Source organism: Pogonomyrmex barbatus, unplaced genomic scaffold, assembly GCF_055798465.1.
Source record: "Pogonomyrmex barbatus isolate J1 unplaced genomic scaffold, ASM5579846v1 scaffold4, whole genome shotgun sequence".
Lineage (NCBI taxonomy): Eukaryota > Metazoa > Arthropoda > Insecta > Hymenoptera > Formicidae > Pogonomyrmex > Pogonomyrmex barbatus.
The window spans coordinates 4,325,365-4,397,453 of NW_028297138.1; the positions used below are offsets into that span (position 1 = coordinate 4,325,365).

The 72,089-nt window shown below is 37.3% G+C and overlaps 5 protein-coding genes and 2 pseudogenes across 9 annotated transcripts; 5 read left to right on the plus strand and 2 right to left on the minus strand.

The window, feature by feature from the left end:
• The first annotated feature begins 6,323 nt into the window (after window positions 1-6,323).
• Window positions 6,324-19,218, plus strand: LOC148935702 (uncharacterized; annotated as a pseudogene).
• LOC148935703 (uncharacterized) lies at window positions 13,774-15,564 on the plus strand (annotated as a pseudogene). The gene is made up of 5 exons (XR_016140207.1): window positions 13,774-14,150; window positions 14,306-14,448; window positions 14,556-15,090; window positions 15,166-15,270; window positions 15,397-15,564. The product of XR_016140207.1 is annotated as an uncharacterized LOC148935703 (transcript).
• LOC148935704 (uncharacterized) lies at window positions 15,646-18,296 on the minus strand. Its single transcript, XM_089081077.1, has 6 exons — window positions 18,289-18,296; window positions 18,139-18,200; window positions 17,675-17,758; window positions 17,426-17,531; window positions 16,475-16,664; window positions 15,646-16,404 (listed from the first exon to the last, which is right to left on the minus strand). The coding sequence occupies exons 1-6, from the start codon at window positions 18,294-18,296 to the stop codon at window positions 16,375-16,377; spliced, it is 480 nt and encodes a 159-aa protein (XP_088937203.1). The 3' UTR covers window positions 15,646-16,374.
• A 109-nt stretch (window positions 19,219-19,327) lies between the features above and the next one.
• On the plus strand, window positions 19,328-45,208 carry LOC148935705 (uncharacterized). Its single transcript, XM_089080677.1, has 3 exons — window positions 19,328-19,520; window positions 43,352-43,527; window positions 43,966-45,208. The coding sequence occupies exons 1-3, from the start codon at window positions 19,467-19,469 to the stop codon at window positions 44,072-44,074; spliced, it is 339 nt and encodes a 112-aa protein (XP_088936803.1). The 5' UTR covers window positions 19,328-19,466; the 3' UTR covers window positions 44,075-45,208.
• Window positions 45,209-57,808: 12,600 nt separating this feature from the next.
• On the plus strand, window positions 57,809-58,183 carry LOC148935706 (uncharacterized). The gene has a single exon (XM_089081150.1). It carries the CDS (start codon window positions 57,809-57,811, stop codon window positions 58,181-58,183), a length of 375 nt encoding a protein of 124 aa, XP_088937276.1.
• An 8,351-nt stretch (window positions 58,184-66,534) lies between these two features.
• Window positions 66,535-69,063, plus strand: LOC105422391 (uncharacterized). 3 transcript variants are annotated; one of them, XR_016140132.1, is made up of 5 exons: window positions 66,539-66,665; window positions 67,028-67,348; window positions 67,414-68,225; window positions 68,771-68,853; window positions 68,938-69,063. XR_016140132.1 is itself a non-coding variant. In XM_089080780.1 (4 exons), exon 3 carries the CDS (start codon window positions 67,427-67,429, stop codon window positions 68,201-68,203), a length of 777 nt encoding a protein of 258 aa, XP_088936906.1. In that variant the 5' UTR covers window positions 66,535-66,665; window positions 67,028-67,222; window positions 67,414-67,426; the 3' UTR covers window positions 68,204-68,225; window positions 68,771-69,063. The 3 variants fall into 3 exon arrangements, 2 of the variants coding, with proteins under 2 accessions (XP_088936906.1, XP_088936905.1); XM_089080780.1 differs by having other exon boundaries at window positions 66,535-66,665; window positions 67,028-67,222; window positions 68,771-69,063; XM_089080779.1 differs by having other exon boundaries at window positions 68,771-69,063.
• On the minus strand, window positions 68,278-71,015 carry BORCS5 (BLOC-1 related complex subunit 5). 2 transcript variants are annotated; one of them, XM_011631745.3, is made up of 3 exons: window positions 70,780-71,015; window positions 69,224-69,546; window positions 68,278-69,005 (listed from the first exon to the last, which is right to left on the minus strand). In XM_011631745.3, the coding sequence occupies exons 2-3, from the start codon at window positions 69,535-69,537 to the stop codon at window positions 68,501-68,503; spliced, it is 819 nt and encodes a 272-aa protein (XP_011630047.2). In that variant the 5' UTR covers window positions 69,538-69,546; window positions 70,780-71,015; the 3' UTR covers window positions 68,278-68,500. The 2 variants fall into 2 exon arrangements, with proteins under 2 accessions (XP_011630047.2, XP_011630046.2); XM_011631744.3 differs by lacking the exon at window positions 70,780-71,015 and having other exon boundaries at window positions 69,224-70,767.
• Between the last annotated feature and the right edge of the window lie 1,074 nt (window positions 71,016-72,089).

The following is a 72,089-nucleotide window of genomic DNA, read 5'->3' on the forward strand; positions in this document are numbered from 1 at the left end:
ATTTATCAAACTTTCTATATAAGTGAAATCATAATCAAAATTTAAACATGCATTTATTATTTACGTATTTTTATGTTTGATGCAAGACGTAATCGTTCAACAATGAAGTTAAAGCAAACTCTGCTCGATTTTTGTCGCCAATTTGTTCGCATAGCATGTGAGCAAGTTCTGCTCGGTTTCTGTCGCCAATCTGTTCGCACAGTATGTCAGCAAACTCTGCTTGGTTTCTGTCGCCAATCTGTTCGCATAGTATATCAACAGGCTCTGCTCGATTTCTGTCGCTAATCTGTTGGCATAGCAGGCTTTGTCGACAAATTCTGAGCCTAATGCGGATACAGATGGCTATGGATTTGCAGTCAATATCTGATCGAATTTGTTGCCAATCTGTTAACAAATTGCTAGTATTTTGTTTGCTGGGTTGAAAACTGATATTTGTCATAAATTTTGAATTATTTTACAACTTAATTTTATATTTTCAGAAAATATGCGCATGCCCTAATATTTTTTATTGATTTAATATCATTCATAATAAAATTTTTATAAATTTTAAAGATCAGATTTCCTTGATTTTATTTTTTAAGTTAAATCGTGTATATAATATTTTTGACGAATAAGTTCTTCGATTTATTACAAGATGACTCTTCTCATGAATTGCTTGATGATATCAGTTTCTATTGACTTACAGTTACTTAAGTACAACTAACAGATCTCACCCGTTTTTGAATTTATAAAGTAGATCTTTGCGCATAAAGTAATTATCATAACTATCCTTATCTTTTAGAATTTCAATCAGAACTATTGTTTCGCGATATTGTTCTTGCTGTTTTTTAACCTGCGAGATAATTGAATATGTTTCAAGTTTTTTTGTACATCGTTCGTTGGAAGACCGCACAATCGGTAAATATTTTAAATTTTATACCTAATAAATAGATTCGAAACTTTTTAACTGCTTCTAATATCTCTAACTCGTAGCTTGAATAGTTTTTTTCTTCGAATTTAGTTTTTTTGCTCATATAATAAACTGAAGATGATAAACTGCAAGAGATTGTCGAGCGATTGCTGTAGTAAGACAGCATTGTATCCATTTATACTGGCATCCGTATGCAATTCCGTGGTGTGTTGCGGATGGTATATTTTCAGTACAGGATTTCGAATTAACAGCATCTTTAGTTTTTAGAATGCATTTCTCGCAGTTTCAAAAACATAAGGTCGATCTTTCTGTAGTAAATCACTTAAGGACTTGGCTACAACAGAATATAAGGAAATAAATTTTTTTAAATATCCTGACAACCCCAAAAAGGGGGTTCTGGATGTTTTTCAATCCCGTCGGTTCCAGGTAATTAACTACAACTCTGATTTTGACGAATAGATTTTTTCTATTTTTATTACATGTCCTAAGAATTCAATAGTTTCTTTGAGAAAGTGGCATTTCTTAAAATTTAGTTGTAACTCGTATTCGCTAATTGTTTTTAATACTACTTTTAGTCGGCTTAGAGTTTCCTGTTCATTAGTAGCCGGCACAATTAAATCATCTATGTAAAGTAATACGATATTTTGTCTAATTAGATCCCAAAAAGCTGCATTTATAAATATCATTAAACAACTCTTGGCGAGTTGCATAGGCCAAAGGGAATTTTTAGAAATTGGTATTGCCCCGAGTGCGTTACAAATGTTGTGTATTTGCGACTTTCCTTTTCTAATACATGAAAGAAACCGTTTCTCAAATCCAATGTACTGAATACGCGGGCATCCTCTAGTTTATCTAATAAATCCTCTATCAAAGGCAACGGATGACCATCCTTTTCAGTGACTCTGTTTATTTTCTTATAATGTATACAAACACGCGAAGTGTTTGTATACATTATAACCTTTTTCTTCACCAGAATCACCGGATTTGCATATTCAGATGTGCACGGCTCAATTATATCGTTAGAAATCCATTCTTCTACTTGTCGCTCGACAATCTCTCTCTCCGGTCTCCAGGCAATCTACGCAGTTTTTGGAAGATTATTTTTTTCATCCTTAAGAACAATGCGCATATTAATATCCGTAGTTTTACATTTATTTGTCTCATACGCTTCCACCAAAGTTTCAATTTCCTCACGCGTGTCTGGATGTATTACCGATACTAAGAGATCGTTTGTCGCGTACGTCAATCTGCGTCAAAAACATAGTAGGTGCCACTTTGCGAATTGTTATTCCGTCTACATTGATAATCATTTCCGCTAGACTTAAGATATCGCTTATAACGTTTGTATTCGTCATTTGGGACAACATGTATTGTGCATGGAAATTGTTCATTATTTATATTAATTATTGTTTGGAAGCAGTTTAAGGATCGCACTTCGTTCTTACTGAATCCAGTTAAACAAATAATAGTATCTAATAATTGACCTGATTCGGTTTTGTTATAAATATCCTCACGCACTACTGTAACTTAGCTGTATCGATTAATGCATTTAAACAAATATCCTTTATAATTACTCTTTTAGATTTCGTTTATCTGTGGCGCGATGATCGTACTAACTAACGCATGCCTTTTCTCTGCCTTATTCTCTTCTACTGCAAAGTTGTATTGTACGCTGTATCGAATTTTTGGCATTTAAAACATTTTTTGCCTAATTCTTTCTCACTCCTTGGATTTGTGATCCGCAATTAGCATCGCACCTCCGAGTCTCGTTCCTCTTTCTTTTCCGTTTTCTTGGGCACTCTCCTTACTATCCCTTTTCCTTGTAATGTTTTCTTTCTCTTTATCGCCTTTTGCTCTCTCTCTGGATTCTTCTTACGAATGATCTCGTAAGTGTTTTTAGTTTTTCTTTAAAATCTTGTAAGCCTCTGGCTCCATACAATACTAGTTTATGGCTCGAATGCTGTCTGGAATGCTATCTATCACGTATTGAATAAGTGCTTCTGGTTCTATTTTACCACGCAACGCTAGTTCTTTCATAATTAAATAATATTCTTATGTCGCCTCATTTCTTTCTAATTTTCGTTTGCTTAATATCTTGTGTAATTGGCCGCTGTTTATTTTGTCTGAGAATTTATTCTCTAGGGCAGTTTTTAATTTTTGCCATGTTCTAGTCACGCCTTCACTCTCGATTAATATTTTGGCGAGTCTAGTTAATAATTTTTTTGCGAACACCATCTTTTGAAGTTTCGTCCATTCGAATAAAATGGTTGTATCTTCAAAATCGGCTATCTCCACTTTTCTATTGGATAAGTGTCCTTGTTGTTGAAGGTTCTGATCGAGCCTTCCAGATTTCTATATATCATTAAAAACGCGGCACGCATCCGCTCGTTTCTTTGTGTGGAATGCTGACTTCCGATCTAACTTTGCACTTCTACACTCGCGTTTTCGTCCTCCTCGCTGTCTTCTTCTGTCCTCTCATCGTCTTCTTCAACGTCTACAGGCACTAGCGTATTTAGGTCCATTAGTCCTTTGCAAATCCGTGTTATTATTTCTTCTTTGCTACTATTCCAAACTGAGAATGTTACAGCACGATATGAGATCACCGACAGTTAATTATTGTGCGTATTCCACTTGACGTAGTTTAGCAAACTTTCTGCGAAGTCAAACCCTCGGAAATCTCGAAGGTGTTGCTGGTTCTTCCGATCTCCTTCTTCTTCAAAAATGAATTTATGTAAGGCCATAATAGCGAATATCGGCGCTACCCGAATCTTCTATTTTATGGCTTCGATTTGCGCGAGATTTTCCATCTTAAATTGTCGTCTAGTATGTATCTCGCAATAACCAGCAAATGAATCATCGTTACGTCGTCGCGTCGTCACGCAGCTGTGTTAATGGCCGCTCTCACTTCGTTTTGTAATATCCGTAATATCTTTTCTTGTCGTCGTCTTTTTTACTCACCACGATTCTATCCCGGATGAGCCCCCAATTTGTAGGACAGATCGGGCACAATGAAATGTACACTACTCTCCCCATTAGCAGGATCACAAATTGTCTTTATTACAAAAGGTCTTGCTTGCGTTCCGATTCTCTTTCACATACACGCATGCACGCAGGTGTGGAATAAGTACTGGAACCGTGCATCAGTAAGCAGAAAAGTAATGTAGCTGAGCAGCCTGAGGTACGCGATGCTTTTTTTTTCGATCGTCCGACGCAAGTTCGAATCCCCGCAGTGTTAAATTTTTTTTTAAGTAAACGTTATTACTTTTTAATACAATTAATTTTTTTTTAATTTATTTTTTTTAAGCTAAAATATTGTTGCACAATTTTCGTTATGAATAATAATAAATAACAAGAGTTTAAAACATTTTAATTATTTATTATAAAACTTTGTGTATGTGTGACATTGCCGTACAATTTTGTGAATAAAATCAATGTAAAAGCATTGAGAATTATTAGTTGGTAAGAATCATTATAAAATATTATAAGCATTTATTTATATATTGTTGTCATAATGTAAATCAGTTATGTTTTCTTTTAGATACTCACAGCATGAAATGTATTTGTAAATAATAATTCATTTATAAAATGTTCATAGTGTACGTTCTACTTATGTTTTAAATATTTCTACATTGATTTTCATCCACAAAATTGTACGGCAATGTCACACATATACAAAGTTTAAATAAATAATTAAAATTTTTTAAACTCTTGTTATTTATTATTATCCATAGCGAAAATTGTGCAACAATTAATATTTTAGCTTAAAAAAATTAATTAAAAAAAATTAATTGTATTAAAAAATATAATGTTTACTTAAACAAAAAAAAATTGACACTCCGGGAATTCGAACTCGCATCGGTCGCACGAAAAAAAGTACCGCGCACCTCAGGCTGCTCAACTACGCCGCTTTTCTGTCTATTTACACACAATTCTAATATTTACACCACAGCTGATCGGGCATTCAATTTTACTTGCAATTTTCTCAGAAACCAAAGCCTATTCACATAAACCATTTTACCGTATTACTACATCCAACCCCCTCCTTCGAATAGGCTATGACTCATCCCATTTGGAATTTTATAATCGGGATCATCTTCTTGTAAGTGAAAATATCCTAGATAGCCAAATATGATATAGCATATTAAGCGAACGCATTGCATGTGTTGCTATATATTTGCCATATATTTGCTGACATCGAAATAGGACACGTAACGAATACAACAATATACCTGCCTGTGCAATCAGTTGACGAAATTTTAAGGGCAAATGGTTAGTAATAGTAGTATGTTATATTATCAGCAATATATCAACAACATGTCACCAACAAATGATTAATCATTTCATCTTGAGCTTTATGATGAAAACATGACGGCAACAAAACATATATAATGATTTCCATCCGTTGTCACATATACATTTTCAAACATGAAGATTTTTAATTGTAGTTCAATGTTAACAAAGTGTTGATAAAATGAAATGTTACACGTTTACGGCAACTTTTCAGCAAAAAGACATATAGTTTTCGAAATTTATATACAAGTTGTAAATATGCATTTCTAATTACACTTACAAATATACATATATTATCCTAAATAACTGATGTATGTACATTGCAACTTTATATTAATCATATTAATATAGTATAATAAAGTATAATAAACATAATATAGTATAATAAAATAAAATAAGAAAATAAAATAGAAATATGAATAAAAATTAACAACATTCCCTGATTAATTAATACAATTTTGATTGGTAGTTATATTAGAAGCGTTTTTGAAACAGATTGTTGTCTTGAAATCTGTTTAAAAATTTCTTCTGATATAATTTTGCTATTTTATTGCTATTTTGTTAAAAAATGCGATATTCTGGACACACGTTGTTTCAAAAATAATAAGTTTATATATTCTCTATTACCTCTTGAACATTGTCGGTGTTGTTTCAAAATATTTACAATGCACAACTCTGGTAAAAATTATGGATAGAATCGGACAAAAATGGATATGATTTCTATTGGCTAAACTGTAAATTGTTGATTTTATCTGTATACAGACAGCTAGAAACCGATAGAAATCTTGTCTGTTTCTATCCGTCATTTTTATCAGGGAAACTAACACAGAATATTTAGTTGGTATATTATCAGCATATGCAGCATTCGTTATTTGGCATATGTTGCCGTTATATGTTGTTGGCACATGTTGTTGTTAACATGCTGTTGAGTGTGGATAGTATACCGATGATGACGAGTTGCTTTCAAGTTGTCTGATTTGCTATCAACATGTTGGTAATTGCGGATGACAAATTGGCAACACGAGTTGTCGTTAAGTTGTGAATAGTAGATTGATGTTGACATATTGCCATCGATTGTCATTATTAAAATTATCATTCCATTGAGTTCAATGCGACAGACATAATGCTGTCTTACCTTATCCCGAGTTTGTTTAAATTAGTTGTTGCAACGACTTTCGGCTATATGACAGCAAATTTGAAACGTTTTGCTGTCTGGGATAATGTAAGAATAAGCAAACTAACAGCAAAGGACCCAGAAGTACAAATACAACATAATAAAATCCAGGATTCTAAATATGGGAAAAGATATAGACAATTATGTATGATAAGGATATAATATTTAAGGAAAGGTAATCATTTTCAAAGAATTATTGCGAGATTTAGATACAGAAACGAAGAATTAAATAATAGATACTGGTGCGAACAGGATAAAAACGTACATAAGCTGTGCCATACTGAGATTGAAACATTAGAACATTTGGCGACATGTATAATAGAAATAAGAGATAACATAAGAATAAATCAGTTGTTAGGAGAAAAGGGGAAAGGAGTCAGTTGAATGAAGAAAATCATAAAAGCAAGGAAAGAAAATAAACCCAAAGAAAGTATAGAAAAGTAGGAAGATAAGCATATAGTAAAGCCAGAAAAAGATTTAACCAAAGTAACTAAGCTTAAGAAAATATTTATGTATCATGTTACATAAATACATTTTAGGTTACACAATATATTTTAGGTTTATACATTGTTATCAAATTAAGAATTTATATAAGATAAGATCGATGTAGAACCCTTTCAAAGTCGAAAGGCATGAAATAAATATTGTTGCGGCCGTGCAGTGTTCTGTTCGGCGCTGCTGAAATTAATCAATATCAATCGATAAGAGTTTGAATAGAGGATCGGCCCTTGGCAACGCGTCATTCTCCGACTGTTATACAGATTTGACGGCCAGATTCCACGGTGGCCGGACGCGTTTCTGTACCGTTGTACCGTTTGTTTAATAAAGAGCGAGCTTTTCTTTTAACAGTGTTCTTCCTTTCCGAAAGCGCTCCGCCGAGTATCACGATCTCGGGAAGTAACGCCGCGAACGCGACAATATATATCTATCCAATGTAAGAATATTCTCTTTACATATTATTTACATATTATTCTCTTACATATTATTTATATTTTATATATAAAAATAAATAAAAAATGAAATAAAAATATTTTAGACTGCCCTTGTAGAGATATGTAAGACAAATCACATGTCATGAAGAATATTTATAGAAACAAAAATAACAGTCAAATAATATTATTACAAAATATCGTAGAATATTTAAAGCTCTTGCTAGTTATTAAAAAAAAAAATGTTCAATAAAATAACGTTTACACTTGACAAAACAGATTTATAAAATATACTAAAATCTTATCCTTTGATAAACGTTAACTAAATATTATATTTACAGAAATAAATTGTCTAATTAAAAAAATAAAACTTAATTTCTAGATATATAATTATTTATAATCAAAATGAGAATTTCTCATATGATATATTTTATTTTAAGATCTGTTCCATTGATAGATATTTTCATTATAATAATGTATTTTGCAAAAATTTATTGAGTGTTTTTTCACTTTTGTTATCAATCCAAATGACTATAGAAATCATTAAACCTTAATGTTTTACTCTTCTATCATAAAATTGATTTTATAATAAAATAGGGATTTAAAAATTAAAAACTAAGAATTAATAAAAAATTTTTTAAAAATTAAAAAATTAGAATTACGTTAGAAAAATAAAAGTCGTTTTAAAAAGAATATATTTATATTTAAAAATACAGTTTGCCAAGTAAGAGCGTAGTCGGATTAAATAATGAAAAAAATTATTAAAAAAATTTTTCAAGTACATATATGCATTGTACTCGATCAGGACAAAGATCAATTATGTTAATGTATCCAGTCATCACCGATGTCAATAATTGCTTGGCATCTCCGAGGCATGCTTTCGAACAAATTGACGGCGTATTCTAACGGCAAGGACCTCCAAATCCGACAAATTTCGCGAGATAATTACTTCAAAGTGTATGTAGTTTTCCACAAAACTTGTACTTAATGTATGCCCACACGTTTTCGATGAGATTTGCATCGGGCGACTACGACAGTCAATCCAATATAATGATACCAGATTGCTTCTTTCACTCGATACAGAGCTTGCTGCGATGTTTGGGATCGTTATCCTCCTGTAGAATCCAGTTCTCATTTTTGTTGTAAACTAACGTTTGGCAGATAAAGTCTTTTTGTAGATTCCCAACATTTTCTCGACGTTCAGGTTGTAGGTAAACAGCTGAAAAGTGCCGAATCCCTGTTTTGTGAAGCAGCCCTAAAAATGCATTTTTATTCTGTGTTTAAAGTCCGATAAATCTATTGATGGAGGTTGACCAAGCTCGCGTGAGGATACAACGTACTCATATAGAATTCGTCGGTAAAAATTACGTTGCTAAAATCTCGGTCAATGTTCTCATGTGCCCAAATAAGTTATTTTGTCACATTTTTTTTCAGTCAACAAAGGTTTGTGTTGTACTATTTCAGGTGATGAGCACGGAGATGGTGGTTCGGATTGTTTCATACGATATATCGAAACATTTTTGTTTCAATTTGACTTGTTCTTGACGCAGTGTTAAGCCAGAATTTTGCGAAAACAGATTCATTATCTTTTTATCATCGTTTTTATTCAATTTGCCTATCAAGCCACGTTCGTAAATCATCGACATTTTTTGCAATATTATATTGCTGCCCCCAGTTCTGTGCGAAGTGGGCTTTCGATTTTCTCATGTACTTAATAATGACCGCAGATTGCGACATTTTCGGATCTTTCGGGTGAATGCAAAGAATAGTCTCATAGCGCGACACATATTTGGCACTCACGATAACTTACTTGCATGTTTCTCTTACAAAAAAATCAATGACAACTGAATCTTTCTTGACAGTGTATCAAAGACAAAGTTTCCATCTATCGACTTAGAAAAGATTTAGAATCGTACCTTTTACCAGTTATGAATGAGGGTCGACCATCCTGTTATTTAATAGACAGTATAGACAGTATAGAAAAATATATAAATAAAAGTATAAATGTATGTAAAATTATATTAATTTATAGTTCGTTTAATTTTATGATAGGACATGTGCATATAACTTTTCTTTGGTGTAGGTATTATTTACAATCAACTTACAGCCGAACCGTATCTTATTTTTGGCATATATAGCTTTCAATAAAAATGTGAAAATATAATATTTACATTGTCAAAATTTAATATTACATTGTCAAAATAATATATAATAAGAATAAATAAAGGTTCAACATTTCTTTGCTACTTTTGCTAGAAAATTTCTACGACACTTCGATAGAAATTAATTGCTAAAATCATTGAAACTGAAAATGAAAATAAACATAAATAACTCAAACATTACTGAATATGTTTCAATATAAATCATACATTTAATACTGAAGCATTAAGAATAATTATTAATAATACAAGAAAAATGTTGAGGCAATGTGAGGAGCAAAGACACAAATCTTAGATAATGAATAATTTTATTATGCATACAAGAGAATTATAATAAAAGATGACGCCGGTATCGAGAGAGGTTTTACATGTACCGCGCATGTAGCCCCACGGCGGACAAGGGCAGCGATCATGAAATTTTTCCCCTAGCATAAATTATGAAAAGTGAAAAATTTTATATGAAATTGTAAAAAATAAAAATGTTACGTGAAATGTGAAATCGAAATGGCTGCTGCATAACATGTTATTGTAGACGAAAATTTAAGAAGAAATGAAAATGAATTGCGTGTCACACGAAAAATATTGCGTGACACACAAAATCCTTTTGATATTCCAGAAAGAAGATTTCAGGAATTATATAGGTATAATGTTAATATTAATTAATATTAGGGTAAACTCGGATGATCATATCTTTTTAAAATGCAAGAAACATACTTTATTTTTGTAATTTTTTAATAATGTTTGGTATATTACTTCATTAAAACTTAAAGTAAATAATAGTATCGAAATTAAGAAAACTTAACAGAAATTTAATATTACCAAAATATTATAACTTATCTCAGTTTTAAAGAAAAGATATCCATAATAATAATAACAAATAATATAAATAATAATAATAATAATAAATATAATATGATATATTAATAACAAAATATATAATATAATACATAATATATTAATAACAAATGTATATTTGACCAATCCATATTTCTGTAGGCAGATAGAGCAAGTTAATTAAGCAAAAAATCCTGTGTCATTTTACGAACTTCGAAATATTGGGTTGTCGGAAAAGTCATGATGCATTTTTGTAACAGATGGTGTTAGTTCATTTTTGGAAGTACTAGAGTTATTCGTATCTATGTTATTGCTATGTCATTTGACAGCTCACTGAATTCTAGCTTCATTCTAAAAAAAAAATTGAGCGATTTGGTTGAGTTTTGGAGATTTTATAACAAGTTAAAGATGGAAAACCAAACTGTGCATTTTTGCCATATATTCCTATTTTACTTCTATAAAGGGAAGAACGCGCGTCAAGCTTGTGAAAAGTTGCGTAAAGTTTACGATGACAATGCTCTACAAAAACGTCAGTGCCAATGATGATTCACGAAATTCCGTGCTGGTGATTTTGATCTCAACAACACTCCTCGGTCAGGAAGGTCCACCGAGAACGATGATGACAAAATAAAGGCATTGATCGAATCCACGTTACACGACACGAGAGATTGCAGAAATATTGAACATCCATCATTCAAGCATTCACGATCATCTGAAGAAACTGGGATAAGCAAGCTCGATATTTGAGTTCCTCATGAACTCAAAGAAGTTCATTTGACGGCGCGTATAAACATTTGCGATATGCTCATTAAACGTGAAGAAAACGATCCTTTTTTACGACTGATAACTGGTGATGAGAATGGATTGTTTATAAGAATGTGGTGCGCAAACGATCTTGGTCCCGATGAGATGATTCGCCTCAAATGACATCAAAAACAAATATTCATCAAAGGAAGGTTATGCTTTCAGTGGGATTTTAAAGGTGTCGTGTTTTTCGAGCTCCTACCAAGGAACTAAACAATCAATTCGAATATGTACTGTCGGCAATTGGACAGGTTGAACGAATCCATCATCTAGAAACGTCCAGAGCTCGTTAATCGTAAAGGAGTTGTGTTCCATCACGATAACGCGAGACCACACACAAGTTTGACCACCCGTCAAAAATTATTGGAGCTTGGATGGGATGTGTTGCCACACTCATCATATTTGCCTGATCTTGCGCCATCAGACTTCCACTTGTTTCGCTCTCTTCAAAACTCCTTGCATAGTATAACGTTTAATTCAGATGAGGCTGTAAATCAGCACTTTGTTCAGTTTTTGGCTGATAAAGACAGGTTCTTCTATGAACGAGGAATTATGTAACGGAGCGCATCCCTCCGTTCCGTTCCTCCTCCGATTTTCTCCCGACCGACCATCCACCGGGGACCGTCGAATAACAGGCGGAATGCGGCAGTGGCCGCAAGAGGCATTTATGCCTCCTTTTTTTTTAAGTATCACGATACGCGAACTCCGAAGCGTCGGAGAATACCACGAAAACATGTGTGTTTTCGTGGTATTTCCTCGCACCGCGCCACATGTCGCGCCACCAAGCGCTAACGCACTCCGCATCGCACTACGCACCGTACCACCGAGCGTGAATGCGTCCCGCGCCGCACCGACGCCGCGCCACGCAAGCGAGCGAGCATACCGCGCCGTTACCTTCCCACCGAATTCCTTCCTTACCCTTAACCATCCCCCGCTCCTATTCCTTCTAATCCCCAAAAAACGAATTATACCCGATCCTTTTTTCCACTCCTGGGGAGAGGGATGCTAACCCCCGAGATCGACCAATCCGACCGATCCGATCGAAAATACCGAGGTCAATTTCGGGTATAAAAAGGCATCGCTCTCCACAGGAAAGCACTCCTCGTTGACTCCTGTTCCTAGCTCGTTTTCCGAAAGCCCGAGTCTCAAGGAAGCGAGCATCCGAAACAGGTAGCAAGCCTGAGTTTTGTTGGGGCCCTCTCCAACGCGCCAAGTTCGCTTGGCCTGGCCGAAAGCCGTCTCCGTATCTCGCACGGCAAGCCGAGAATTGCTGGGGTCTCCCCAGCGCGTCGAGTTCGCTCGATCCGACTCCGCCGTTCCCGAGATTTCTCCGCCGGGCATCGGGGTTCTCCCCGATACCACCTCTCCGAGCACCAAGGTACGCCCTGGTCGGCCGAGTACACTCGGCACCGCCACCTTCTTCTCCGCACACAGCTGAGGCCCTCCCCGGCTGGCCGAGTTCACTCGGCATTCACCAAGACAGACGAGGGGCGCACCCCCCGTCAACCGAGCCCTCTCGGCAGGGAACGGGCACATCCGTTCTCCGATCTAAACGATCCGACGATCGAGAATATTTACCCTCGCGACAACACCCGCGACACGCGTGCACGTTTTAAATCACCGCTGATTTAAAAGTCCGCGACGAACACGTGCGACACCGCCGCCGTCGCGCGCGCCCCACGCCATCGAACTTCGCGCCGCGACCAGTATCGCGCCAACCGCCAGAGTGATACCATTTTGTATTCAAACACTATTCGCGCGCCGATCGCCGTTTCGCCCGTCCACGGCCACGAACATTGACGCGAAGATTCGGTGCATTCCATCGCACCACTGTTAGTTGAATAAATCATTGTTATTTCTTATAATTATCGCCTAACAACTCGATAACCAACTTTCTGTCTCCAACGTCCTCGTTCCCCTCCTGGTAACCGACTGACCGCTCTCCGCGCGGGAAAGCGAGACCGTTTTAAAACTCACTGAAACTTGGCAAAAGGTTCAAATGGGCAATATATCATTGATTGATCTTTGTTCTTTATATAAATAAATGAAAAACATAGAAAAAGTACGTCATGACTTTTCCGACAACCCAATAATTAATAAGATAATAAATTATTATATCATCATTAATTATTTTAAAATGTATAAAATGGCAGAGAATTTTTCTTGTCACTTTTAATTCGCTCTATTAGACCATGAGGGGTTTTGCTTATTACCAAACATTCTATATATTTAATTATGCAAATGCATTTATATATAGATTATTTAAGGAAGCGATAATGTCACAATTATGCCATATGTCTCAAAGAAGAAAATTGATTGCAATTCCTTCAGAATTAAAAGTAAAATATTATCTGTAACCAAAATTTAAACAAATTATTTAAATAAATATTTTGTTATACAAAGATTTTAGCAACCTTGAGTTTTTTGGCTTCTGATTCATATCAGTGTCGTATTAGCCAAGACTTTTTATCTTGTATGTGCCAAACATCATTGTTCGGAGCAATTCTGTCGTAGAAGCGTTTAATCAAATTATGCAACATTGGATTAAATTTCCAACTGACTATTTTGATATTGAACTTATTAAACAACAGTACAGTATTTCATATTTATAATAATATTTATATAAATTTATTGAACACCCAGATAACACAAAAGTCCAAAATCGATGCGTGTCTTTAAAGCCCGTATCACACTACTGACTCCCGACTCTGACTTGACTACTGACTTGGATTCCCGACTCAGGGTCGATCTATTACACTACAAAGCTCTCAAGCAACTACAGACTCTAACTCTTAGAGCATACTTAGAATAGAAGCATACTTTAAATATTTAGGAGCTATGCCGTTTGCAATAAATAATACCATGTTTTGTCGATATTACCAACGTCGCAAAGAAATTGCAATATTATTAATGTTAATTATTGTGAATAAAAGGCAAAAATTTGGAAAAAGATTGTGGGTTAAGCCTTGGATTGGTAGAAAAAAAGAACAAGGTGTAAATCACAACCTATTTGCAGAGCTCTCTTTAGAAAACTGTAATAAGTTTCGAAGGTATGTTTTATTATTTTATAATATTTATTAAATAAAAAGGAATCATATATATATATATATATATATATATATATATATATATATATATATATGACAACATATCTGTAAATATTGTTGTTGTATGAGCGAATAATTGTACATATTTTGCTCTGTAGATGTCTTCGAATGGATACAACTACGTTTGAGATGTTATTATATTACAAAGTTGCACCTTTAATAATAAAGCAGGATACCCATTTAAGGAAGAATATTCCACCTGCTGAAAGACTATCTCTTACTTTAAGGCACTTACCTACTGATAAGTATTCTTTGAATTTATTCTATTAACGTAATATGTATTCCATGATTATGCATTCAAAGTGATAAATGAAAACAATGTATTACTTTTTCTTGTAAATGAAACACAAGACAGCTTATCAATATTATTTCGCATCGGTCAGAGCATTGTGTCAAAAATAATTAGAGAAATGTGCCAAGCAATTATTATTGTATTTAAAGAAGAATTTCTAAGATTTCCATCGAATGAAATGGAATGGAAAATCGTGGCTCAAGATTTCGAAGATAAGTGGAATTTTTCTAATTGTATTAGTGCAATAGACGATAAACATATAAAAATTGATCCCCTTCTTCAATCAGGATTCTATTATTATAACTATAAAGACACAGTTTAGCATAGTTCTTATGGCTGTCGTGGATGTAAATTTGAGATTGACATTGGCACTAATGGTCGTATCAATGATTCTGGGATATAGAATAAATGCTCTTTAAAAGCTAGTTTAAATTCAAGGCAATTAAGATTACTTGCAGCATCATCTCTTCCTGGCACTGAGCAAATGTTCCTATATGTTTTCGTTGATGATGAAGGTTTTCCTTTATCTATTTCATTATTAGTACCAGGATTACAATGTACTGGCCGAAAAGACAGAATATTCAACTATAGGTATATATTATTAATTTATAAGTATAAAATTAGCAATATATGTTAATACAATTAATATATAATTTTTTTATGCAGACTTTCACGTGCACGTAGGTGTTCTAAGAATGCTTTTGGAATGTTAGGTGCCAGATTCCAAATTTTTCTTCCATGCATTATGATCCAGACATAGCAGTGCTTTTAGTACAAGCTTGTTGCTGTTTACATAACTTTCTTTGTTCGAGCATCATAGGCAGAGCTTTATACACTCCTCAAGATATCCTTGACACTGAGGATATACAAATAGGTACAATACAACTTGGCGAATAGAGACTGGATCCAGCAGCAGCTTTTGTTCCACTATTCCATCAAGGAGGGAATAGACATGCTAATGCAGCTTTGAGATTGCGAAATGACTGGTGTAATTATTTTAACAATATTGGTATTGTTCCTTGGCAAGATCGAATGGTACAATAAATAAAGAATATAAATAAAGAGGTAATATATTTTTAGTTTGAAAATATGTATAATATATTTTATAAGGATATCCAAATGAAGATTAGATATTTGAGATAAATATTTCATTGAAAATTAAAATTATTTTATTTATCTTATAATATATTATTACATTTATTATTACACTTTGTAATAAATGTAAATATAATTTAAAACTCTTACAAACTCTTCTTAGATCTCATTAATAAAATCATAAAAAAAATAAAATATTTCATATTATTATCTTAATTTAAAATATATCATTCTCAATAGTAACAGTAGTATTAAATTTAAAAAAAATGTTTGCTCATTCAAAACAGTAATAAAAATTATAAAAATATAAGTAACATTAAAATTAAAATAAAAGAACCGCACAAACTTAAATGTAATTGTATGTTTTATGTTTACGCTTGGCTTGATCTTGATAAAATTTTTACTATTTTTATCTCACAATAAACACATTGTTCAGATAATAGCATTTGTAACTGAGCTACCTATATGCACCAAAATAATCGTAAGCATCTCCTTGAGTTCCTTTGACAAATCTTTTATAGCAGCAATTGCTTCCTCCATTATATACGAATTATTACTGTTTTTTTCTGCCACGTTTAATATACATATTGTTATTCTCTGTTATAGAAGGGTGTTTTATTTTTGAAGTATTCAGTATATTTGTTGGCAAAGAAACTGTTCTACAAGAATCAGAGGGAGATTGAGGAAATAGACTTGAAATAGGCGAAGATAAATTTGATTCAGATATTTCTGAAAAAGATGATATGAAAACCATTTCAGATGGAACAATTTCAGCTTCTATTATTTGTCTTTTGGAATTATTACCCATTTCTAAAAAAAAATTATGTATACATATCTCTGATAAATTATTATCTATAATAAATGTTTATGATAAACTTGCCTGTAAATTTTCATCAAAGTAGGTGTTAGAAGTTATGTTAACATTCTCACTTTCTTTAGAGTAAATGGACATTTTAGCATTGTTCGTTTCATCATCTAAATTTGATACGTTAGTAGTTTGAGCAGTTGTCTTTCTTAAAAATGTAAGAAGAGGATATAAATCCCATTTCGGTCTATAAATATCGTCTGTTTACCTTTACCACTCCTGGCTCCCCTCTGGAAAACTCATTGTCGATTGGTAAGTGGATATCGTGCCCTAAAACCAATTTTCTAAGTGGGAAAACCACTAACGACTATGATCATGGAACGACTCAATCACAATTCACATATATACGTACGACTGAAATTTCCACAGGTATCATTCAACCTGATCCTGCAGATAATACTGTATATTTTGCATCCAAAGATGCTAAAGATTTTTCGTCTTCGTTCCCCTATAGGATTGGTGAAGCAACGTATAACAGCCTATCCCAATTGCTGAGTAGTAGATGTCGAACCTCAGACTATAGGTCTTATCCGATGAGAGGAACTAACCTTGACGCGGTTCATCGGCTTTAAACCAATAAGTTCCACTGTTGCTAAGGTATTTAATAAAATCATTTCTAAATAAATGGGAAAGAAAAAGACCAGAACACCTAGGTCCTCGAGTGCTACATTAGTCTACACATTCTCAACTATAATAAACTATACTGACAACACTATAGCCTCTCAAGTGAAATTCACCTATGAGCAGCTTGCCATAGATAAAACGAGGCTATTGAGAATACGTAGATTCAATATGAAAGCCGCCTGTACATCTGGCGCTGTAGCTACAACCCAAATAGGAATATATGATGATAACAACAACATCTCAGTTCGATCAGCTCCAAAAGTAATTGGAGCTAATCAAACAAGTGTAAGTGTCGCTATGCCTAGAGTCCAAGATTTCTATAGCATAGTAGATCCTAAATACCCTGCAGTAATAGTGGAATTACTCCACGGACAACCAACTAGTGGAGATGTGATCCATGTGGTCATAACTGGTTCAGTGCTTGTAGAATTCAAAAAGCAAGATTGGTCTGCAATGATCAAATTCTAACCTCCTTGCTCATGAACGTATTTGTTGCCTCTTCGGCAACAAATCCGTATCTACAAGTCAAAGCTGATAAATTCTTCTCATCCGGAGATCATAGTCGATAGTGTACTTTTCCAGATCATATAAATCTAGATGTTGATGTCTTAATTTTTTTTTCATTACATAGAAATGTTGTGTGCAAATTTTCAAATCTTTCTTTGGCTAGATTGCCTTAAAAAATATAAATGATCTTATCTTAAGAGAATCTATGGCTGGATTCCGTAAGTGTCGGTCCACAATAGGTGACTTAAGCTTTAAGACGTAAGAAATTGACCAATTATAATCTAATATGAAAAGAATAATCGACTATGATTGGTCAATTTCTTACGGCTTAAAAATTAAATACTTATTGTGGACCGACACTAAAGCGCATAAGCGCGCATTTTGTTATAATATACATAACATGAATTATAGATAAATGCGCGCATATGCGCGCATTTAATTTATGGAATCCAGCCTTTATTTCTATCCTATCTAACCTCCTTAATTTCAATCTTTAGTTATAACTTTAATCTTTAATTCTCAGTATTAAATAATAATAAATACTTTACTTGTTGTTTGTAAATTCAGTTTTTCTGTCACCTCCTCCCAATGAATGGCTTTCAAATCTGATCTATTATATTGTGGATGCGAAATATCCCATAAAATAAGTCTTTCACTTCTTGACTCAATTGGATTTCAGCATTTCTCATCCAATTCACTTTTTCATCATTCATTATTATTGCAGTTATAAGAAATCCTATATTTCAAATGTTTGTATTCCAAAAATCTGCGATATCACGTGATCAATCTTACAATCTTATTTGCTATGACTCAGCGTTGTTGACAGAAAATAGAGTGATTCCTATTCTTTGGTTGGCAGTCAGAGTCGGTCAATGTTTTGTTGTGATTGGTTGAATAATAGTCGAGAATCCGAGTCAGTAGTCGAGTCAGAATCGGGAGTCAATAATATGACACAGGCTTAAGATCTTTTAAAGCAACTGTAGAAAAGACATCCGAAAAATATCTAAAAAATATTTTAAAAACATTATAGTATAGTATAGTATTTTATGTACAATATTTGTTATCAAAGCAGCTAAATGATGTGTTTATAATTTTTGTTGTATTATTTATTATATTATTGTTTTATATTTATTTTATATTTATTATATTTATATTTATTATATTTTATTATATTTATGTGTTTATAATTTTTGTTGTATTATTTATATATTATTGTTATATATTATTGTTTTATATTTATTATATTTTTATATTTATTATATTTATTTTATTATATTATTATTATAGGTTTTGGATTTATTGTAGATTTCCGGGTGCAATAGGTGCTATCGACGGTATAGCAATTTGGCCTCCAAGTAAAAAGCAGAAGCACTTGTATATAAATCAAAAATTATTTATTAAATGTTTTGATAGTAAGTATTATATAAAATAATAAGTATTATGTAAAAGATAATTATTACTATTAAAAAATTACTTCTTGTTTTTTTTAAGGTCAGTGATTTTAATGAAAAAATACTATTTGTAAATAATGATCATGAAGGAAGACGCACGTGTCTAGAATGCTTCTATTCTTTCATTGCATTTAAAACAGCAATTTCAAAATGGACGAACAAATATTTTGATTATTAGGTATAATATTACATATCATATTATTATTATCACTATTTTATCAAAAATATTAAATAATATACGTATGAAAGTAGATGCATGCATAGTATGATTTTGATATTGTAGGAGATTCCGGATATCCGTTGTTATTATACTTATTGACGCCAAAACTAAGGCAGCCAGAAGGATCACTTTCAGTTCGTTACATAAATGCTCATGTAAGGGCTCGATCATATGTAAAACGAGCTATGGGAATGTTAAAGGGACGATGAAGGTGCTTGAGAAAAGAAAGAGCATTGCATTACTCGCCAGAAGTTTGCTGGTAAGATTTATATACTAATTGTATTTTGTAAATACTAATATACTAGTACTAATATTTATAATGATATTTAATAATAATATTTATAATGATTAACAATTTCAACTTTGATTGTTAATGCTTGCTGCGTTGTTCAAAATACTGCAAAATTTTATAACATACCATAGTCTGAAATATATCTTGATGAATTAAATATAGAGGATAGAAATATTGGAATAAATAATATAAGAATGATATGGTATTGAAGTACGAGAACGTATTATTAAATACTATTATAATTAAAAAACATCAAAAATTAAAATTTGTGACATGTTATAAAATAATAATGTATGAATGCGTCATGAATAAAATATCTAAAAGTTAGTAATTTCAATTAATTTATTCATTTAGTAATATGTAATTTACCAATTATTCATAAACTTTCTTACATTAATTAAATATTACATTAATTAACCTTAACATTAATTGAACAACATTTATAAATTAAAGTTGCTACGAAGATCATCACGTAATACGAAGGGTCGTTCGATAAGTCAGGTAAAAAAGCAATAAGATCACCTATTTTCCGGAAAATTTTTTTTTACTTTTCGACGTAGTCTCCTTGGAACTTTACACACTTAGTCCAATTTTTTGATTTCTTCGGAAAAGTAGAATGTCTCGAGGCCTTCAAAATATGCATCCACAGCAGCGGTGACCTCCTCATCGGACGAAAATTTCTTTCTCCCGAGCCAGATCTTGAGGTTTGGGAATAGAAAGAAGTCACAAAAAGCCAAATCAGGAGAATAGGGTGGATGGGGCAGCAATTCGAATCTTAATTCATGCAATTGCGACTGTGGAGGTGTGAGCCGGAGCATTGTCATAATGAAAGATGACTTCTGCGCGCCAATCTCAGCCGTTTCGTTTGCAGCTCTTCATACAAACGATTCAGAAGTGTAGAATAATATGTTCCTGTGACTATTTGACCTTTCTGTAAGTAGTCAATGAAGAGGATTCTTTGGGAATCCTAAAAAACAGTGGTCATTATCTTCCCGGCCGACAAAATAGTCTTTGTCTTCTTCGGCGCACATTCACCAGGCGCTGTCCACTGCTTCGACTGTTGTTTTGACTCGAGTGTGAATGATGGATCCAAGTCTTGTCTACGATCACGAATCTACGCACGTACGCACACACAATAGGAACTAAAAACCATTATAATTTTACTAAATTTATTTTGTTACGTTGTGTCGACTACACGATTCTTCTCTTTTGAGAATCGGTTATTAAAATTTGATTAAATAAATAAATAGTAACCAAATCTCTATTTTGTTGAGGAAAACAGGAAGTAGGAAATGATAAGCACGTGCGCGGCGGGTCATGTAACCTTTTATAATTTCGGAAAACGCGCAGGCTGCCGATCGTGTGGCTGGAATTAATAGATAATTTATTACTTTGTTTTTCTGGAAAACATGTGCAGTCAGTCACGTAGACATCAATAACATAAAGAATTTCCTCAGAATTATATATATATACATATAAGGGCACAGCGTCCAGTTCAGTCCAGATTTTTTAGTCAGACAGTCGGTCACTCCGTCACTTTGCCAGTGCGCAATTTTTCGTGTGTGAAATTGCAAGTTAGGACTGGCCTGATTGCCACGCCAATATTCTCGATCTTCAGACTCATTCTTAAACGAGAATTTTGTCGCCTACTATAAGAGTAAATCGAAACCTTTTTTTTTATTTATTAATTATTATTCCCTCATACGGTTACGACGCGGTACGGGTTCATTTCGAGATCGCAAAACTCCACTTCACGGTTTCTCTCAGCTCCTTAACACCTTTCTACACTTTATCCCTTTCTCTCTCTCTCTTTCTTCTGCCGTCTGTCCAAAAGTTCGCTCTAGGATACGTGGTCGCCAAAAATTTCGGTGAATACTCTCTTTCTCTTTTTCTTTCCTGCCGTCTGTCCAAGAGTTCGCTTTAGGATACGCGGTCGCCGAATTCGGTGTATTATATCCCTTTTCTCCTACTTATAGTGTTCCGTTTCAGATTACCGGCTCTTCCCGACCAGAAGCGGACGAACAGAACCTTAAAACACTTAAGTGTCGGTCCACAATAGGTGATTTAAGCTTTAAGAAGTAAGAAATTGACCAATTATAATCGAATATGAAAAGAATAATCGACTATGATTGGTCAATTTCTTACCACTTAAAGATTAAATACTTATTGTGAACCGACACTAAGGCGCAAAGCGAGCAAAAGACTTCGCCGTGCATCCACCCTCACCTCGGAAGAAGTTATTGGAACAAACATCGCCGTTCCCCAGGTCGAATCGCACTTGCAGGCACCTTCGGAATCCTTCCCGATTGACCTCCCCCCTCCCTGCAGAACAACCATTCAAACAGACCATTCAAAATTAATTAACGAGCTGACAGAAATAGAATATATAGTTTCAGCTCCAGAATCTCTCCTCGAATCCTCTGCTCGCCTTTTCCCCGATATCTCCTGCAAACCCCTGAATCGAAATCCCTTTTTTCCTATAGCGCCCAGTTATTCACCACTGAACCACGATCCCCCACGCAATCTCCCCTTCTAGATTTTAGCGACCTATCCCCAAGTTCCTGGGAGCAAGAAGAGTATTCTTTTCCTGCCGAGCTATTGGAAGAATCCTGCCTCTATTGTGATTTGGAAACTCCTTCCCCGGAGGAGGATCAGGACTATTCCTCTGCGTAATTCTCCGAATATAATAACTTATCATTTTTGTTTTCACTCAAAACCCCTTTTTTTACATAAAACACATGTATATTACCGGGCAAGATCCTACACTACACTTATCAATATTAGTAATGTATCTATAACATATCAAAACCAATCTTTCCGTAAATTCTTGCCCTCAGAAACGATGATCTCAGAAACACTGTAAATCGCGGTATACACAAACACATTAATTATTTATATACATATATCTCAATATAAGTCCCAAATTGCAAATTCAGTCTCGAATTAAATTCTTTTTCACATGTTGACCAAAATTGTAATCGTTAGCCTTGATCATAATTAAATATACATTATTCCTAAAGTGACTTAATTATTTATCAACCTTCTTTCGTTCCTCGTTATCCCAAAGATCGTACGAAGTTCCAGGTAAAAGGGATTAAGTTCCCTGACTTGAAAAACGGACCAACTAGCGCACGTCTGGGTCACGATGTCACGAGTCTTTATTGCTGACCTAGTGCCGAAGCGTAGTCAGTACGCTTTTTGACTTATCAGTTGACCCTCATAGGAGCAGCTGTTCCGTCCTTCCGAGCCCATCTGTATTTCGTTATTTCTTTAATTTTCTAATCTTTTTGGACTAGACTCTCTGGCTCTCTGAATGTGACTTCCGAACCCTGGGTTTTCGAATAATGACTTTTCACACTCTGCGCTTACGAAATTATGTCCCGTATGGAAAAGAACTATGAGAACTATTGAGAACTATTGAGAACTATTGAGAAATATAACTATTCAGAACTATTAAAAAAACTATTGAATTTTTGTGTAGTATTATTGTGTAGTATTACATTACTATTGGAAACATGAATAGTTTACTATGTTGGATGAATAATTATTATAAGCATTTACTATTCATTATTATTAGAATTATAAGTAGTTTACTATTAGAACAAATAGTAACTGTCGGCACTTACTATTTATTACTATTAGAATCGTAAATAATTTACTATTGGAGCGAATAGTAATTATAAGGATTTATTATTGTTTACTATTAGAATCATGAGTAGTTTACTATTCTACAACATTTGGAACAAATAAATACAAGTTACTAATTCACGATTTTCATGAAAAATCGTGGAAATCTGATATTAGTATTGAATGATATGCCAGTTACTCTGGATAGTATGCGGATATCCTGATTAGTAATCATTTTATTGTATTTTTTAAAATAATGTTATGATGTATGTACAGGATTGAAAGATATCTATTAGATTCGGAAAAAATTAACGGAGACCGACTGGATTTGAACTCGGGATCCCTCGTCTACCAATCCGACACTTAGTCTGCACGACCACGACGGCTCCTCTCTGTTAGTGTTTATATTCCGAATCTCTTTCATGACCGTTTACGGTCGTCTAATTCTTACAGTTCGGCCATTCTGGTATTACATTCGTCCCGAATGTACCGAGTCTTCCTCTATCGGATTTTTATCCGAAACTTAGAGCTTCTGCTCCCGACTTTCGATCACTTTCTTGAACGACCGACACGACTCCTTTGGAGTACTACTCCACGACTTTTTTCCCGTTCATTTCTCTTGAACGACCGACAACGACTTTGGAGTACTACCCCCGACTTTTTCCGTTCACTCCTGAACGATCGACTTGTCAGGTAACATAGACTGAATCTTCTCTGAGGTAACATAGGCTGAATCCCACTTCTGAGATTGAAAGATATCTATTAGATTCGGAAAAAATTAACGGAGACCGACTGGATTTGAACTCGGGATCCCTCGTCTACCAATCCGACACTTAGTCTGCACGACCACGACGGCTCCTCTCTGTTAGTGTTTATATTCCGAATCTCTTTCATGACCGCTTACGGTCGTCTAATTCTTACAGGATGTTATCTTATTTTAAATGACGAATTGAGATTTTTCGAAAATTGAAAAAAAACGGAAAAACATTTGAAATAAAAGATATACGTTTTGAAGAGAAAATAATGGTAAAATTAATTTTCGAAAAAAGTCAATACATGATTTCTCCGAATATTTTGCATATAAAAGTATTAAGATAAAATTGTCAAAAAATTAATAACTTTACACTTTATTCTTGCACATTTCAACATAAAATATAAAATATAAATTCAGTCTATTCAGTTTATTCAGTCTATTCAGTCTTTGCTATTATATCTTAATATAATATTTTATTCATAAAATAAAATAAATAAATTAGTGCATAGAAAACATATAGTTGTTTTTAAAAAAGAATTATGCAATTACATGTTTTTTTTTTTAAAAAGCAACAGCATTTTCCTTACATCAATTGATTTCTCTCATTATTTGGTGCAAAAGATTAAGAAAAAGTAATTTACAAGATTATTTTATATTTTATATGGCAATATATCAAAATAGAGTGTAAAATATCTCGTAAATTATTAATTTTTCGACAATTTTATCTTAACACTTTTATTATAATATAAAATAATCGAAAAAATTATATTTTGTAAAAAAAATCATAATTTCACTTTAAAAAATGGCAATGACTTTCATATGACCGTAAAATCATTTTTTTTCAAAAACTAATTTTACTATTATTTGTCTCCCTTCAGACTGTACAATTTTTATCTAAAATTTTCTTTCGTATTCTCTACAGTATTCGAGAAATTTCTTTGTCATTTAAAACAGGGCATTCTATGTATATTCTTATATAACTTTATATATTCTTATATATATATATATATATATATATATATATATGTATATATATATATATATGTGTGTGTGTGTGTGTGTGTGTGTGTGTGTGTGTGTATGTATATATAAGAATATATTATAGAATAACGCAATTTTTATAGTAGGATTATAACTTGGTGCCAGTTATTGATATCAAATCTTTTATACAAATGATATCATTTGAGTCGAGTTGGCAATGTGGAAACAAATTTTTTTGTTTCTTAATTAAAGCTAGTATCAATTGAGTTAGAATAGGAAGATTCTTCAATAAATACAAAGATCACAAAAATACTAGCACTTAGATTTTATCTTTTAGTTTGATCATAACTAGAATTCAGTTAGATATAGCAATTTCGTAACACAATTTTGTTTAAAGAATTAAAATTACTACCACATAGGTTGGAGTAAAAAGAATCTTCATGAATGAAGATACAGAGATCCACTTAGATTCTATTTCTTTAAAATAAAAGATATTGTCAATTAGATTCTATTTTTTAACTTGGTCAACAACAGTTTTTTTTTTCAAGTCCACTATACTTGACACCTTTTTTTATCTTTTTCTAAAAAGATAATTTTATAGTGATATCAAACATTTTGTAATATTAACCATCTTTCTATATTCGAAAAACGCGTCTCGATTTTTATACTTGACTTTCTTTCTCTAATACGCACAACGAGAGTAAATAGAATAGAAAACGAAAGAACGAGCAAGATAGCATATTTGCTCTTTTTCCACATGTCCGATTGGCAGTCAACAATGTCGTTGAGTTTCGCGGCAAGTTTGATAATTGGTCGTGTCGAAGTGTGATGTTTATGCGTTATATAAATACTGAATATGACATCCATACGATAAAAATAAAAATTTTCAAAATGACGGTAGAAAAATTTTTAAATTAATGTATAAAATTGCGTTATTTATGATCCTCTAAGTTTATAGAACATGAAAATGAGAAAATGAAAAATGACCTTGAAAATATTTTTGGAATTTCAAAGTCACACCTATACCAAAATCTTAGTTTTAAATAAATATATATAAATGCTGAATTTGAAATCCGTACGATTAAAAATAAAAATTTTTTTAATGGTGGCAGAAAAATTTTTAAATTAAAGTATAAAATTGCGTTATTTACGATCCTCTAGGTCTATAAAACATGAAAATAAAAAAATGAAAAATGACTTTAAAAATATTTTTGAAATTTCAAAGTCACTATGCCAAAATCTTAATTTTAAATGAACATATAAATGCAGAATTTGAAGTCCTCCCTCTTCGGGGGAGACAGTACGGGCTTCGCGAACCCGGAGTACCCGAGCTGGTGTGTATGGAAGAGAGAGAATGGGTTTTGGCACATGTGAGACACGGTGGAGGATCCTTGGATATTCCTGGTAGACTAACCAAGGGGGGAGTAGTAGTCCCCCAACCGGGTTGGGAGGTGGAGGCTGGCGTTGTGATCTCTAGGATAGTAATAAGGGTAATCGTAAGTCCTGTAGCCTCCTTAGGGAGACTGCAGGCAAAGATCCCGTGAACTCCCATGTGATGGCCGCTCCCCTCCCAGTGGAGGGAGCCTATGTCGGGATTGAAGGGGGCCTAAAAGCGTGTGTGTGGGGAGTTATGTGGCCAGTATTCTCCCATACCCGGAGCTGCATAGGGTAAATTGCAGCACCGTCTAGTCCGGGACACGGGTGTCCGCCCTTCGGATGGGTACGGGCCTGTGTAGTAGGGGTGACGTAAAACCTTAGCATCATTTATGGCGCGGGCCTATCCTGTAACCTTTTTGGTTAGAATCATTTTGTACGGATAGGATGGGCCGCCTGATAAACCACTTCTCGGCTTCTGTACTCTTAACTAGGGACTTCTTTACAGCGGGGAAGTGGCTGCACCGCGGTGTGGCTCCCATGATGGGCGAACCGCTTTTCTACTACAGGCAATATGGATAGTGCTATTAATATAAACCAGGCTGGATCTACCTCAGTGACGACTGATGTAGATTATTCAAAAGGACGCGAACATGGACAAGGAAGGGAACTCGAGTAAACCTCGAGTAATTAGCTGCGAAGAGGTGAAAGTCGAGAAGTTGCGACCGGATATACCTTCCTCTTCTCGAAAGGCTGCTTCGGTGGACGACATCGTTATGTCACCGACGGTCGGTGATAAGAGTGTTCCGGAGGTGGAACTGAGTGCCTCCGATTTGAGGGCACTAGCTCCTCCCAAACAAAGAGGTAGACCGAGGAATCCCAACTACAAGCCCCCCAGGAGGCCCGCTCCGACTAGCGCAGATCCTTCTTAGGCATTGAGCGAAGAGGGTTGGTTCGTTAGACCAGACGATGACGATGCTATGTCTACAACTAGCAGTAGCTCTAAGACTAAGAGGAAGAGGAAAGCCACGACGCTACCCGAACCAGAAAGTTGCTCGCCCGACGAAGAATCCGCAGACGACCCAATAGACACGCTTGCTCCTACCTATAGATTGGGCTCACAGGCGGTGCAGCTGGTCGATAATGTGGAGCTAATGCGATCCAAATCCCCGCGGATCCAGAGTAAAATTTCGGGTAGGATGAGGAAAAACCTTGCGAAGATTAAAGAGATAACTTGCATATTATCCGATAGGGCGCAATCGGGCGGTAGTGAGGACAGGACTAGACAATCCGTGGCAAACATGGCTAGAGAAATTAAGCTATTGAAAGAGGAGATTTCTAGGCTAAAGGAAGATAACAAACAACTAAAAATCGAGAATAAAAAGACGAGAGAATATTATGAGAAACTGATGGCTCCTTCTACTTCTTCCAGGAAAATATCTCTGTCTAGTTCTCCACCTAAGAAGTGCAGCCCTAATTATAGTGAGGTCTGTGCAGCCTCGAAAAAGCCTGAGGGAAGACAATTCCCAGAAATTAATAGCAAGGAATTAGTTTCGCTAATCACGGAAAACGTAGTGAGATCCTTGAATTCGTTATACGGAGTACACTTACTGGTTGGCGATAGTTTGCGTAGTGATGTTGACTCGGGGACTCCGGCACCTGTAACAAAGAAAATGGTGATAGTGGAGAGAAATAAAAAACCCAGATTAAATAAAGAGTGGCCATCTCTGCATAAAACTCCTGGAGAAACGGATCCCTCTATATCCGAGACGATTTCATTCACAGCAACGGATACGGAGGTGGAATGGATACAAGTGAACAAGAAACGGAGGAAAAAGAATAAGAAGAGGGAAACGAGGGCTTCGCTTCTTCCCTCCTCTCTACCCAATCGGGGGAGAGGAGGAAAGGGAACCCCTCGCGAGGAAGGAAAGAGTGTCATAAGGGAAACGAGGAAGCAGGAACCAGCTGTGGGACAAGGATTAGCTAGGAGAAGTGGCATACCGCCTGAGGACAAGAGGAAGCCTCCTAGAACGGCCGCTATCACCATAAAATCCACTCAAGGTAAGTCTTGCGACGAGGCATTCTTTAAAATTCGCGAGATGATTTCCTTATCTGAATTGGGTATTGACCGTACAAGAACTAGGTATACTCAATCGGGAGATTTGTTAATAGAAGTCCACGGAGAGAATAACGAGAAAGCCGATAAACTGGCGACAACGGCCAGACAAATAAGTTCCAGCGTCGTAATTTCGCGCCCGGTAAAGATGGCTAGCATTAGGATTTCTGGGATTGATAATTCTGTTAAGGAAGAGGAAATTGTCAAGGTGGTATCTCTTCAGGGCAGGTGTAAGGCCAGTGAAGTCAAGATTAACAATAAAATTCGAATGAAAAACGGTCTTCTCGTCGTATGGATGCGTTGTCCATTGTTGACGTCCATTAAATTGTCCAGGTTAGGAAGAATCCAGGTTTGCTGGACGGAAGCTAGAATAGACTTGATGGAGGAACGTCCGGTTCAATGTTATAGATGTCTCTCGTTCAGGCATTTAAGCCGTAGTTGTAAAAGCCCAGTGGACCGAACAGGTACTTGTTATAGCTGAAAAAGGACATTCGTCAAATTCTTGTGATCATGAACCGAAGTGTATTCTCTGTTTCGAGGCCGGCCTCCAATCGGATCATAGGTTAGGAAACAATAGATGTCACGCGCTGAAATTCCCTGACAGGATGAAACCGGTGCGAAGACTGGAGGACTGTAACAAGACGATAGAAATGGAAATGATTTATAAATCCTTAAAAATAAATTTAAACCATTGTAAGAGGGCACAGGATCTCATGATGCACTATGTGAAAGAAATGGGAATTAGCCTGGTCTTTGTCTCTGAGCCATACAGGACTGAAGGAGGAACAGATTAGTATGTGTCTGCCTGTGAAAAGAGCGCAATCCTCCTGTTCGATGTTACCGGTACCTCCTTTGTCTCAAGAATCAAATCTGGGAATGGCTTTACAGCCCTTAAAGTTAATGACCTAATGGTTAGCTGCTACTTCTCTCCTAACCGCTCCCTTGAGAAATTTGGTGACCTTCTGGCCTCTACGATCTGATACGTTTCTACCCGATGGAAAGAGTTATCATAGCCGGAGATTTTAATGCGAGATCAACGAGCTGGCGTGATACGATTACTAACGATCGAGGTACATTGTTGGAGAGGTGGCTTGATTCGACAGGTCTGGTTGTGGCTAATAATAGCTTGAAACCTACTTGCGAAAGGGACCAGGGGATGTCGATCGTTGACTTCACCCTGGTTTCAGGCAGGGTGGTACGAGACGGCTTTACATGGAGGTTGATGAGTGACCTGGTATCCTTCTCGGATCACAGATACATACGTTGGCAGTTTGAACGCTTTGAGTCGCGAAAATTTAATATTTTTGTGCGCAAAGACTGGAATCCGGACAAAGTCGATCCTGACAAGCTCAAGGAAGAATATCTTAAATGTGCTGATGTACTATGTGATCCTACGAGTTTAGCTAATGACTTCTCTCATTCGCTCACTCAATTGTTGACTCGTGTCTGCGACTTGTCAATGCCTAGATCTAGACAAGTGCATATAAGAAGGGCCTATTGGTGGAATGAGGAGATAGCCGAATTACGTAGGCTATGTATTCAAACACGACGGAAGCTACCAGAGCTCGAAGACGAAAAGACCGCAATCCGCAGCAATATAAAGACCTCCGGCTGCAGTATAGTCAACGGTCTCGGAATATGAGGATTGCGATCTCGCGCTCTCAAAACCTGGCCTGGAGTGAGCTACTGGAGGAAATAAACTCCAATCCTTGGGGCAGGCCGTACTTGGCAATAATGAAGAAAATCCGAGGTTTGGAGTACAATGCTCCACTGGATTATTTGTCCTTTGCCAAGATCGGCAAGGTGGTGAGATCGCTCTTTCCTACCCGTATGGCCATCAAATAGAATAAGGATGCACTTGGGGTCCTGGACGAAACTATTCCTGCAGTGCTCGAAGATGAGGTTACAGCTGCAATAAAGAAGTCCTGCTCCCGCAAGGCGACTCCAGGATTAGATGGCTTATCAGCGCGTATTTTAAGGCTTTACTGCTCGCTGGACTCGACGCGTTTTGTTAAATGTTTTGATAAATGTATGAGGGAAGGCGTATTCCCCTCCGAATAGAAGCGAGCGCGCTTGGTTTTACTGCGAAAGCCGGGTAAGTTGGATGACTCACCGTCGTCTTTTCGTCCAATTTGCCTATTGAGCGACATAGAGAAGATCTTCGAACGTATATTGTTTAATAGGATAGTTTCCTATCTAGAAGGAGGCCTCCAGAGCCATCTACAATATGGCTTTAGGTCTGGTAGATCAACGATGCGATAATTAGGATGTAGCGTATAATCCGAAATCATACTAGCGAAGGTGAATATTGCTTGGCTATTAGCTTGGATCCGCAATGTATTCAATTCTTTGGCCTAGAGGCAAATTATAAAAGCGTTAAAAGACAAGCAGGTACCGTTGTACATAATACGTGTGCTAATGGATTACCTATCTGATCGTCGCATCTTAGCGATTAAGAAGAGCGGCCGCTACACAACGCACTTAATGACGTGTGGTGTTCCTCAGGGTTCAATCCTGGGCCCACTGCTGTGGAACATCACATACGACAGTGTATTGAGCGTTGGAATGCCGTATGGTTCTTACACTTTGTGCTTTGCGGATGACACGTTGATCATCGTTAGCAGTAGGAACTTTAATTTGTTGACTTCTAAAGCTAACTTAATCTGTGATTTAATGATAAGCAAAATTAAAAGTCTAGAGGTCGAAGTTGCTCCTTCTAAGACGGAGGCTGTATTGTTTTGTCCAGGTAGTAAGGATAAAAGTCTCACTTTTTTGGTGGATGGGGTCTCTATCCAGTCAACCGATAGGATGAAGTACTTCGGTATTGTAATCGACAATAGATGGAAATTTACTCATCACTTTGAGATGGTATCGGGAAAGGCGGAAAGAGTATTATCGCGACTGGACCTTTTGATGCCCAACTTGCGCGGTCCTAAATTTGATAAGCGTAAGTTGTACGCCAGCGTAGTGCACTCCATACTATTGTATGGTGCTCCGGTATGGGCCACGGATGAAGTCCTCACTAAGAGGAACTTAAAGTCGATTGATCGTATACAGAGGCGTGTAGCGATTAGAGTTATCTCGGCCTATCGTACGGTATCGTTAACGGCATCACTGCTTTTAGCAGGAATTCCTTCCTTCGCCATCTTGGCCAGGAGCAGGAAAAAGGTGTGATCGTATTTCGGAATTAGAATTTAGACACCAATGTAAGTTTACCTATCAAGCAAGAAATGTTGTTAAACTTAGAGCTAAGAATGACATAATTACAGAGTGGAGAGAAATGTTGACTGAGATGTTTCCGAACGATGCTGCGTTGTACACTCGAAAACTAGTAGTTCCACACTTGGAGGAGTGGTTATCCAGAACTCATGGGTTTTTGTCATATCGATTGACGCAGGCATTGACGAATCATGGCTGTTTTAATTCATATTTGTATAGGATTAGAAAGTTTTATACAAAGCATTGCGAATTTTGTCCTGCAGGACGGGACGATGCTGGTCACACGGTGTTTCGTTGTGAGGCATGGTCTTATTTACGCGAAGAAGTTGAGCGAAGACTCGGGAAAAGATTATCTGAGGGAACGTTCGTCGAATCTATGTTGTCGGGACGAGACGAGTGGCAATGGATAGAAACAATGATAGGTGAAATCATCTCTCTCAAGGAAGATGCGGAGAGACGAAGACAGAATGCGTTGGTCGTGGTGGCCTAGGGGATCGGTTATGCCGATCGCTCGGTCCAGTCGCGTAGTCATATCTGTCCCCCGTGTGGCGGATCGCGTTTACGCGTTTCCCGCATTCCCGCATGTGCGCGCCTGTCATGGGGTCCGATGGGAACTGGTTCTTACCTGATTCCTCTTCCCGCGACGTGAATCCTCGCCCTTCCTGGTCCTGGGATCCCCGGTCCTGGTGGTGGTGTGGATATCCGAGTATTGGATTCCTGTAGCAATCAAAGAAGTTAATTAATAGTCGTAATTGTTGGGCTTCGGTTTTACGAGCATGGCTGGATGGGCCCTAAAGTTGTGCCTGTGCCTGTGGCGTCCCGGGGGTTCTATCCGTAAGCCTTTAGTGTTGTATTCGTATAGAGGATGGTTTTAGTGGGTAGTACTTGGCCAGCAAATGAGTCCCACACTCTCTGGAAGGAACGATTATCTTCAGGGGCGCGTAAATGCATTTCTCCTCCTCTCGCAAAAAAAAAAGAATTTGAAGTACGATGAAAAATAAAAATTTTCAAAATGGCGGCAGAAAAATTTTAAAATTAAAGTACAAAGTTGAATTATTTACAATTCTCTAGGTCTATAGATTATAAAAATAAAAAAATAAAAAATAACCTTGAAATTATTTTTAAAATTTTAAGGTCACCTATGTCAAAATATTAGTTTTAAATGAACATATATAATCTTGAATTTGAAGTCCATATAATTAAAAATAAGAATTTTCAAAATGGCGGCAGATAAATTTTAAAGGAAGAGTTGCAGAAGAGATGCAAAGATATGCGGAAAAATTGTGGAAAAGTTGCAGAATAATTGTAGAATAGTTGTGAAATGGATGCGGAATGGTGAAAAGGTTGTGGAAGAGTTGCGAAAAAGGCGCAAAGATATACGAAAAGATTGTGGAAGAGTTATGGAATGGTTGCACAATAATTATGAAAAGTTTGCGGAAAAGTTGCGGAATGATTGCGGAATAGTTACGAAAAGATTACGAAAGAGTTGCGGAATGGTTGCGGAATAGCTGCAAAGATATACGAAGATTGCGGAAGAATTGCGAAATGGTTGCAGCAATATACGGAAATTGTAAGAAAGGTTGCAGAAATATGCGGAATGATCGTAAAATTATATATCGACCTTGCGGATAAATCAGGCCGATAAGTCAGGGACCCAGCGAATATTGATTCGCTATTTGCTAATAGATCCTACAGTGATTTATCAGTCTGATGATCCACTGGGTCGATAAGATTAATAGTGACATCTCGTGACAGACGTGGCAGTCGTACAAAGACGACTGCCCGTAATAATGATAATGACGACGACGTTTCTTAAAGTAAAAATTTCCAAATCGGATTTTGCGTAGCAATATCTCTGCTTGTAGCAGAGGGCACGTAGCAAAAAAATAAAAATGCTTTTATTACGCAAGTTGAACTCAAGCTATCGATCAAGCTTACTTAGAACTTGATCGGTTTAGCCGTTATTGAAATTCGGTAATTTCGAATACTTGCATCTTGCCGACTCGCGTAAAGTCACAGGATAGTGTTCTCGGTTGACTTGACACCCGAGACACTACTGTGTCTCCTGATGTTAATGAATTTTTTTGACAGCTATCACATGGTATAATATGTCGTTGAACAGATATTTTACGATGTTATGTTGGGATAAGTAATTGTAATATACAAATAAGTTCCGAAACAGATATAATTTCTTAATAAGAATGTCATTGTATATTTCTGTGATATTCTCGATGTTGTAAGAGGACCCTCGTAGTGGAACCTTTACTACTTGTCATATCATCATGTCTGAGCGCGCGAAATATCAGCTCTGTGATTAGTAAATTTTAATCGCCAATAATTTAAAAACTATTATAGCCTCGATATTTTCGTATTAGAATTTTTGTTTTAGAATGTTTCGAAGAATCTGCTCTTAAAAGGAATCTGCGTCAATTTTGGAACATCCTGTATATATATGAATTATTGTTTGAGAATGGACGTAATTATTATAAAATACGCACCGAATGGGGTATGCCGCGATTAGTTTATGACTATATCACAGATATCACAGCTGACTAATCTTGCAATCCTCAATAAGGTAAGAGTCCTTGAGACACTTTTATACACGAAACGAGCAGTAATAATCTCGCGGATATTAATACATTATGAAATGTGTATCATATAGAATGTAACATTTCTTTTTCATTTTTCATGTAAGCATTTTCACATGAAATTCGTCACATGAAAAGTAAAAAATAAAAATGTTTCATGATCGCTACCAAAGTCTGCAGCGACATCCGCTCGCAGACGATTGGTTAAGCCATACAATGTAATGCTATAGTAAAGGCATGAAATACGAACTGGCATCTTAACAAAAAGTAATGAAAAAGTACAAAATAATATTTCTACAGATTTATATTAATATAGATTTATATTAAAGTTGAATACTGAAATATTATTTTAAAGACAATTAATAAAAATGTTTGACAAGTAATTAAATATAATATATAATACTTTAAGATAACAGATAAAAAGTACCACATAAATTTAAAAAATATAATAAGATATAGTCCATTTGTTATTACAAATGCTTCGATGCATTTGATTAACCAATTGAAAATCAAAGAATTTTATAATTGACCAATCAAGAATTGCTATGAAGCATTTGTAGCACTAAGTGGATTGCACCCAATAAAATTGTTGGAACAATCAATAAAAAAAGAGAAATCAGGAAATTTGCTAAGAAAAAAAGGAAACTGACTCACATTGTAATCACAAAAAAATTGAAAAAATACTCTGAGTATTTCAAGTATTCATATATAAAAAATAGCAATAGTACAATAAACAACATTGCTCATGTCGAGGAACGCTTTCTCTCTATATGCTATCTCCTTCCAACTATCTATATCCAGTCGTGCGTTTTATTTCTATTGACTGAATACAGATCACGAAAAATTCTACACATTATGTCAATAATAAATGACGGTAATTAAAAAAATTTTACACTAATAATATAACGACGGAAATAATAATTAACGGAATAATAATTAACTAATTAGTGTTTTTCATTGGGCAGAACCGAGTACGCACTGGGAACTCGGTGCAGGACTCGGTACAACCCTGCATCGCTGGTGCAAGTTTTTTGCACGCCCATTAAAACACTCGCAATGAGTGCATAATATTAGTGCATTTTCCGCTTCTTAATCTGGCTTAATTCAACAAAACAAAAGTCCACTTTCAAAATGAATACTTCGAAAAATTTGTATCTGATAAAATAAAAAATAAAGACAAATAAATTGGAATTAACATTTTAAGATTATTTTAATAAAAAAAACTATACAAAAAATTATTGAATAAGTATACCCACACGAAACATGATGTTCATTAGAAGTCCACATAATCTTCACTGGCTCCATATGACTCCCATATAGCTTCCATATATCTATCTCTATGGTAGAAGTCAGATCTCTAATGAAGATTTGGTAGAGCTTCATTAGAGTTTCATTATGGAGGTAGTATAGATCTCCATTAGATGTCTATATAGATGTCTGGAGAATATATGAATAAATTACAGATGTCTCATGAAACTTTCATGGATCATATAGAGCTTAATTTGAGGTTTCAGATCTTTTGTAGATGATTACTTTATGGTAAAAATTAAGAATATATACCTATAAATAAATTACAAATTTATTGCATATATTTTATTTATTCGTATTTAATTGTATATAAATGATCACCAAACACATATTTCATCGAATAAGAGAAATATCTCATGTATTTAACACAATCAACAAGTATTAAGTGTACAAAAAAGTTCTGAGCTTTTTTTGTAAAATTCAATCTTTATTCAAAAACAAACAAAAAAATATTAATCAGCGAAACATTCCCCGTTTGCATCAATGACCTTTTGCCATCTTTCGGGCAGCTTGCGAATTCCTTGATAATAGAAGCTCACTGACTTCGACTTCGATAAAGTCATCAATGCATTTTCGTATCTCTCCAAATCTCACGAAATGTGTATCAGCCAAATGATGCTGCAGCGACCGGAATAGGTAATCGGAAGGCGCCATGTCTGGGCTATACGCCGCGTGCGGGAGAAGTTCCCAGCCTAACGCAAAGATATGGTCCTGAGTCGCTTTCGCAACATGTGGTCGAGCATTGTCATAAAGCAAGATCACTTTACGACGTCCTTGGCCAGTAAATGGCCTCTTTTCTTCTAATGCATCGCTCAAATTGGTCAATTGTTGTTGGTAGCGGTCTGCCGTGATTGTTTCATCCGGTTGTAACAACTCGTAATACAACACACCAATCCCACCAGATACAGAGCAAAACCTTCTTGGCGTGGATATTGGGCTTTGGCGTCGATGTCGAAGGTTGATCAGGGTCAACCCATGATTTTCTACGTTTAGGGTTATCATAATGAATCCACTTTTCATCGCCTGTAATGATTTTGTGCAGAAAATCTTTTTTCCGGAACTTTGAAAGCAAAATGAGTGCAGTGTCATGCCGACGATTTTTTTGTTGTCTTCGGACAATTCATGCGGAAACCATCTGCCTTCCTTCTGAACCTTTCCCATCGTATGTAAACGTACGGAAATGATTTGCTGCGTAACGCCAAGCTGTTCTGCAAGCTCCTTTTCAGTTTGCGCAGAGGTTTATATCCAGCAGTGCTTGCAATTCGTCCGTTTCAATCTTTTTGGCGTTCAGCACGCGGTTCATCTTCAAGACTGAAATCTCCTTGGCGAAATTTTTGATACCATCTTTTACATGTAGTATGACTTACAGCGTTCTCTCCATATGCAGTACAAATCATTGCAGTGGCTTCAGCAGCATTTTTCTTCAGATGAAACGGATGAAGTGGATGGAAAATCGAATATGCTCTTTTGTTATTGCCATCGTGAACACTACTGATTTTTGAGGTTATGTGCATCAAACGCCAAACCGTATGGCATTTTAGAAGGCCAAATGTCAACGTTTTAAAACCGCAAAAGGGCGGGAAGATATAAAAATTTAAATTGTTATTTCGGTTGTATGAAATCTAAAGCTCAGAACTTTTTTGTACACCTAATATATAAATAGAAGTAAATAGAATAAACATTCTTCAAATAAATATCGGGAATTGTTCAATAAAACATAAAATATTGGTTTAATCGTTCAAATTTAACTCGCCTTCAAAATAGGCCCCATTTGATATACTTATGCCAACAAATAATCCAGTTGTCGAAACACTTCTTATAAGCACTTTCAGATATGGCCTGCAGCTCCTTTTGCAAATTTTGTTTTATGAGTTCAATGGACTTAAAACGTCTTCCACGAAGTGATAATTTGAGTTTTGAGAACAGGAAAAAATTACATGGGACCATATCTGCGAATACGGTGCTTGGTCAATAATATTTGTTGAGTTTGTTGTCAAAAATTCGCGTACAAGGGTCGATGTGTGGGATGGCGTGGTGCAAAATCCAAGAATTGTTCTTCCACAAATCTGGCCTTTTCTGACGAACATTCTGTCACAAATGCCTTATAACGCCCAGATAATGTTGTTTGTTGACTGTTTGTTTCTCTGAAAGGAATTCCGAATAGACAACAACACGATAATCAAAGAAAGCAGTCAACATGATTTTGATTTTCGAGCGACTTTGACGTGATTTTTCGGTTTCGGCTCGTTATCGAAACGCCATTCCGAAGTTTCTGGCTGGTTTGCATGTCAAATCCATAAATCCATGTCTCGTCATCTGTTATAATGCGTTTCATGAATGTAGACGTTTCCGAATTGGCTCATTTAAGCATGTCTTCAGCAACCTGTTTGCGGTGCTCTTTTGGAAGAAAATTCAGCTCCTTCGAAACAAGCCGTGCCACGACTCATGCCCAAAACATCAATTAAAATGATACGAACGGGTTCGTGAGACATGTCCAGATCCTGAGCCATTTCTCTTAAACTTGAATGACAATTTTCTATCATCATTTCTTTCATTTTGTCAATGTTTTCGTCAGTCGAAGGCATTGAAAATCGACCGGAATGACAAGTTTTCAACCATTTCTTGACTTTCTTTGAATGCTTTGAATGTCACTCATATACTCATGTTTTCGATAAAGCTGACTCACCATAGGCTTTCTCCAACATTTTCAACGACTCAACACAAGAAATTTCGTTGGCAACCACACAAAATTTGAATCAAATTCTTTCTTCGAGATTTTTATCCATTTAAAAATTGCAAACTTGAGATCAACTCAAAACCAATAGTTGTAAACTAACTGACAGATGGCGCCAAAACTCTACGTGACAATTAGATACATTGGTACTAACTTACAGCAAAAAATTTGTTTTCATACCTTTTGTGCGGACTTTTGAAATTCCCGGTATTTATTTAGCAGAATGTATACATAAATTTATAAACATTACTCACACGGAATATAACATTAAAAGTTCGTATAATCTTGTCTCATATAATCTTCACACCTTTATATTAAAACGGTCTCACTTTCGCGGATAACTTCGGATAGCCAGATGTGGAGAGCGACGGAGAGATCGGACGGATAACAATCTTTTTATTGTTGTTTAATATCCGCGATGGTGTTGCGACAATGGTTATAATAATGTTGCTAATCTAAGCTAGTCGCGATAATTTGTGCAAGTACGATAAAAATGATCGATTAGTTACCTTGTACGATATCAATTCCTTAATACCGCCCTGTATAACGCGGGCGCGAATATTACGTGACGCGAGACGGGTGACGTGTGGTCGGTATGTTTTTGTCGGTGCGTCGCCAGGTGCGATCAGCTGAACTTCGGAACACGCGGTGGGCGCGTGATGAATTCTGCAGCTGTTTTGGAACAGCTGATTTTGACGCAGGGAATGTCTTCGGGATATCGTCACTCTGACGGCGGGAATCGGGAGCTCCCGCCTGCTAATCCGTCGACTTAGGTGGAAGTGCGTCGGATGACCCAACAAGACCAGGGAGTACTCTGGTGCTTGGAAGTTGTTGTCGAGAGCGCTCGACGCTACGTAGCTACGCTACGGGAAGCACCCCGATGTTTTGCTGGTCGTCAGGGAGCGCCCTAACAAATGTAGCGATTGTGTCGGGTGCTCCTTGACACGTTTTTGGAAGATATGGTTCGGAGATGGGATGGCAAATCGCAGTCGCACTCGGCCATGCTGGAGTGCTCCTCAGTACTTCACGATTCCCCAGATAGATCATGGTAGATCGTGATCGAGCGCACTCAGTCGTGCTGGAGTGTTCCCCAGTATTTCACGATTTACCTGCTCAGTTAAGGATTGGAAGCGGAGCAGGGATGATTCCTGTTTGGTAGCGCAGCATTCGGCGTGGCGCGGGCGGCGTGTTCTGCAAAGCTGAGCACGCGTTTGCCGAATGCCCGCGAGATACCTCGGAGAATCTCTTGTTGGTGTGATTAAAAAATGGGCGCAAAGCGCTAGTTTGCGATGACGAGTCACACTCCGTTCGATGATCGGCAATCCTCGGCGGATGGTGTGTCGAGGGAAGTTGAATAAAGGAAGCGAGAGAGGGTCACTTCGTTACAATATATATATATATATATATATAGCAACCTTCTCCAATATGTGTTTATTAATTTTCCTCAAAGCCGTCCATAATTGAGCCATACAACTTCTATAAGAAGTACGTCTACGTAGGCAATGAGGATCTAATGGAAGTTAGTGTTTGTCCACAATAGGTGGTTTAAGCTTTAAGAAGTAAGAAATTAACCAATCATAATCGAATATGAAAAGAATAATCGACTATAATTGGTCAATTTCTTACGGCTTAAAGATTACATACCTATTGTGAATTAAGACTTAGAAATGCGGAAATGGAATTTCTAAAAGATTTACTGGAGAGTTCATGGACGTTTAATGGAAGATATAAAAGTAGTAAGTGGGTAGCCATAGTCCATCAAAACAAACCTCCACCACTTTCTCACTGGCGCCAGGGGCGTGAGCCTCCCGCTCAAAAACTGACAGTCACGTGAAAATAAAGCGTTCTTATTGTTACGTCCTGATTGTCCGTTTTTAGGTCAATACATTTAAGTACTTTACCCTGGGATTGGACCAGTTTGTAAATTAATCAACTCCGAATAGGAAACGATTTTTATAAATTTTGTATCGGGGATCTTTCTTATTAATTTGATTATAATTTGGATAATTTATCTCGAAATCAATTTTTCTTAATTTATATTTAGAAATTTGCTTAATTATTTTAGGTTTAGTTTGTCTTTCCAAATTTTTAAGTTTTAGGAATAATGAGAAGGGATCTTTATTTAAAATTATCGTTTGATTTAACTGAAATCTTAATCTTTTAATTTGAACTTTGCGCCCTCCTCTTTTGGGCATGAATACTTTTGAAATTAATTATTTATTATTAAGATTCTAAATTCAAATTATTCAATCGCAACATCATTGGCTGCGACTAAATGATACGCTACGCTATTGTTAGTGACCGAATTTGGATTTAGAATTATGATCTTGATTTTAATTAAGAAGAATTTAAGATTTCAGTTTTCCCAATTATTTTAGTTTAAAATTACCTTTATTTAATCAAGGAAGGTTTTAAATTTAAATTCTCCTAAGAGAAATATTACAGAAATTGATTATAAATTTAAGAATTTAACTCTAAAGTTGATCACGTACGACTTATGAAATGACTAATGTCACCGCCTAGTTAGTACTCAAAAGCGCGGTGCTGTTTTTTCCGCACTCATATTTATAAGTGGAAATGATCAGAATTCCCGCGCGAGCTTCTCACCACTTCTTTCTTTCAAACCCATAATTAAGAGGGGGAAGGTTCTTTCTCAGAGGTGTCATCTGAATCTTCGTTGGCAACAATCGAAGCCTGGTACTAACAAGAATTCAATCAATAAATCAATAAATCAATAAATCAATATTTTATCATATTACGCACATTCATTTAAAATTATAAGATTTAGATAGCCGTGACATTATTGACCAGTGGGCGTAGCAGGTGATAATTAGGTAATTAGTGGGAGCGTTCTGATTGGCTGAAACCATAGCGCGGCGTGTGATTGGCTCTGCCCATAGTGTCCCATGTGTATGATTGGTTACCGAAATGCTAGACGAAAAAGTAGAGGAAGGAGGAAAAAGTGTCTGGAACTGCTCGGGGACCGAAAACAAAATGGCGTCTGCGAAAAAGAAAGATGGCGGACGTGTAAAAGGAATATACTTGATGAGAATGGAATGCGATTGTTATGACACGAGGGATAGAACGAGGAAAAGGAAATTAATTTGCGGATTTTTATTACGTGTATGGAATATAATCACGTTTTTCTTATGATGAAAGGTTTCGGCGCCTCATAGCTAGCGAATTTAAATAAATTTCTCGAGTCGTTTGACATTTCTTATAGTATAGAAGAAATGTATAAACATTTTGAAAACGAGAAGTTTTCGAGTGTAATAACCGTTAGAAATTATTACGATGGTAGTCTAAAAAGTTTTGAGCCTTAACATGAAGATGACGTTACTCGTCAAAACCATTTTAGTACAATAGTATATGCTTTGAAAGACTTTTGTGAAAATTTCAGCCATTTTGGACGCTCAGTTGTTGTTTGACAGTCGTTTGTGTCAGTCAATGTCAGTGTATTTGTAAAAATGGAAAAAATTGAATATCGTGCCGTGATTAAATTCTTACATTTGAAAGGCAATACGCCTGCGTAAATTAAAATCGAGTTGGACGCTGTTTATGGGGACTCTGCCCCATCATTTGTCACCGTAAAAAGATGGGCAGCTGAATTTAAACGTGGTCATATCAGCTTGATGATAAGCGTTTGGGACGGCCAAAAACTGCGACCACTGCTGATAACATCGAAAATGTTCACCAAATGGTACTGGACAACCGTCGAATCAAGGTTAGAGAGATAGCAGAGGCTATGGGCATATCGAAAGAACGCGTTTGTCATATATTGATTGAAGAATTGGATATGTGCAAGCTATCCGCGCTATTTGGGTGCTGCGCTTGCTCACTTTGGACTAAAAACGAATTCGAATGAACATTTCCAAGGCCCTGTTGGAGCGGTTCAAGTGAAACGAGTCAGATTTTTTTGCGTCGATTCATAATTGTAGATGAAACTTGGATCCACCATTATACTCCAGAGACAAAAGAACAGTCAAAACAGTGGACTGCAAAGGATGAACCTGCTCTGAAAAAGATGAAGACGGTTCCATCAGCTGGCAAGGTAATGGCTGTTTTTTGGGATAGTCACAGAATTGTGTATATCGACTATCTTGAAAAAGGTAAAACAATAACGGGAGCATATTACGTATCATTACTTGATAAGCTGAAGGCAGAAATGCAAAAAAACGGCCGCATTTGAAGAAGAAGAAAATGCTATTCCATCAAGACAACGCATCTGCTCGCACTTTGGCGGTCGCCATGGCCAAAATTCATAAACTGCACTTCGAATTGGTTGACCACCCACCGTATTCACCAGATCTGGCCCTCAGCAACGTTTTCCTGTTTCCTAAGCTTAAAGTTTCGCTTGGAGGACAGAGATTTTCATCAAAAGAGGAGGTCATCGCATACGTAAACGCCTATTTTGCGGAGCAAGACGCCAACTACTATTTGCAGGGGTTAAAGAGGTTAGAATATCGATGGGAAAAGTGTATCGACTTAAAAGGAGATTATGTTGAAAAATAAAAGTATATTTAATCGAAAAAAGTACTTGTTTCTATGTTAGGCTCAAAACTTTTCAGACTACCCTCGTATTTATCGAGTCATATGGTATTTGGGGGAGGAAAACAGGAATGGACAGGTTCGCACTAGTTTCTGACGACGACGAACTTGGAGTTATACGAGGCTTTTATAAAGCTATGACAAACACGCGGACTGAAAAAATTTTAGTAGTAAAAAATAAAAAATCTGGAGAAGGAGGAGGAGGAAGAGGGGGGAGGAGAAGGAGGAGGGGGAGGGGAGGAGGAGGAGGAGAAGGAGGAACGAGAAGCCAAAGTAGAAGAGGAAATTAAAGAAACACCTCCTGCTGGTATATAATCTTTTTTCTTAATTTCTCGATTTATGTATTTAATTTTAAATTATCGAATTTAATAGGAACTCCTCTCCCCTATTCTTCATGTGAGAAGGAGACGGCAACGTTAAAAAGCGAGTTACCTCCGTGAAAAATATTATGTATGCACGTTTATTAAATTAAATACGAACATAATATTCGAAGCAATATCGAAGTATTTTCTATAAAGTAAAATTTTAATTTTTATAACTTTTGTGCAGAAGCGAACATTGAAGAGCCACAGCATGGAGGAGGCCGAATATTTCCTGCTCAGGAGAATTCGAAAGAGGAAGAGAAGGAGGGGGAACACAAAACAGTTGACGAAGAAAGGGAGAAGGAGGTGGAAGAGAAATAAGTGGAAGAGGAAACAGAGGAGGAGAAGGGAACAAGCGGAACGGTACCTCTGAGAACAGATCAGAAATTTTAATTTATTATTAATCGAGGAAATTCACGCCGGTTTAGAAATTTCAAGATATTAGGAAGAGAGGCGATATTCCGTTTGCGTCCGCTATCCGAAGGAGTTATCAGAGTATCGAACTTTATAATTGGCTTGAAAACGCATTCGCTGAAATTCATGCCTATGCGTTGCATCCTCCGAACCGCATTACGTGGGATTTTCATTCGATTCGGAGGATTTAACGCATGGACCGGCGGGATTATCGTTTCGATCAGCACGCGACTTAACTCATGAAAACATTTAGTGTCTTCAGGGTGAGTTCAGTAGCGCAAAGCGCTAGTGGTCTCGCCAGTAGTATCGCACAGAATTTTAACGTATGCGTTTTCAATGTCACAATTAGTCAAATTTGCAACACGCCCTACAAAACATTTTACTCAGATCTGTGGCGCCCTTGCCCCCGGTCGCTGCTCCGCTGCCTCGCGCGCTCGCCACCGAGCGCCACCGTCCACCGAGGAAGCAGATGTTGGTGCCACGACTAATGTGGTAACTTCCGCTTTCTTCCCCATCGGCCATTACCACGCTCATTGTGTCGAATGGCCATTACGTGCTAATCAACGGACATGCAGCAGCCACACGTCTGGTGGAGAGAAGAAAGAGAGAGACTCCGGCATCTTCAGTGTCAACGCGTTACTGTGTCGTGACCGATACGTGACAGCAACTGTGCAGTGTAAAGTGTCGTGTACGCGACGAAGACTGTGGAGTGTCAAAAGTTCTGTCTCGCCGGCTCTGTGCGACCACGTGCGGTGCGCCGCACGTGTTGCGCTGAGTGCTCGCCGTCTCTCTCACTCTGCGTGCGCCTCCATCTCTCTCGCTTGCATGCGACACGCGAGTGCACTCGTGCTCTCTCTTTCTCGCTCGCGCATGATCATGTCTCATCTCGCTCTCTTTCACGCGTGAGAAATGTCTCTCTCTCTCTCTTGCTCATTGTGTTCCGTTGCTCTCGCGCTCGTGAGTGATCAACCGAGTGTTTCTCTCTCGCTCGCGAGTGACATCTTTACTCGTGTTTTCGCAGGCGTCGCATCCGTGTCCTGCGTTTAACCGCATCGCCTAGTTCCGTCGTTTTATTCGCGCTTACAATTGTGCCGCCATCAATTTCCGCGTGCACTCCGTTTTACCCGCGTCCGCGTTCCGTTTTGCTAGCACTCGTGTGCCGTCTCGTTTTCCGTCCGTGTCGCGTCTCGTTCTAGTCCGCGTTTTCCGAGCGTTTCGCGAGCGTCTTGCGTGCACAAGCAGCGTGCGTTTCAGGCGCTCCGCCTTTCTTTTGCGAGCGGCATATATTTTAGTGCGTTCTTTCTTTTCTTTATTCTTTGCGTTATCTCGTTTCTAGTATTTAGTTCTCGAACGTTCCTCCGTGTCCGCGGTGCCCTTGCTGGCATTGTACGTTACGTGAAAATAACATTGTCACGCGCCGTTCTCGTGTTCGCGATGCCCCTGCTGGCATTGTACGTCTTCGATCTCTTTGTTCTGTGTTATTAGTTTTTAAGCGTTGTAAATATCGCGTCTTTGTTTGGTTAACATTGCGACTTTGATACGTTCTAGATTTAACGATTGTGTGCTCAAGAATAAACGTGACCGAGTCAGAACTTCGCGAGACGTTGCTGGCGACGGTCGGATAACAAAATCGTGGCGTGACTTAGTTATTCTGTCTACTCGAGTCTATCAGACCTCTCACAGACTCGAGCCTGCCTTCCTTGGCAAGGCAGTGCCAGCATAGCCTTACTGGCAGAGCAATAAATTCGCTACAGATCATTTATATAACGCGTAATGCGAAATCGACACACAGTTTACACAGTCGTCCAATACATTGTTGAAAATTATTCCGGAAAATTATTCCGGAAAATTATTAAAACTTCGTATAATTTTGAACGGTACAAAAATTATAGTCTTATCAACAAATCGTACGAAATTTATCGACAGTATTAATTATATGCCGATGCGTTTGTCAGAATTATCGAAGGTCTTCAGGTTACTGGATACTTGTGACAAAGGTGTCTTTTCTCTCTTATTTAATACTACCGATAATCAAATATATGTCGATCCATTACCGGATGTTCGTTATTACGCGTCCAAAACAATGCAAACTGAGGAACGCGAACGTTTTCTTGCATGGCACGCGAAAATGACAGAAAAAATGCCGTATTTGATTTTCAACGCAAAATATTTGAATATTGCATCGACATTGATATCCTTCGACGAGCATACATAGCCTTCAGAAAAATATTCTTAGAGCGAGGAAACGTGTGTCCATTCGAAGAATGTACAATTATCATTTCAACGTGCATGAGAGTTTTCCGGAAAAACTTTTTACGCGAAGGAGAAATAGGAATCATTCCTTCGGGTGGATACAAATTTAAAGATAACCAGTCGCGCAAAGCCGTGCAATGATTAATTTTGAAGGAACGCGAGATCGGTCATCGAATAATTCACGCGGGACGTGAACGCGATTAGCGATATCGATTAGAAGGCATGCTTGTCGACGAGTATTACGAATGCGAGAATGGAGGTGAGACGCAACGTCATGTCTTACAATTTCATGGATGCTTTTTCACAGATGCCCGTTTTGTTATCCAATAAATCGTGATAAAACGAAAATTTTAAGGTTTGACGCGCAAATTTTAAGATATTAAAATTTTACGTTTGACGCGCATTATGAACGAACAGTTGCGTCTTGGTGGTTACGTCAGCAGGGATATATCTTGACGGAAAAATAGGAATACGTTTTTAACGAAGAAATGCGCGAGAATCGAGAGACACGAGAATTTCTTGAAAATCACCCTATAGTACTGTTCAGAAAAATTATAAGTATTTGACAGAGAATATTCTCTGTGCGAATTCATACGCTCATTTTATTTCTCGAAACTTCTGTGGATAGTTAAACGCTTTATTCGAACGAGCGTCCTTGTTTTCGTTTCGTTTTTATGTATTTTCGAAGCAATCAAATTCGTGAAAAACGGCTTGTTGTCGCTCACTGATTAGTTGTCGAAAGTTACACGAGCTTAACTCGTGTGCTTATCGTCCTATCGTTTTTATGTGAAAGCTACGTTATTGAGTGATCGTGACTGCTCACTGTGCGACCAGCATCCGTCGGGAACGAACGTCTTGTAACCTGTAACGCGAGTGCTCTCGGTCCGACAACACTTGTTAATTTAATAAAGTATGTCATATGTTGTTAATAGAACTCTTGACCTGACCTTACCGTTTTTCTGTCGATTCACGAGCCTTAAAATAAATAATTTTAGTATATACGAGTTAAAAAATCGAAGGCGCGTATACAACTACAAATCTCACCTCGTGATCCCCGTGATGCATTTTTTGGCGGACGCACCGGCAATATCGCGATGATACGAGGTTTCGGGTACCGAGAAGATACGCTAGACGTATGTACTCAAAACTGGAGTTTTTCCAATCGGTTATTCAGATATTTATGTAGATGAGGAATGCAATAATTTAATTGGAATTGCGCCAAATTTTAATTTCAGTCCAGTCGAGGGTCTCGTACATTGCCGAGTACTTCCTCCACGTGATCTTCTCCATTCGCCGTATCGCGTACGCGGTAAATTATTATTTGCTCTTTGCCGCATATGCTGTGAAACATTTTCTCGTGATGCGATCACGACGATCCTGCGGAGCGTGAGTTCGAGGGCACATGGGTGCAACATTTCATCGCCATATTAAATATTCATATATCCCTAGTAACACGAGGATGTCCTCAGAACGTCCTCAGAATGTCCTATTAGATGAGCCGGATATCTATTGTGATTCTGAAAGGTAAACAGGACGTTTTGTGGACTAGCAAATAAGCGCCTCATTACGTCCTCGAGATGTCCTCAGGACATTTTCCACTCAGCCTCAGGCTATCTTGAGAATTTTCTTAAGACGACTTTAGGATGACTTCAGGATGACTTCAGGGACATCCCGAAAACGATCGCGTTCCGATATTAACTGTTAATATTAAACATCTATAATATACATCCCTTACGGAAAATAAGTGAAAAAAAATTAAAAAATGGAAAAAAAGAGAGAAAGTGATGAAACATCTTTTATCTCGTATCACTGCATGTTTCTAAAACCGATCATCCATCCATTTGGAAATCCTGCTCGATGTCGCTTAACCTCTGTATTGGAATGAAACCTACTGAAATGATGAAATGATGATTACCGAATCTCGATTTAAATTTGATAAATCTGATTAATGAATGTTACTATATTGTCGTATAAATAGTATTTTAAAATCTTTTAAAATCTTGATTACACATGTAATTCTTGTAGATAATTTAATTACATATATAGAGCTATGAACCTATATTATGTTTAATGAGAATCATTTTCCTTATGAAAATTGTATATATTTTGCTTACTTATTGTGAATTTATTGTGAACTTATTGTGAAGTTATTATGAATTTGTTAATAATTGTATTAAATATGGGAAATATTTTTCTTATTTATATATTATAGTTAATTAAGAAAGTTAGTAATTAATAATGTTTCATTATCTATTCATTATAAATGTCTTAAAAATGACGATTAAATGACGACATATTTATGACGATAATATTTCGTGACAAATGTTACGTTCATTTTACGTTCATTATTTAGTACACTGATGACGAATGAAAAATGATCTTAAATTATCGTCATAATGATATCATCTTGCTACTTGGGCCAGAATATGTTATTATGGTATTTTTAGACTGTCAGAACAATGTCAGGATTATTAACAATTATTAAAAATGCGTTATATATAAATACGTACATAAATGAATCAATCTTTATTAATTATAACTCGTTAGTTATACAAAACATAAAAATTCTCATTTTGAACATATGAAATAAAGTATACATATATATAACATAAACTATAAACTCTTTAACGTAAATAATATTTTTTTAAGATAATTAATTTTTAAAGAACTTTATACCTTTATATATATATAGTGTCACATCTAAAGTATGTGCAACAGAGTTTCTGTAGTATAAGTAAGTTTACACTATACATACTTTAATAGCACAGGACACCTTAGGATGATCCTCTGTGTGTGTGTGTGTGTGTGTGTGTGTGTGTGTGTGTGTATATACAAGGTGTCCCAGACCTAACGCACCACCTGTAAATGGCAGATTCCTGAAGTCATTTAGAGACGAAAATTCTAATACTAAAATATTAAGCAATAGTTTTCAAATAGGAAACGTTTAAAAATGTCCAATCGGGCTGTCCATTATTCACGCGTTCAGATCCGTCACACAGTGAAGATGCTCCTAAATATTAATATTTAAATATTAACATAATTTTGCATATGTTTTTGAATTTTTTTTCGTAACTTTTTCTACTTATTTAATTAACTTGCTCTATATGTTGATAATATTAATAGCGGTTAAAAATAAAAATTATTTTACGTAATATTGGAATGCATCGAGTTATTGTTACACATCGAACTGTCAAATGAAGTGTCTGTCATATAAAGTATGTTATAAAAAAATAATATTTTTTATGATATGAGTGTCTTAATCAATATTAATCAAAAAATTATTTCTTTAATTGAACAGATAATAAAGAACGAATATACTATTGATAAAAACTTTCTCAACGTCAGTAATTTATACAAAAATAATATGAAGAATAATTATTCTTGACATATCCCTTTTTATAAAATATAATTATGATCACTAACAATTATCCTTCACTATGTGACGGACCTGAACGTACGAATAATGGACAACCCGATTGGACATTTTTAAACGTTTCCTATTTGAAAATTATTGTATGCTCTGAAAGATATTTATTAGATTCGGAAAAATAAACGGAGACCGACTGGATTTGAACTCGGGATCCCTCGTTTACTAATCTGACATCTACTTAGTCTGCACAACCACGACGGCTCCTCTCTGTTAGCTGTTTATATTCCGAATCTCTTTTATGACCGCTTACGGTTGTCTAATTCTTACAGCTCAATATTTTAATATTAGAATTTTCGTCTCTAAATGATTTTAGGAATCTGCCTTAGCAGGTGGTGCATTAGGTCTGGGACACCCTGTGCGTGTGCGTGTGTGTGTGTGTATGTGTGTGTATGAATGTTCAATATGACGACAAAATATAGCTAATTATTTCGTACGGCGCACCTAGTCTTACACATTTTTCATGACCACTTTCAATCTACCTAGATAAATCTTCTTACTCTTAAGGATTATAGCACACAAAAAAACTTAAGCAGTAAAACTTAAATAGTAAGGAAATAGTATGGATTTGTTACTGCTTATGTTACTGCTTTACGTTCTCGACTATGATTGGCTGATCCGATTACTGCTTAAATTTTATTGCTTCAGTTTTTTTGTGTGCTGTGGCCCTAAGTCTCCTGAGCAGCTAAGAACTCCGTGTTGACGGTAGCGACGTATCGTCGCAATAAAAAATAGAAGCTCATTCATTCTTATTCTTCTTTATATACGAAGGTCGATTGCATAAATTTTTGTGAGATAGCGCCACAATGAACTGTGTACTATATGGCCAGGAAGTAACACTATTCAAACTGCCTCATAAGGGAAACAAGGGAAAAGAAAAGAAGTTGACCCTTCAAACGTTAATTCTTTTAGATGCGGCTCAACTTTATTCTGCTCCGTCACATCGCTACACATCGGAATTAACCGGCTCGCACGTTGAGAGGGAAGTGACGAAAGTCCTTTTCGCAATCACGTCCGCACATACTTCGCCCATTTTAAATATCGTATATAATTGTAATAATCAGCAAGGTTGCTAACAAAAGAGCAAGCAAGAATCCCAGCAGAAAGAAAAATATCGTGTGCCATTGGCTTAAGGATCCTGAGTAGTCACCGCGGTCATATTGGAATCGTGATATCGTAGGCAAGAAATGACACAGTAAAGTTTATTACACTAATTTTGCAAATAAAGAGATATTTGACTAAAATAACATCTGATATAGCTCTAAGACACTTGTGAAAATGGGCGGCTGCTTTTCTTTCTCTTCCTGATAGTCAATAAATAGCTAAAAGGCACGTGAAATGAAGTCTATTCAGGCAGAAAACATGATTTGACAGTTGTTGAAAAAAGTGGAAAAATGCTTTTACATGTAATGTTCAAAGATAATTTTAGCTGCCGCCCATTTTTTTGAATCTAATAAGTACGAAACAAATCACATCTGTACAATTAAGAATATAATAACGAAAATAGCTGCAATAAAAAATGTCGTTGTCCGCACGTCACTTACGAGGGTCGTTCGATAAGTCAGGTAAAAAAGCAATAAATTCACCTATTTTCCGGAAAATTCTTTTTCACTTTTCGACGTTGTCTCCTTGGAATTTTACACACTTAGTCCAACTTTTTGATCTCTTCGGAAAAGTAGAAAGTCTCAAAGCCTTCAAAATACGCATCCACAGCAGCAATGACCTCCTCATCGGACGAAAATTTCTTTCCTCCGAGCCAAATCTTGAGGTTTGGGAATAGAAAGAAGGGGTCAAATCAAGAGAATAGGGTGGATGGGGCAGCAATTCGAATCTTAATTCATGCAATTTTGCCATTGCGGCTGTGAAGGTATGAGCCGGAGCATTGTCCTGGTGAAAGATGACTTTTTTGCGCGCCAATCTGGGCCGTTTCGTTTGCAGCTCTTCGTACAAATGATTCAGAAGTGTAGAATAATATACTCCTGTGACTGTTTGACTCTTCTGTAAGTAATCAATGAAGATGATTCCTTGGGAATCCCAAAAAACAGTGGCCATTATCTTCCCGGCCGACAAAACAGTCTTCGCCTTCTTCAGCACATTCACCAGGCGCTATCCACTGCTTCGATTACTGTTTTGACTCGGGTGTATAGTGATGGATCCAAGTCTCGTCTATAGTCACGAATCGACGCCAAAACTCTTGTGGATTGCGCTTAAGCATCGACAAACACTGCTGCAAAATGTCTTTTCGCATGCGTTTTTCATCGATGGTCAGCAATCGCGGCACCCATCGTGCACAAAGCTTTTTTATTTCTAATTCTTTGTGCAGGATATTATGCATCCTGTCTATTAAGATGCCTCTCAGCTATGTCACGCATGTTCATTCGATCTTCCATAACAATACGATGGATTTTTTCAATCATTTCTGGCGTAGTGACTTCAACTGGACGTTCGGGGCGCGCTTCATCTTTGGTTGATGTCCGGCCTCTTTTGAATTCATTAATCCAAACATAAACGGTCTTCAACGCTGATGCAGAATCCCCGTGAACTTCGTCCAATTCGACTTTAATCTGCGCAACCGTCCACTTCTTTAAATAAAAATGTTTAATCATTGCATGGAATTCATCTTTCTCCATTTTTACGACAATTGCTGCCATGCTCACTTCCAACATCTGCCACATGTAAACTAAGCGTCACTTGTGGCTGAAACTTGGTATGAGGCAGTTTCCCAACTCGTGAACCCGACAGAGTGGCGACGAGAGTGGGATGCCCCATCACAGCTTGAGAAAGAAATTTCAAAATTACGAATTAAGGATATATACTTATCGCCATAGCCGAGGCAATCGTGCATGGGAATTTTGCAATTGAGGATTTCGATCCAACTGTTACGAACTGAAAGCGTTGGCTACAGCGTTTTGAGGGAGCCGTCACAGTTTTCAAGGTACCGGAAGTGCAAAAAGTTGTGTATTTGCTACATTTTATTGGAGCAAAGTCTTTTAATATACGACAAGTTAGCACTACTCAATCCATATACGCAAACGTACTGTACAATTACGTCACATTTGGAGGATTTCTACTGCACCGGCTCCACTTGAAATAGCAGAAAATTATCATTTTCACTAGAGAAAACAGTCCGACGGGAAAACCATACATCAATATATACGACTGCGTTACATAAATTAAGCATAAATTGCAATTTTGAAAATTATCTGAAAACGGCCTTAAGGAAACCAGTTCATATTTGGGTTGACAAGTCAACGCACTCAGGTGGAGGTGAAGGATTTGTTTTTCGATAGGGCGGTCAAGTTGCACTTTCAATGGAGTTGACCGAGAAGAGTGTAAATCAAATCCAAGCAGTCGGAATTTCATCTGTTGAGTACATCGGCCAAAAGGAGATGACAAAGAAAAACAAACAGGCACAGCACAAGAAGTTAATGGTAAACAGGCCAGTGTCTTTCCCGAAAACAAAGCGTACTATACGAGACGTCTACAATAACAATAACAATAATGGTATTATTCCGAATAATAATATTATTTATTTTAAATGCAGAGGTAGGCATTTCTAAATATACATTAAATAGAGAAATCACATGCGCAAATTATGATATAAAAGGTCATTTAGCAAAAATATGCATGAAGAAGAATAGGACATCAGCAAATCGATTGAGCGATATTATATGGATGAGTATGGAGCACATTAAACATCGAGAGAAATTTTTCGAAAGTCTAACTATCGAAGGTAAAGAAGTACGATTCGAAGTAGATACCGAAGCGGCTGTGAGTAAGCATTTCCTTGAGCGTTATTTTCCGGATGCACAAATTAAGAAATCGAATTAATAATTATTTACTTTTTGCAAGACCACTATTACGATTATGTGAAAGTATGAGTATGTTACAGGGAAAATACAAAATTATTAAACATGTATATTATGGTAATAGGAAATCACTCATGAGACGAGAATGGATTCAACAGTTAGGCGTACAATTGAATAAATCAATCGGATGCGGCGCGCGGGGGCGTGCTCCCTAGGATAGTGAATTAGGAAGTCCGCATCAATCATACAGGAAATTATACTCTCTCCCTCAAGGCGAGATTCTATGAGGCGGTTTTTTTGGAGGGGTCTCCACACTTTGTGGAGACTATCAACTCTTTCTGGGTGCACTCTCTCTGGTCTGCCACCTTGACGTGGTGAGGAGGCTCCCTGTCCCTATGATCACCTGCTGGCAGTACCGGGGTTCTATCCCGGGAAAGCCCGAATGCGAGGGATCAGGGTCTAAGCGCATTGCCCTTACTGCTGTGGCGGAAGGGTCTGTATTCTGGATCCGGTCCTCCAGTAGGGTCGAGTCTCCTCAGAAATCCGCATCCAATGGGTCGGTAGGGCGGCCCTGACTTCAATCGCCCGGCGGTGTGGCGCCGATAGGGGAAGGTCTGTTCCCTGTCCGCAACGACGCAGGTATTCCCGCAGGAGTGTCGCCGAGAGGCTGAATGCTCCCGGCTGACATGGGGGGGCGGTGCTCCGCCCAGGGAGGGGTATGTTTTTTGGGTCATGGAGCCGCTCGGATATTTCTGAGGCGGGGCCTGCGGCTCACGTACTTCGGAGAAGATGGACCGCAGGGCCGCTCGGACATATTCCGGGGCAGGGCCTGCGGTCTGGGTGCCGTCGGAGCCGCTTGGACGTATTCTGAGGTCGAGGTCCGGCAGCACGTAAAGTATAAGGCAGACCGGGCTCTCTAGTCGGGCCAAGGCAACCGGTCTAGGGGAAGGACACCCCGAAAGAAACCACGTTTATAAAATTATGGATATGTACACCAAAAAAGTAATAAATATACCAGACCAGGGATTTCGGACCCCCAGATCTCGGCCCGCTAGAAGGGATAATGTCCCGGTCCCTCCCGCGTCGTCATCAGATGACGGGCGAAACGCAGAGTTGCCAACGGGCCGTAGAAATGACTACCGTTGAAGAAGGCAGCCGCTCTCTTAAGGCAGCACGATGGATATGGGAGGTCCCATGTGCCCTTGAGGTCGAGATCAGGACGACTTCTAACGCGGAAGTATTCCGCCTAAGGGAGGAGGGGATGACCCACCTCCGATCCTGCCAACACCGCAGGACAACAACCCATCAACACCGCTTCCGGCTCGTAGATCTGGCCCTCGCTCCAAAACTAAGGTTCCTGAGAACGATGGACTTGCGGGCATTCGATCGCGGTCCTCGTCGACAGAGTCGAGGGCGTTGCGGGCGTCAACTACCTCGACGGGAGGGAGTAAGAAGAGAATGGCCTGATACCTGGTGAGGACGAGGACATGTGTCTCGAGATGGAGACTCCGGGATGGGGATACACATCCATTGACCTCCCGCGCCGAGAAAAAAGAGAAGCAGGCTCTCCTCGGATCTGACCAACGCCGGCAAATTCACGGCCGAAAAAAGAGCGGAGAAAGCGGCCCGAAAAAGGGAGAAAGAGGCGGAAGAGACTCTGGGGGGGCCGTTCGGGATCTCCAGGTCCAATAATCTCCCAGCAAGAAGCTGGAAGAAACGAAGGCGCAAATGAGAACCCTTTAGGAAGAGTGGAGCCTGGAGTCCATCGCTGCGATCAAGGCCTACACTCGCCAAGCCATCGCGCGGGTGAGGAAGGTTGCCCAGATGTCTGGCAACCTAAAAGGCGGATTCCAGGCGGAGCTCTGGTCAGCCTCCGCGGAGATGATTGCTGCCTGAGATCCTCTATTCGAGGACCCTAGAGGCAGAAGCGAATGCGGTCGGGGATGTAGATGGCGAAGGTTCCTCAGGGAGGAGATCTTTTAATTACAGAGGGACAATACAGATCTCCGCTCGACCATAGATGAGCTAAAGGCGGAACTGCGGGACTTAAAATCCCGCAGACCCGACCCCGCTGCTGAGAAACCAGCCGAGTTCCTTAGGAATCTAGAGAAAGGATGGAGATGGACGAGACGAGACCACCCCTCCCCGATTCATCCACTCTCGGAGGGGGATAAAAGGGGGAGATCACGCATTATAAGTGTGGAGACCCTCCCCCCGGTCCTCAGACCGAAACTGGGGAAAACACCGCCCGCGGTGGTCGCGGACCCCATTGGGGCTCACTGCGAAAGCGAGGGAGATAGACCCTTCACAATGAAGGACTTAAAAGGGATCTTGGGGAGGGTTCTCCCCATGATATTAAGAAGCATGGGAGCACCTCCATGCCACCTCCCCTCCACCAAGCGCGGCGGGGGGACAAAAATCGGGGGAAAAGGGGAGACCTAACTCATGGAAAAAAGGGAAGGGGGATACAACCCAAGGAAAACAAAACCCCCCTCCCAAAACCCAAAAGAAGGGAAGTGGCGGAGCGGACAATACCACTCAGCGCCTCAGTCGGATGGAAGTCGCTCTGGAAGAGGCGTCAACACCAACGGCCTAAAAATGGCCGTTAGCTTCTTCTAGACCAACCTCATGCCTGCCGGGCATAGGATCTATTTGTCCATAGCCTGACAGAGCGTGGTTGTGAGTTTGGCATCCGAACCCTACCGGATCCCCGAGAACCAGTGAGAAACTGGTTCGGGGATCGGGAGGCTCTGGTGGCGATAGTGTGGAGGTCGATCGAGGGCCTGCCCCCCTACTCTGAAATGAAGAGGGGAGATGGTTACGTGGCGGTGAAGTGAGGGTCCATCTGTATCGTGAATTACTACGTCTCTCCAAATACGAGTCTCGCCCAATTGGGAGGATTATTTGGAGGGAATGGGGGACTGCATTCGCAGGTTCGCAAGTTACTCCCTTACCCCGTAATAGTCGCCGGAGATCTAAATGTAAAACCCATGCTGTGGGGTTCCCCGGCGATGGACCAAAGGAACTCTGATGGGCTGGATGGCGAGTCTGGGCCTGAGTGCATTGAATTTGGGCCCGGAGCCCACATGCGTGCAGCATAATGGGGAGTCGCATATGGATGTGACGCTTGTGACTCTCCCGGTCGCGCGCATGGTAGGGAACTGACGTGGAGGCCTCCATGGTAATTATGTCAGTACATTTTCATGGAAGTCGACACCCGCACAGCAGTCGGCCGACGGAGAGATGGTCCACGCAGATGGGCCTTCAAAAAACTAGATAAGGACTGCTTATGGGCGGCAGTCCTTGTGGTTACCTGGCCGGATAATCGGCAGGTGGCCCGGGACGTGGAGGAGAAGGCCGAGAGCATGGTAAACATTATCGCGGACGCATGCGATGCGTGCATGCCACGCTCTCGGCTGGTGAAGCGGCGGACCGCATACTGGTGGACGGTGGAGGTCGCGGAGCTTCGCGCCTCCGCCATCCGCGCAAGGAGACGATTCCTGCGGGCCCGCCGCCGAAGAAGCGCCGATCTGGACGCCGCCTGGGAGCTCGTATGGTGAACCCTGGGCAGCGCCATCAGAAAGGCAAAGACCGAGGCCTGGGTGGGGCTGATCTCGTCCCTGCACGCGGATCTGTTGGGGCGCCCATACCAAATTGTGCTCAATAAATTGAGACACCTCCTAAACAGGATGATGAGGATCCTTTTTCCTGGTAGGGACGATTGGTCTCCACCCATCCCGCACCTGTTCAACAGGTGCTTTAAAGAGGAGACATTCCTCCGTATCTGGAGGAGGGCAAGTTTGATCCGAAGCAAGCTGCCGGACGCTCCTTCGGCATATAGGTCGATTTGCCTGCTGGACGACGTGGACAAACTCTTCGAGTCGCTGCCCGCGTCGTCCGGCACCTGTCCGGAAGTGGCCGAAACCTAACGGAAAATCAGTATGGCTTCTGTGAGGGGTGTTGATCGACAATTGACGCGATTGATCGTCAAATCCATCACGGAGACCATTATTGCAGGGGGGAGTTGCATTGCTGGTGTCGTTGGACATATCCAACGCATTCAACTCCCTCCCCTGGGACAGGATAAGGGAGGCGGAGCAGTACCACCGTCTTCCAAATTATCTCCAAGCGGTGCTAGGCGGCTTTCGCGACAGGATATTGGAGTTCGCTGATGCCAGCGACGCCGACACCAAAGGGGTGTCACGCGCGGGGTTCCGCAGGGGTCCGTACTGGAGCCTCTGCTTTGGAACCTCGCATACAACAGGATATTGCAGCTTGCCCTTCCCCCTGGCTGCCACGTCATCTATTATGCAGATAACACGCTAGTGGCCGGGGGGATAACTGGGGGAATACCCTGGCGGCGGCCAGCGAGGCCGTGCGCGCGATCAGCGGGCAGCTTTAGGGTTGAAGGTGGCGGCTCACAAGACGGAGGTCATGTTTGTGCATGATGGTCTCCGTGGGCCGCCTCCACCCCCCCCCCCGCCCCGCGAGGGTGCTGGTCGGAACAGTCCCCGTGAAGATGGGGCTCTACTTTAAGTACTTGAACCTCACTCTGGATGGTATTTTTACTGCCTGACCCCCAGGATGGAGGCGGTGGCTAACAGGCTCGGCCGCCTCCTATCCAATCTCGAAGGTCGCCAAAATAAGACGCTTGTATGCGCACACCGTCCACTCGGTGGCCCTACATGGGTCACTGATATGGGCCCATCGCTTGGCGAAGAACCGTCATAGCCTCCGTCTAATGAGGCAGGCGCAGTGCAGAATTGCGCTGCACCTGGCGAAGACCTATAGGACGGTATCGCATGTGGCGGCTACGGTCCTGGCCGGGACGCCCCCTGTAGACCTGCTGACGGCAAGGAACGCCGAAGTTTATTGGCATCTTCGCCAGCTAAAAGTCCGGGGAACAGTCCCTACGACTAAGACTGTGGAACCAATATGCCAGGAAGTACGGCGCTGGATGGAGCGTTGGAAAACCCAGCTGCATGAGCCCGGCGTCACAAGTGCCCGGACTGTGGAGGCCATCCGGCCCTGCCTCGAGAAATGGCTCAGCAAGGCTCACGGGAGCTTATCTTTCCAGTTGGTGCAGGTGCTGACCGACCATGAGAGTTTTGGCTGATACCTGCATCGAATTGGAAGGAAGCGCACGGCACAGTGCTCGCACTGTGCGGCGGGCAAGGACACCACGCAGCACACATTCGAGAAATGTATTGCCTGGGATGGTAAGCGCGGTGCCTTTGCCCCAGTGAACAATAACTTCTCGTTGCCGGCCGTAATTGAGAACATGATTGGCAGTGAGAATGTTTGGAAGGAGGTCTCCTTTTTCTGCGAATGTTATGTCGCAGAAAGAAGAAGCGGAGCGGCGCAGGGGGGAGAGGAACTACCTCCCTCCGACGGCCGCCCCAGACGGGGAGGAAGGGGGGACTGCAGTGCCGGCTACAACGGCGTCAGCAGTTCCCCTTATTAGATGAATGACCCTCCTGGGGGAGGGGAGTAGCCCCCCTCCCCTTTGATAGGTTGGTTAGTTGGCTAGACCTTACCAATGGCCGAGCCAGAGAAGACTCCCGGCGCTAGGAGGGGCCGCACTCACGACGGCCCCATTGTACCTCAGTCCTGGGAATCTGCGCGGGAACGGGGCCCTCTAGTCTTAGGACTTTCTCTCCCGCGCACGCGATTGTTGTTGCCATCCACCCTTCCTCATCCCCCCCTCAATTGGGGGGAAAGTAGTCCACCTCTCTTAAGGAGCATGGTGGGGGAGAGGGCAACTCCCCCATTGGGAGGAGCGCGCCTTAAATAGCGCGCGGGCACGGGGCGATCGGGAAATATATTGCTAGTGTTCCCCGATCGCCCCAACTATGTGCCTTGGACGGCACCCATGAGGTTTTAGTGGGTAAGTGGTCGTGGTTTACAGCGGCCCGAGTCTCACACTTTCCCGGACAAGCCCAAACGTCCGGGAGGTTAGTGCGTAACAACATTTCCTCATGTTAAAAAAAAAGGTCTACAATTGAACAATACAGTTGAACAATACATTTACGTTGATGGCAAATATAGATAGTGACTTACACAAAATTTTACATGAATACGAAGAAAACTTAGATCCGTCATGCACAAAAATTAAGCAAATACAAGCGTGACTTACATTGAAAGAAAACGCGAGACCGACTTTTCTGAAAGCAAGGAAAGTTCCATTCAAGATAGTACCGTTAGTAGAATGAGAGATTGATAGATTAGTAAAAAAAAGGAATTTTACAAGTCATTAATACATTAATGTGGGCGATAGTGCCGATTTTAAAAAAGGACAATACGGTTAGATTATGCAGGAATTTTAGCATAACGGTTAATAAGCAATTATTAGTAGATGAATATTCGCTGTCGACAATCGATAAACTTTTTAGTACGCTGACGGGAGGACAAAAATTCTGTAAGATAGATTTAAAGCAGGCATATTTACAAAATATTCCTAGGATAGGGATTTATTAATATTGAATACGCATTGAAGATTATACAAGTATACATGACTATTATACGGTATTGCCTTAGCACTTGCGATTTGGCAAAGAGAAATCGAGAACGTATTAAAAGAATTCCCGAGTGTTTCTGTTTTCTTAGACGATATTAAAATTACGGTGCCGAACGATTAAATGCATCTAGAACGACTTACATGTTTAGCGTGTAACCACAAAGAATGTACTTACACGTTTAGCGAAATTTAATATTCGAATCAATGAGGAAAAAAGTTAATTTTTTTAAAAAAAGGCATATATTATTGCGATTATTACATTGATAGAAACGGTATACATAAAGAGAAAAGTAAAATGGAGGCCATTGAAAATATGCTACGCCCTAGAAATGTTTCAGAATTACGCGCTTCCTCCCTTCTTATTTGGGAGTTCGAGCCTGATGCAATCTCTTCTGTCGTGCTCCAGGAGGATTATTTGTATATTTGCCAATGGCGTTGGAGGGTATCGCCGTTGCAGTCCGACCTGCATCCATCGAGAGAATAGGACCATCATTTCTCTGGAGTACCGGTAGGGATTCGAAAGAATACATGTATATATGTATAGTATAATATACGTATATATGTGTATCATTGTATTGTTGACGTGTTATTCTAAACACGTTATTTGCGATAAATATCATCACATATCTTGGTAGTCGAAGGAATAAGATGCCTGCCCGGTAAGGAGATCCTGGCTGAAGTGATATTTTTTCGCAAAATAATTACGAGTTTTCACGACTGGTTCGTGGTCAGGCCCTACCGTGACGCACATTCTCCCTTCTTATTTTTAGGATTAATTATTACGGATATTTCATTCAGAATTTAAGCGAAATACTTACCATTGCATACATTGTCACAAAAAGAAATAGGAAAAAATGTAACGTTTACATAGATACCGGAGTGTGAGATAGCTTTTAAGGCAGCGAAAAGAGAATTTATAAGTAACAAAGTCTTAGCGCACTACGATTCTAAACTATCATTAATTGTGGCGTGCGATGCAAACATGTATGAGGTTGGAACGGTCCTTTCGCAAAAATATCCGGACAGGTCCAAGCGAGTGATCCAGTATGCTTCGCAGTTTTTGTTTCGAACATAGAGAAAATATGCGCAGATCGATAAGAAAGCGTATGCAATAATCTTTACATTGAAAAAGTTTTACCAATTTTTATACGAAAATCGTTTTATGCTTTATACGGACCATCATCCACTTACACAAATTCTCGCCTAGTAAAACATTATCAGTACACAATGCACGTATGCAACATTACAAAATCTTTTTACAAGCTTTCAATTATGATATCAAGTATAAAAATACAAAATCCCACAGATTAGAAATAACGCAGATGGATTGTCGCGCCTACCAATTCAGTCTGAAGACAATTTCGAATATGATGTGATGAATGATTAAATTAATAGAATCTCTTTTAGTTACATTTACAGATTTAGTTACAGAGACGGCAAAGGATTGCAAAAATTATTACATACGTTACAACTAGAAGTAAAAGTAAAGCCAGCAAAAAGATTCAATGTTCCACTTACCGAATTTAGCTGCCAGCAAGGCACAATCTTACGTGATGGTGGAGTTCTGGTAGCGCAAAAATTAAGAAAGAAAATTTTACAGAAATTACATGAGGAACATTTCAGCATTGTTAAAATGAAAGTTATGACTAGAAGATATTGTTGGTGGCAGGGCATTGACAACGATGTTGAAAGCTAGCTAAGAATTGCAAAAATTGTAATTTAGTACGAAACAAACCATCTAAAACACAGATATATTCATAGAATCTAGCCAAACGAGTATTTCAGAGTACACATTGATTATGCAGGACTTTTTATGAGTCATTATCTTTTTGTGGACGCTGGTGGACGCTTTTTCAACCGGAAGTTTACATTACAAAAGATATGATTAGTAGTACAACAATTGAAAAATGCAGGCAGATTTTTACAACGTTTGGCATACCAAGTTGTTGTATCAGACAATGGCGGATATTTTCCATCGAGTGAATTTGTGAATTTCCTTAGATGTAATGGTATTGTACATAAAACTACAGCACCGTTTCATCCGGCGACAAACGGGCAAGTGGAACGCTTTATTCAGAACAAAATTATCTTAAACAAAAACAAATTATCTTAAACAAATGTTAAGGAAAAGGTTTCAAAATAAATTAGTAAATAGGAGAGAATTACAGTTAGTGTTACATCAAATTCTATTGGGTTGTCGGAAAAGTCATGACGCATTTTTGTAACAGACAGTGGCGCTAGTTTATTTTTAGAAGTACTAGAGTCATTCGCATTTCTATGTTATTGCTATGTCATTTGACAGCTGACACTTCTGGCTTCATTCTAACAAAAAATTGAGCGATTTGGTTGAGTTTTGGAGATATTATAACAAGTTGAAGATGGAAGACCAAACTGTGCATTTTCGCCATATATTACTGTTTTACTTCCGTAAAGGGAAGAACGTGCATCAAGCTTGTGAAAAGTTGTGTAAAGTTTATGATGACAATGCTCTACAAGAACGTTAGTGCCAATGATGGTTCATGAAATTCCGTGCTGGTGATTTTGATCTCAACAACGTTCCTCGGTCAGGGAGGCCCACCGAGGTTGATGACGACAAAATAAAGGCATTGGTCGAGTCAAACCCACGACATGAGAGATTGCAGAAACATTGAACATCCATCATTCAAGCGTTCACGACTACCCGAAGAAGCTGGGATACGTAAGCAAGCTCGATATTTGGGTTCCTTATGAACTCAAAGAAGTTTGTTTGACGGCGCGTATAAATATCTGCGATATGCTTAAACGTAAGGAAAACGATCCTTTTGAAGCGACTGATAATTGATGATGAGAAGTGGATTGTTTACAACAATGTGGTGCGCAAACGGTCTTGGTCTCGACGTGATGATTCGTCTCAAACGACATCAAAAACAAACATTTATCAGAGGAAGGTTAAGCTCTCAGTGTGATGGGATTTTAAAGGTGTCGTGTTTTTCGAGCTCCTATCAAGGAATTAAACAATCAATTCGAATGTGTACTGTTGGCAATTAAACAATTTGAACGAATCCTTCATCCAGAAACGTCCAGAGTTAAAGGAGTTGTATTCCATCACGACAACGCGAGACCATACACAAGTTTGACCCGTCAAAAATTATTGGAGCTTGAATGGGATATGCTGCTACACCCACCATACTCGCCTGACCTTACGCCGTCAAACTTCCGCTTGTTTCGCTCTCTTCAAAACTCCTTGCATGATATAACGTTTAATTCAGATGAGGCTGCAAATCAGCACCTTGTTCAGTTTTTCGTCGATAAAGACAGGTTCTTCTATGAACGAGGATTATGAAACTCACTGAAAGATGACAAAAGATTATTGAACAAAACGGACAATATATTATTGATTGATCTTTGTATTCTTTATATAAATAAATGATCTTTGAAAAACATAGAAAAAATACGTCATGATCGACTTTTCCGACAATCCATATTAAATTATAGATGCATGCCTCATATGTCATCAGGTGAATCGCCAGCTGTAAGAATGTTTAAGCGTGAGTTACGTATACGATTTGATTTATTGTTACGGACATAAATTGATGCAGGAAAATATAAAGGACCATATATATAAAAAGCGTCGAGAACTATGTATCGATGATAAGATAGAGTGTCGAAATTATAATGGAAAGGTTAAATGGGTTTTCGGTCACGTACAATAAAAACTCGGACTAGAACATTACATAATACGTTTAGACAATGGTAAAAATTTGAAGCGTCACATCAATCAAATTTAAACCCACATAGAACATAACTTCCAGTGAACATCCATTAAACCTCCATGGTTCCATTAAACTTCAATTAAACATTTATCTTCACAATGGAAGGTAGACGTCCATTAGAGGGCCAGTGAACCTCCATGGTGGATACTGCTCTAGGATTCTACCGTGGATGTCCACTAGCCGTCCAGCAAACCTCCATAGTGAGCGATCCTCAAGGATTCCGCTGTGAACGTCCATTAGCCTTCCAGCGAACCTTTATAGTGGATGGTCCCACACGGAACATGACATCCATTAGAGATCCACATAATCTTCACGGCCTCTATGCGACATCTATCTTTATAGTAAAAGTCAGATAAATCTCTAATGGAGACCTATACCTCCATAATGGAGCTCTAATGGGACTCTACCAAACCTCTACTCTACCTTTATTAGACATCTCATGGAGGATGTATGGATAAATTACAGATGTTTTATGAAACTTTCATGGATTATGGATTATATACAGAGTTTAATTGGAGATTTTAGATTCTTTCTAGATGATTATTTTATGATAAAAATTAAGAATATATACTTAAAAATAAATTAAAAATTTATTGCATATATTAGGTGTACAAAAAAGTTCTGAGCTTTTTTTGTAAAATTCAATCTTTATTCAAAAACAAACAAAAAAATATTAATCAGCAAAATATTTCCCGTTTGCATCAAGGACCTTTTGCTATCTTTCGGGTAGCTTGCGAATTCCTTGACGATAGAAGCTCACTGGCTTCGAAGAGATAAAGTCATCAATACATTTTCGTATTTCTTCAAATCTCACGAAATGTGTATCAGCCAAATGATGCTGCAGCGACCGGAATAGGTAGTAATCGAAAGGCGCCATGTCTGGGCTATACGCCGCGTGCGGGAGAAGTCCCAGCCTAACGCAAAGATATGGTCCTGAGTCACTTTCGCAACATGTTGTCGAACATTGTCATGAAGTAAGATCACTTTACGACGTCCTTGGCCAGTAAATGGCCTCTTTTCTTCTAATGCATCGCTCAAATTGGTCAATTCTTGTTGGTAGCGGTCTGCCGTGATTGTTTCACCCGGTTGTAACAACTCGTAATACAACACACCTTTCCAATCCCATCAAATACAGATCCCATCACATACAAAACCTTCTTGGCGTGATATTGGGTTTTAACGTCGATGTCGAAGGTTGACCATGATTTTCTACGTTTAGGATTATCATAAAGAATCCACTTTTCATCGCTGTAATGATTTTGTGCAGAAAATCTTTTTTCCGGAACTTTCAAAGCAAAATGAGTGTCACGCCGACGATTCTTGTTGTCTTCGGACAATTCATGCGGAACCCATCTGCCTTCCTTCTGAACCTTTCCCATCGTATGTAAACGTACGGAAATGGTTTGCTGCGTAACGCCAAGCTGTTCTGCAAGCTCCTTTTCAGTTTGCGCAGAGATTTATATCCAGCAGTGCTTACAATTCGTCCGTTTCAATCTTTTTGGCGTCCAGCACGCAGTTCATCTTCAAGACTGAAATCTCCTTGGCGAAATTTTTGATACTATCTTTTACATGTAATATGACTTACAGCGTTCTCTCCATATGCAGCACAAATCATTGCAGTGGCTTCAGCAGCATTTTTCTTCAGATGAAACGGATGAAGTGGATGGAAAATCGAATATGCTCTTTTGTTATTGCCATCGTGAACACTACTGATTTTTGAGGTTATGTGCATCAAACGCCAAACCGTATGGCATTTTAGAAGGCCAAATGTCAACGCTTTAAAACCGCAAAAGGGCGGGAAGATATATAAAATTTAAATTGTTATTTCGGTTGTATGAAATCTAAAGCTCAGAACTTTTTTGTACACTTAATATATTAAATTTGAATTCAACTCTTTTCCTATTTGTCTGTCACATAATTTATTATTATTAAAAGTTTTAATGCGACCCGGGCGCGTCAAGTTTTTGTACGCCATTTTTTTTTACACATCAAATTTTCTTTTATATTTTATTTTTATATTAACACAAGTATAATAATTCAATAAAATTTTTTTGGCAATTACAAATTGACATTAATTTTGGATTGATAACATCTTTTTTCATCTTTGCAAAGTTTCTTTTCTACTTCATATAATTAAAAGTTTGTGCCAATTTTTGATATCATGTTTTTTTGAAGAAATAATGAAACGATTTTTCAAATAAAAATGAACTACAAAATAAAATGTAATTTCAATGTAAAGCTCTTTTTATTTTTTTATTAGAAGTTGGCGCCAATTTTTCATTTCATATCTTTTGTACTAATATGAAATTTATTATTAAAAAGACTTTTGTAGATGGAAATTATTGTATAAAATTCTTCCTTTTACATAAATAAAAAAATATGTGAACTTAGCGTTATTTTTTATCTTTTTTAAAAGGTACAATATATAATGGATATAGAATTTCTTTTTATAAGCTTTTAAATTATTATTTGTAAACAATAAAATAACAAAAACGTATTTTTAGTAAGAATATCGGAAATACACTTCACTTTTGATTGCTTCGAGAATAAATTACGATCAAATGTCAAACTTCATGTGATTCGTCGACTGATGAAGTGACGAATCACATGAAGTTTGACATTTCTCGTATTATTTGACTCCATTCCAATATTGCTCCTCGATTTGGAAAAAAAAAGGGAGAAAAAAATATTTAATTATTGGACGCAGATAAAGATGACCAAGAAAAAATGATTTGGTAATTTGAGAAATTCGTGTATTGTGCATTTGCGAGAAAATCAAATCGCGAATGTACACATACATAAAACTAAGAAATATAAATATAAAAATAAAAGAAAAAAATACTTTAAGAGAGGAGAAACATATAAAAAAAAAATAAAGCGTATAACTAATAACATTATTTGATTTACATTTTGTTTATTTTATTATATATTATATATTTTATTTGTCTATTTTATCTTATTTATATTTAAACTTATATGTAAAATATATATAAATTATTAAATACTTATTATTAAAAACTTAAACACGATGTTTTTCATTTAATTTATATATCCCACATAAATTAAAATTAAAATTAAAATTGAAATTGGCGCTTTGTATTTAGGCACACATCTGATTAGTTAAAATAGCAAGCGACCGCCATTATGCACAATACTTCACCTTTATAAAGTGCATACCTTTATTCATTCTCATGTAGTACTCATGATAATAACGTAACAGAAGTGTACTGTGCCTATCGTTCCGTTTTAGTTTCGTGCGCTTTCTAATTGTTTCAAGATTATAAAATGGAATGCAGTTGCAATGTGTTTTCAAACTCCAACTGAAAATGGTAGGCATATGTAATATTTAAAAAAATATAATTTTATTATATATATTAAATATAATATCTATAAAATAATTAATAATAAAAAATTAATAATAAAAAAATAAACAATAAATAATAAAAAAATTAATAATATTAATATTAATAATAACAATAATAATAAAAAATTAATAATAATATTAATATTAATAATAACAATAATAAAATAATTAATAATAATAAATAATTTTATAATATTATATATTATAATAATTTTATTATATTATATTATTTCATATTATACGCTTTATTTTCTTCAATCAAGATTATTCAGTCTCCATAGAAGCAGCCATCTTTGTGCTCTAATTGCTTTATCTCGCTGGTTGCAGTAGCCACAACAGGAAGTACGTCAAAATTAATGATGTCATAGAATTCAAGGCAGTACTTTCGGAGTGCTATTCTCTATATCGGAACGCTATTCGTAGTACTGACAATACTCGGAGTGAATAAAGGAACGCACCCCTAATTACACCATGGTGAAAACTATAGCAGTTGTCTATAGTAGTCAATCTATAGTAACGTGTGTACGTGAAATTAAACTTATTTTACATAAGTAGATGACAAAATGCAAATATGGGCCGCAAAATACCGGGAAAAAAACATCGTGGTATCAAGGATCCTGAGAAGCAACGTGCTAAACGTTTTGCTGAGTAAATTATTAAAATTAAAATTTAAGTAATCAAATATAGATAATTCTGAACTAAATGTATTTTAGGTTAGAGTCATATATGAACATACTGCCGAAAAATGTAGATGAACAAGCGATCCCGAAAAGTCTGAAGCGTTTGATTAAATTAAAGGAAGCTGCGAAAATTAGTAACGGTATTGTGAAAAGAAAACGAAAGAAAAGAAATGCGCTTATCTGTGTAGGTCAGCAATATTGTAAATCAAATCATCCAGAAACAAAATTAGAAAAAGCTACACCAGTATTTCAACAAAGACCAGGCGAATCTGGTAAACAATTCTTGTACCGGGTATCTAGAGATACACATGATTTTCTTAAGCAGATTGCATTTGAAAAGAAATATGGTATTCAAATTGAACGTGATTTTAACACTGGTGAAATTCGAGGTCTAATAAAATGCAAACGCGAAAAAAATGATATAAAAATATTAACAACTAATAAGAATATCAATAAGAAGAAAAAGAAGATAACTGAAAATTTTAAAAGTTTGACCAAAAATGAACAAAAGCTGAAACTATATATGAAGAAACAAAACAAGTTGAAAAATCATGATGAGTTTGAAAGATTGCAAGACAAAGTTGCTTTTGATGAAATTGCCCATGAACCTCCTAAATTGAAAATCAAAAAGAAAATGAATGAGGATGTAAAACCGAAGGATTTATTGCTGAATTTATTTCTAAAAAGTTCCAAAGAAGTTTTTTCTACCAAAATCATTAATCAATCAAGAAAAAAGAAACATTTACCTGATGCAGAAAGAAGACAACTTGAGAAGCAACAGGCTGAAATTATTGCTGTCTATAGACAATTGAAGTCTCAATGATTGGCTAATGGAAACTGATAGGGTATGTTTAAAATATATAAAAATAATAAATTGTTTCAATGAAGTCTATTCAGTTTTTTCTTTTATTCCATTTATTTTACTTATTTTATATGCAGGTTGAATGTAAGTTAAAATTCTTATAACATAGTTTAAAGTTTTTTGAAATTAGATATCCCAAAACTATTTTTTGAACTTTTTAATCACAGTTTTTCTGGAAAGATACAAATTATACAAGTTTTCTTTGCTAAATGAATGATTTGAATTCATCATATTTCAATTTTACATATTTAAATGCATTTAACCTGTAGTCCAAACAAAAGGCTCAAGTCTTTCTTCTATTGGTAAGAAATTGTTGAGTGTTTCAAGACTCTCAAGGGTTTGATTGAGAAGCGAATGGCATCTAGTTAATTGATGGCTGAGTTCATGCACTTTGTTCAATTGTTCTGTGAATTTGGTAAATTTTTTTTGCCGATCCACAGCAAAATTCAATATTTTACCAAATTCTATTTCCATATTAATACATAGAGTGGCCTGCTCTACTGCTATTATTTGTGCATTTGTATTCAGATGATGTTGATAACGCGCACACAAATTGAACAGACCAACAGGATCAAGCCTCTCCAAGACTTCTGGATCACGTACACCTGGTGGTAAATTCAACGTGCCGCGCATGATTGGTAGAAACATCGGGATGCTTTGTAGTTTCACTATGTCAGGATCCTTATCTGTTGTAGGGTCTGTTTGAGCTGGTTTTACCACCACAATATTATGCGTCTTGTCCGATATATTAATTTTCCTGTGACTTTTAACAGAAGAAGTATGCAAATAAAACTAAAGAAATCAAGATCGATAAAATCTTACACGATAGAGTTGTATAAAATGTTTACTTCTTTACAAAAATTTAAAGGTATTAAAAAATAAGCTTACATAAGAATAGTTTGAAAAATATTATTTTCGACGATTATATTATTTATTTCATTAGAAATCTGAAAATTGTTAATTATTTATATGCAATAATACCTATGATTTGTAGATCCCAAACTATTTTTACGTCTTGAAATATCAGTAGTTCCAATACTTTTCCCTCTATAGAGCTGCGATTGTTTATTAGTCATCTTTGGTGAATCTCCAATGGGTCGATTCACTGTATAAGAAATATATGGAAGGTCAGAATCAGAACAAATACTGGCACCAGGACTGATACATCTTGGCGGAGTGTCTTCTGGCATTCTTTCACGATTTGGAACACTTTTGCCGCGTCTAAGTTGATTCGTCCTTGTTCTTCCACTACTGGTATTTTGGCTGCCACTTTGAGAGCTTTGTTCAGATCCCATTTTAGATTTCTATAACTCACAGAATTTCAAGAAAAGAATTATCTAAGTAAACGTCTATGTATTTCAAACAAGAATATTTTATATTTATATTAAATACTATAAGTTGTGTGTGTGTGTGTGTGTGTGTGTGTGTGTGTGTGTGTGTGTGTGTGTGTATGTGTATGTGTGCATATAGCATATTTTATAATATATGTACACAATATATCTATACAATATTTAACGTTTTTTGTAAATTCCAAGTTTTACAATTTTTTATAAGATCTACCAGAATTGAGAAATCATTAAAAGATCTTATTGAAATACATAAATTTTAATATATATTTAATAAATTTAACAGCATATAATAAATTTCTAAGTTACTTTTGTAGCTTGTTTGATTCTGCAAAAATATTGATAGCGTTTCTCCTAAGGATATTCATACCTATAATAGTGACAACAGAAATGTGCAAAATATAAATGATCAGGATGTAATCGAAAACAATTTCGATTGCAAATGAACTGAAAACAAATAGGTTTTTGCTTATATGCTCCTGATCATTTATTTTTGAATTTAATAAGCGCCTTCTAATACTAGAATGTGCAAAATATGTTTTAGATTAATCTTTAATATCTGTTTTTTATAGTTGAATTGAAATGGATATATATTTAAAATGAAATGGATGTACATTTAAATTTTGATAAAAGCAGAAAATTCTAAGCATTTTGAAATTTTTGCAATCCAATCTAATAAAATAAAAACATCTAGTTTTTATTTCAACAATGTAATCAAATAATATCTTAATTAATGCTAATATAGTTTTGCAATTAATTTATGACATCTTAAATATGTATTTCAGGAAACTCTAATATAAAGATTCACTATAAATATCAGCTTTTATATTTTTCTTATAACTTTATGGTGTCATTAGATTTTAAAAGTTATATATATTATATAAAATTTCTATTTTATTTGTTGCTATTTAATATTCAGTTTTCATGTTCTTTATACTTATTGCTTATTTCAGTTATTTATTTCATATAATGATTGATTTTTGTTGTCAGAAACATTACTAAAACATCATTCAATGTCTTGATAACCAGTAACTATTTGATTATGTCAAAATTTAATTTAATTAAAGAATGATTAATTCCATTATTTTGTATAATACTGAACATACACGCACACGCACACACGCTAATAAAACTTAATTAAATGTACATTAAGTAATTTTTTAATGTTAGGTATAAAAGTAGGTCACTCACATTCTACTTGCTATAAATGAAAAATATCTTTTCAAATGAAAAAAATAGAGATATTTGAAATAGAAAGTAGCCTAAGAAAAACTACAGCTGCTACTTCTTTTTTTTTTCTCTTTGGTCCAATGATCCAACAACGACCAAGCATACGGCTGCAATCTAATTTTGATCATGATATAAGAAGACAAGCTACATTCCGATATTCACTGCTGAAAATATATAGTTCGGGTCACGTATATTGTAGATTTTCAGTACAGCAGTGAATGCAGCCAAGGTAAACCATTCCGCGGTTTGTGAGATTTGCGAACACGTGACAGTAAGCGTCGCCATAGTTTTGATTGGAAAAAGCACTAATTTCAAAAGATAATCATCGTAAAATTAGAAATATTAAAAGTAAAATATTAATATCTTAAAATTAAATATATATTATAATAAAATAACAAATATTTTAGTGATTCATTCTTCATTATATTTTACTATTTATGAAATATAATAAAAATAATAAAACATTTCAGAAATAAATTACATATATTTTATATTTTATATGCGTTAATATAAGATATAATATTAATATAAATATATAATACTATATATAAATTAATATGGTAATATATATATATTACTATATGAAAATTTACATATGTAATTATACTATCAAATAGATAGAAATATTATAAAAATTTATTGCATTAATGCACAGAATTAAGCTGAAATAAAGCTGAAGATAATTTTTACCTTCTAATTCTACATTTACTGAAAAATTTAGTGTTGGAATTGCATGCAGTCAAAATCTATTTCTTAAATTGTTTAAGAACATTGATGGCATGAAATGTTTATTGCAAATTCTGTAATTTTTATATAATTCTAAAGGTGTGTCTATAAATCTATTACAAAATTTCAATCATAACTTAGCTCTAAAGAGAAAAATGTGAAAATTATTATTTTTTAATTAAGATGTTTAAAAATAAAATATAGATATAATAATTTTAATTACATGATAGTAATAAACATATATATAATACACATAATGAAATATACATGATACATATACATAATGATATATATACGCGCGCACGCGCACGCACACATATAATATTAATAAATTCTACCTTTTAAGATCTTTTGGAAATTTGAAAAACTAATTCCCTTATTTCTAACTGTATTGTTCTTGCAACTTTTTACAGCGCAAGTATATCCATCCATTTTAATAATTTACGATACTTCTTCTCGATAGTTAGTAAACCGCCATATCAATCAAATTGTGGCCATATTGTGGATTGGATTTCTCGCGCATGCGTACTGGAATTTTATATCCT

Coding starts and splice junctions, on each gene's coding strand:
- LOC148935704 (XM_089081077.1), bottom strand. Junction 17,532..17,674: donor TAAGACATCAACATCTAGAT/TTATATGATCTG, acceptor TGATCATTGCAG/ACCAATCTTGCTTTTTGAAT. Junction 16,405..16,474: donor ACTTTGATGAAAATTTACAG/GCAAGTTTATCA, acceptor ATTTTTTTTTAG/AAATGGGTAATAATTCCAAA.
- LOC148935705 (XM_089080677.1), top strand. CDS start 19,467: ATGAAGGTGCTTGAGAAAAGAAAGAGCATTGCATTACTCGCCAGAAGT. Junction 19,521..43,351: donor TACTCGCCAGAAGTTTGCTG/GTAAGATTTATA, acceptor ACTTTTGTGCAG/AAGCGAACATTGAAGAGCCA. Junction 43,528..43,965: donor AGAAGGGAACAAGCGGAACG/GTACCTCTGAGA, acceptor CATTTTACTCAG/ATCTGTGGCGCCCTTGCCCC.
- LOC148935706 (XM_089081150.1), top strand. CDS start 57,809: ATGAGGCAGGCGCAGTGCAGAATTGCGCTGCACCTGGCGAAGACCTAT.
- LOC105422391 (XM_089080779.1), top strand. CDS start 67,272: ATGGGCCGCAAAATACCGGGAAAAAAACATCGTGGTATCAAGGATCCT. Junction 67,349..67,413: donor CGTGCTAAACGTTTTGCTGA/GTAAATTATTAA, acceptor AATGTATTTTAG/GTTAGAGTCATATATGAACA.
- BORCS5 (XM_011631745.3), bottom strand. CDS start 69,537: ATGGGATCTGAACAAAGCTCTCAAAGTGGCAGCCAAAATACCAGTAGT. Junction 69,006..69,223: donor TTGGGATCTACAAATCATAG/GTATTATTGCAT, acceptor TTCTGTTAAAAG/TCACAGGAAAATTAATATAT.